Genomic DNA, 72,089 nt, shown 5'->3' with positions numbered 1-72,089 from the left:
ATTTGAGATTCCTAAATCTGGATTTTAGCACTGAAAAGTTTCTGTCAACTAAACTTGGTCATAGATGTTTCATTCAGGCCAAGCAATCGTGTCACCTTCTTTGGAAGTTTTGCTGACTAATTCTCATTGTTGTGTTGCATTTCAGTATCTCGATTTCTTTACTTCATTGTTTCTTTGTTCATCTTATTGCTAAAGATGAAAGATACGATATGAGCGATAATAAGTCATAAAATTACTTTGTCTACAATGTTGCCACAGCATGTTTGCGCAATTATAAGCTTTGCGTATTTGCCATTCGATTGTCCTCATCACTTAACTTCAGATTGGTGTGCTGCATTCCTGGCCCCCTTTTTAGTAAATGATAGCCCGAGTACATAAAAACATGTATGTATGTTTGTATTCGTACTTAAAACAAGGAAGAGCACCAAAAGAAATATGGCCTTCCATTGTGCGGCGATTGTATGGACAAAAGATATTATGACCAACTTCGTCATATTTCTTCCATATACTATCTTATATGCGTATATATGCTAGAGTTGGCAAATTATCGATAATCGCAACATTCGATATTTCTAAAATAAGCTTATAAGCTAAAATAAGCTTGAATGTGTAACAAGCTTAGCTGACTTCATTGGTAAAAGTAAGGATGTGTCAAAAGACAGTTGGATGGAGCCCTCCAAGGGCTTACGTGGTCAAAATTGGTACACTGATTTATGCGGAAACTATATATTAGGTTGACGAACGATTAGAGCTTATACAAGCTTTGAATGTTGTAAGTCTTAGCTCGTATAAGAAGTGCCGCCTTCAGGTGATCAAAACTTTAAGTCGAAAGATGCACTTATGCCACCGCCATAGGATAGTGGGTATATTCATTTAGTCATTCCATTTGCAACACATCGAACTACTTATTTCCGACCCTACAAAGTATATATATTTCGGATCGTCGTAAAATTCTAAATCGATTTAGGTTAAGTTTAAGTGGCAGTCTGCCATCAAACTCACAAAGACGTTTTCGTCCATTGTGATACCACAGGTACAGAAGAAGGAAGATGCCTTCTAGTTCCTACCGTTGAACCATCCAGATCGTTTTAAAAAGCCCAATAACTTGCGATGGTTCACATCCGCTAAATCAGACAGGTTCTCAAAGAAATGAGAACCTAAAGTGGAACTCCTTCTAACTGCTAATGCGGGACACATACACAGAAGGTGTTCTACAGTCTCTTCTTCCTCGATGTCCCTGCAGCTTCTGCAAAAGTCGTTGCTGGCAATCTTCAGTCTGTCAGCATGCTTTCCGATTAGACAGTAACCTGTCATGACGGACACAATGACTGAGACATCTGTTCTAACCAACGACAGCAAAGCAAGAACAACATTAGAGGTCAAAAAAGAAAACGGTTTGCAAAATTTTAGTCAAATCGGATGAAAATTGCTCCCTCTAGAGGCTCAAAAAGTCAATGCCTGAGATCGGTTTATATACAGATATGGCCCGATATAGACGGCGTTCAAGAATATATATGTAATCCGAGTTCAATATTGGTTGATGTTTCAAACATTAGAACAAAATTAACATGTATATCACTTGCCTTATGAAGGTGTGAAAAATAAATAATCAATTTAAATGTAAAGGAGCGGGAGCGGAGCGGAAAATGAGTACCCGCTCTGGATCCCTGCTTATAAGGCGTGTGTTCAGCTCGTCTAAGAAATCTAGGTGGAATAATACATACACGATGATTGAAACCTCAGAATACTATATCCTGTGCAGTGGAAATGAGACCAGGTAATATGTTCTAACTGTAACCATCGCTTACCAGATACTCTCGAGCTACAGTTTAAGAGATTAAAATATGAAGATAATGAGATAATTGCCCCTTTATCAATTCGTCTTTAGACCAGATAAATCCACTAAAGGCCAGATATTCCAACTACTTAACGGTTGATCATAGGCCACATGCCAAAGTGTGTAACCTTTGCAAAATTCAAAGGTTTTGCAGGATGACGTTTATTGATACACATTCCTCAGTAAGACCAAAAAAAGAACCTCTCCGAACCATACCACAATACTAATCGAGGTTTTTAAACATCGGCTGCTTACGTATCGTGTGATCTCTTTAATATCCTGCTGGAGAAGATTGCTGGAGATGCAGATGTGAACAGATATAGAAAACTACTCACAAGGGACCACATGCTGCTCGCTTATGCCCAAGACATCGCTACTATGGGTCGGAGACCAGAAGCATTAAATGCCTATTTCGAAATGTCGAAAAAAGCCTATTAAAGAGTAAGTGAAGATAAAAAATATGAAATCAACGCTCCCTGTTCAGATTTCAGGATTTGGAAGTATCCAGTTATTTCCCCTTGTGTTAAGGAGTTGCAAGCGTTTTAAGTTATTCAAGAAAAATTTAGATTTTTGAATAGATTTTCATATTAATGCCACCCAACTTTATCTTCTTCTTATATATAAAAATCAATATGTGTTTGTTTGTGTGTTCTTTATAGAACTCAGAACTTTTCAGAAATGGTGCATAATGATCCCATGGTGAAAATAGGGTACTACATTTTTTGATATCTGAATGGGGGCGAACCCTCCCCCTTACCATAATTTTCAGAAACGCCAGATCTCGAAGATGGGTGGTGTGATTTAAGCGAAATTTTGAGGGTGCCCCCAGATTAGAAAACGAATCTGATTTCCAACTGTCGGACCAAGTGTTTGGGAGACTACCCCAACCCCCAAAACACCACAAAATCGAACGTATTTACCGACCATGACAATATGGGACTCAAATGAAAGATATTTGCGAGTAAAATACGAATCTGACATCCAAAATGGGACCAAGAGTTTGGGGGACCACCCCAAACCCCAAAACACCCCAAACAATTGTCGGACGAATTAACGACCATAGCAATATGGGGCTCAAATGAAATGTCTTTGGAAGTAAAGAACGAAATCTGATATCAATATTCGGGAAAAGTGTCTATGGGGCCATAGACCACCCAAATAGAATTTGCTGACCATTCCAATATAAGTCTTAAAAAAGAGATTTTTTTTTTTTAGAATAGAACACGAATCTGATATATATTTTTACAGCCAAGTCACTGAGTGCCCGCCCCATTCCCCAAAATACACCCCAAACCGGTCATGTTTGCCGACTATGGAAAAGTGGGGCTCAAATGAAAGGTATTTGGGAGTAGGCCATGAATCTGATATCAATATTGGCGACCAACTGCCTGGGGGACGTCCCACTACCATAACAACCCTCAAATAGGACGTATTTGTTCACCAAGACAATTTGGGTCTTCAAGACAGTGGAGCTTGATATTCATAGTTTTTGGTGCTCATACCCCAAACCGGACTTATTTGTTGCCTTTTGCAATAAGTGGTTAAAATGAATGGTAGTTGAGATTAGAAAACTAGTTTGATATCCAATTTTGAGGCCAATGGCCATATGGAGTTCAAACAAATGATTTATAGATATATGAGAATAGAGCACGTTGCTGATTTATTTTCAGGGCTTAGTGTTTGGGGGACCACCCCTCTCCCCAAAATACCCCTAAATCGGGCATAATTACTGACCACATCAATGTGGGGCTTAAATGAAAGGTATGGGGGGTAGAGCAGGAATTGATACCCAATTTCGAGTCCAATTTTCTGGGGTCTACCCCTTTCCCAAAATAACTCACAAACAGCCATTTTTTACTGACCATCGCAATGTGGGGATTAAATAAAGGTATTTGTGATTAGAATACGAATTTGATATCCAAATGTAGGGCCATGAATTTGGGGTATCACCCCTTCCTCAAAACACCCCCCAAAGGTTTAACATTTTTCGACCATGCCAATATGTGGAGTTTGAGATTAGAAAACGAATATGATAACCAATATCAGGGCCAAGTATCGGGGGAACCACCTCACCCCCGAAAATGCCCCTAAATCAGACATCATGAGAATATCGGTCTGAAATCAAGTATTTTAAGAATGGAGTACACCTTACATCCATCCTTAAATTCGTAGACAAATAAAGATCATATGGGATTCAGATAAAGGCATTTATATTGTTAAACTGTTAGTGAAGCGATATACTATTTTCGTAGCATGGTATTTCACTAAAAGCTCTTTAATTGTCGAAAATAAATATTCAAAGGAAAATTATGCTCCATATAAAATAAATGAAGGCGCAGCGAAGCGGGCCTGTTTCAGGTAGTATTATATAAACAAGAATATTTTTTTTTACTCTCCACCACATTAAGATAGTATTTAAGATTTTATTTGAAACAACTTATATTTTAATCTTAGAGAGTCGTATCATGGATCTGGCGTTGTCCATCCATCCCTCAGACAAAAGCTCGATATCTTCGAAACGAACACAGCTATTCACAATTTTGATAATTTGTTGGCATTACAGATTGGTCGAATTGGGCATTATTTGGATTAAGTAATCACATAAACAGATTTCCGGATTTGATTTCTTAAGCTCATGGAGGACACAAAAATTACCCACTTTGCATTAATGCATTGCCTGATATAGCTCCCATATAAACCGGTCTTACGAATTCAATTCTTCATCTCACCTCATCAATTTGCATGGGATTTTCCCATATAACTTTCAACATTCGTGTCAAGAATGGTCCGATAAGTCCTTATAAACTATCCTTACTTCTTGAAAACCTACAGAGCACAATTCTTATCCGAATGGGATAAAACTGTCTATATGGACTTCTGTTTTTACAAAATTCATATCAAATAAGGTCTAAATGAGTTTAAAAAAGAGGTATATAAAACCCCAGGTGATTCATAATGGAGAGTACAAAGGATTCGCTTCAGCCAAACTTGATACTTTTATTGCCTAGTTTTCATCTAAACTAGCATATTTTTCGGAATGATGAAGGTACCTTAATTGGAATGTGTTGTAAAAAAATTCTTTACAATTGAATGACAACAACATCCTGTAAATAGAAAATTACATCTTCTGTTTTGCTTCATGAACTCAATATTTGGTTACCACATCCTTCTCAATGTGTTATATTTTCTCACCCTTGTAATGTAGAGTTACATCAGGTTTTATTGCGTCTTTTCGTAGTTGAGAAGCGCATAAAACTATAACTGGCTTTCTCTGCTTCTACTTTTTTATTTTGAACCCTTAAAATATCCTACTAGATAGTAACTGACCAAGGGTTGCATCAAAAACTCTTAAGAACTTAGCACATGCCCTATGGAATGGTGGTGGAAGGATCAAGTATCACTTTTGTGGTAATGTATACAGAACAAGGTGATCCTTGCGAAACAAAATTTTACTATCTAAATGAAATTGTAATCCTGTAAAGGAAATCATTTAATACGAAGAAAGAGAGGAATAAGTAGGTTGGTGGTGGAAGAAAGTCCAGTATTAGGGTCATGACATTGGAGGAAGAAAATTCCAAGTTAGGGTTTTGTAAATATGTCACCCCAAAAGATTTTGACCGTCTCAGGACAAACATCATTTATTGGGTACCTACATTTTGCTATAAATTCAAGATATATCAGCGATGGGAGTTGCAGTGCAAATATGTCCACAAACATTCCATTAAGAAACAGGGGCAAACTCCCCACACATCAATGAGTGCTGTCCGTTTCAAGTTTAAGCTCAATGATAGGGGGCCTCTTTTAATAGCCAAGTCCGAACGGCGTGCCGCAGTGCGACACCTCTTTGTGGAGAAGTTTTTACATGGCTGCCATACCAAATGGTACAGTACTTCCTATATTTCGCCAGCATAAGGAGAGGATAACAACCGCTGACAAGTTTTCTGATATTCTCGCCAGAATTCGAACCCAGGCGTTTAGCGTCATAGGCGGACATGCTAAACTCTGCGCTACGGTGGCCTCCGATGGCCGATGGGAGTTTGGTAACCCAAAAACTAAACATATATATAAATTTAGGGTCAAGAACCTATACTGGTAGAAGTAGGACAGTAGTTTGCAATATCGGATGATATTCAAGCGATAAGGAGATTAGTATTTAAACAATAATAGTTGGGAATAAAACCATGCCAAGGCTTTGTCCAACGATAGATATATATGTTGGGCAAAGCCTTGGCTTGATTCCACTATATATGGGTTGAGTCTCTCTTTCTGTACAGTGGACCCATGCGTTCTTCGGGCGTCCCCTATCTCACTGTCATTGCGGGTTCCAGTCTAGGACATTTTTCGCAATATCATCGCGTAATCGGCGTAGGAAATGACCCAACCAAGTCCATTTTCTATTCCGGATTTCTACATCGACAGGGTAAGTGTTTGGTCTTATTTGCATTTCTTCATTTCAAATACGATTTGACCAGAAAATTCGTAAGTATTTGTCGTAGGCTGCGATTTATGAAAATTTGGACTTTACGGGTAATCGTTTGTGTCAAGCTCCAAGTTGTTCAACCATATAATAAAATAGATTTTACAGTACTGATGAAGATCCTGACTTTTGTATTATGTGAGATGTCTCCTCTCCTCTGCATCTCCAAACTTTGTTTAATTTTAGAAAGGAGTTTATTGCCTTGTTGATACGTATGTCTGCCTTCGACCTTACGTTCTTTGTTCGTTTACTGCGAAGATAGAAGAAATTGTCAACGTCTTCAATGATATGGTCGTTTATAGTGAGCGATGTTAGATTTGATGTTCCTATCATCATCAATTTGGCCTTTGCTATGTTTTTTTTCAGGTCTACTTTGGCAGCATATTCATTCAGTCGTTCCAGTTTCGCCTTTATGTGCAATTCTCAATAGGCATATATCATCCGCGTAGTCGATGTCTGCGTCGTTAATATCCCAGCGTATGCCATAGGTTGCCTTAGTATTAGTTACTTCTAATACGGAGTCTAATAAAAGTAAAAATAGCGTCGGTGAAAGGATGCAACCCTGCTTCACTCCTTTGTTGATCCCGAAAGGTCGAATCTCTTCTCCATTGGAACGGACTGAAACTTCAGCATTCCTTTACAGCTCCCTAATTAGTGTCACGACTTTTTTGCCCTTATTCAACAGCGTGCTCCACATTGAACTTCGCGAAACTGTATCAAAAGCATGTTGAAGTCGATGAATAAAAGGTATTGGTTTGTATTAAGTTCTGCAGACTGTTCAATGATTATGCGCAGGGAGTCAATGTGGTCGGAATAAGAACGACCTGGCCAAAAACCTGTCTGTTCCTTCCTCAAAATGCTGTCAAGTGCAGGCGAAAAACGCTGCGGAAGAAGACTTGCCACCACTTTATTTATTGCTTTTAGCAAAGTTATCCCCCTGTAGTTCTTACACTGGGTGATGTCACCCTTCTTGGGGACCATGGTCAAGGTCACCTTTTTCCATTCCGTGGGGACTGCGTTTGTATCCCAGGCCTCCCTGATTATTAGGGTGATCGCTTGAGCTATGGGGTATGCCCAGGGCCGGCTGATTGGCCATTGTTGAGTGAGATCAGAACGCTATCAATTTCTTCGCAGTGGGTGGGGCCGTAGATATATCCCTGCGTAGTTTTCAGCGCACAGGGGGATTAAGAAGGTAGAAACCGCGAAACCGGCTGAAGAAACCGCGCCATCCCATTCGCGCGCTGTTTCGGGATCTTTAAGGTTTAATAGGTTAAACTTTGTGCTTTTTGTTTGAGTCTTTTTGACGAAGGCTGAGCGTAAACGTAGAGTGTCCACTAAGAGTATGTGGTCACTATCGATGTCGGCTCCTCGCCTAGTTTTCACATCCATTAGCGAACCGAGAAAGAGTTTGCTGATAAGTACATGGTCGATTTGATTGCGGGTGTTTCCATTTGGTGATTCTTAAGAATATTTGTGTATATTTTTATGGGGGAATTTTGTGCTTCGGGTTTCTTGCGCAGAATTTAACCAATCTATCGCCATTTTCATTCGTGGTATCGCCAATTCCTTGCATTCCCATGACTGATTGTAGATTATTGTTGTTATTGCCCACCTGACATATTGCCCATGTAGACATTAAACTTGTTATGAGAGATTTCCCATAACAAGTTTAATGTCTCCAATTGGTAGAGAGCGTTTCACTGAGTCGAGTTGGGAATAGAATTGGTCCTTTGTTTCGTCGTCATCGGGTTCGGTTGGCGCTTAGCATTATAAAATGAATTTTTTGCGGAATTTTGAATTTAATATCGCCGTCATGATGCGTTCATATATAACACTAGCCGAACCGGGCCCGCTTCGCTGCGCCTTCTTTAACTCTCTAATATCTTTTTAGAGCGGGGACACTTGGCTCTGAATGTGGATATCGAATACATGCTATTGTAGCCACCGTAGCGCAGAGCTTAGCATGTCCGCCTATGACGCTGAACGCCTGGGTTCGAATCCTGGCTAGACCAGCAGAAAATTTTTCAGCGGTGGTTTTCCACTCTTATTGCTGGCAACATTTTTGAGGTATTATGCCATGCAAAACTTCTCTCCAAAGAAGTGTCGCACTGCGGCACGCCGTTCGGACTCGGCTATAAAAAGGAGGCCCCTTATCATTGAGGTTACACTTGAATCGAACTGCACTCATTGATATGTGAGAAGTTTGCCCCTGTTCCTTAGTAGGATGTTCATGGGCAAAATTTGCATTTGTATTTGCTATTGTAGCCTATGACGCTGAACGCGTTTGAATTCTGGCGAGAATATCGGACAAAGCGGTGGTTATCCCCTCTTAATGCTGGCGACAGTTGCGAGGTACAATGCCATGCATGGTTATTTAAAACATTTTCCCCAAAGAGATGTCGCAATGCGGGACGCCGTTTGGACTCGACTATAAAAAAAACCTTATCATTGAGTTTAAACTTGAATCGGAAAGCACTCATTGATGTGTGAGAAGTTTGCCCCTGCTCGGTTCCTGGTGTTTTTAAAAATTAGGGTAATGAGAAGTGCTTTTTTGGGGAGGGATGACACCTCAGACATTTCGACCCAAATATAGATATCAAATTCGTGCTGCACTACCAAATCCCTTTAATTTGAGCCTCATATTGCAAAGGTCGGTAAATGTGTACCGTTTGGACGGTGTTTTAGGGCTGGCATTTTGCACTGAAAATAGCTAACAAATTTTTATTCCCAAATACCGTTGCTTAGAGCTTCATATTGCCATAGTCGGAAATGATATTCAGTTTAGGGGGTGCTTTAGGGCGTACCTTTCATTTGAGTCCCATATTGCCATAATGGGTCAATTAACCCATTTGACGTATCTTTAGAAGGAAAAGCGCCCCCTAGCCTTGAACGCAAATGTCATGTTCGTAATCTACTCCCAAATACCTTTCAATTGAGTCCCATAAAGCCATGGTCGGCTAATATGCCCATTTGTGGTTGGGCGACCTCCCATTACTTGGACCTAATTTTATGCCATATTTGTAATCTACAAACTAATACTTTTCATTTGAGTCCCATATTGACATAAACGAATATATCTGTTTAGAGGAGTTTTGGGGTTGGAGGGGCCCGCTGGGTAGTTGGACCCACATTTTAATACCATATTCGTTTTCTGGTCTCCAATCCGATATTTATAAATTATATAGCATATGTTACCTTCCAGACAAACGTACACAATATCTGAACATTTTAAGAAAATCGGTTCAGCCAAGTCTCATATAGTCATAATGGATCTAATAGCGTTTTTGAGAGGTGGCGTGACCTCCTTTAGTTCGATCTGATTTTGTATGCCAGATTCGCAATTTACTCCCGAATACTTTTCATTTCAGTCCCATATTGACATGAACGCCCAATATGTCTGTTTGGGGTTAAGGAGGCCCGTTGGGTATTTAAACTCAAAATTTTAATTCCATATTCGTGTTCTACTCTCCAATACCTTTCATTTAATACCTATATTGTCCCGATCGGTTTTCTTTTGATTTTGGATGGTGTTTTTGGCATAAGGGGGAGAATCCGTTCCCCTTCCGATATCGGAAAATTATATAGCCTATTCCTACTTCCTGACCATATTCGTAATCTACTCCCGAATATCTTTCATTTCAGTTCCGTATTGTCATGATTGTCAAATAAACCTATTTTTAAGGAGTTTTGGGGCTAGGGCGGCCCCCAAGGTACTTGGACCAAACTTTTATTATGAAATTAGTACTCTACTCTATATATATTCCCGTTGGGTACTAAGACTCACAATTTTAATTCCATATTCGTGTTCTACTCTCCAATACCTTTTATTTGATACCTATATTGTCCCGATTGGTTCTCTTTTGATTTTGGGTGGTGTTTTTGGCAGGGGGAGAGTCCGTCTACCTTCCAATTATATAGCCTAATCCTACATCCTGACCATATTCGTAATCTACTCCCGAATACCTTTCATTTGAATCCCATATTGTCCCGATCGGTCCACTTTTATTTTTGGGTAGTACTTTTGGGGAAAGGGGGAGGGTCCGCCCCCCTTCCGATATCAACAAACTATATAGCCTATGTTTCATTCCATACCAACCTAGAATCTGTGAAAACTTCAGGGGTAATCGGTTCAGTTGTTTTTGGGTCTATACGGAACAAACAAACTAACACAAATTCAATTTTATATATAAGTTTGTATGATAGAAGAGCTTGCTTTGCTTTCGGCTACAGTAAAAGACCGACCCCATTTATTCGGAGGATTTCATTGCCTGAAAAAATAAAGTAGTAGCCACCTTAAAGATCCATAGTTCCGGATTTGCGCAATCGTACTTCACTTAAGCCGAGGTTGTCTAGTTTCTAGTTTGACATCTCGTTCTTGACTTGGTAAAGTTTCGATGCCTCTGAGAGAGTTCTGACGTTTTATGGTCCATTCATAAACCGTGTTCTAAATCCGTAGGTGGGCATCGTAGGTGGTTGTCAGTTCCATTATTTCTTGTTGTTGTTTCTGTAATCGTAATTTTTCTAGATAGGTGGCGGATTGGGCTATCGCCATTAACATCAATACCAGTTCGGTAATAAGGCTAGTACCAAACGGTACTAATAATTTTATATTTCATCCATGTCATGCGGTATTTTAGTGCAATATAAAATCGCAAGCGCACACGATCTCGGTAACACCTCAGTTTTAATTAATCAAAATTTCAAAGAGATATCTCTAACCGTTCTCACATGGCATATGTTTTACTAGTTTTTGTCGATTTTCTCCCAACGTGAGACGCCCCAACCCGTCTTTTTATCGTTCTACAGGTGAATGGCACATTTAAGCTCTCTACCCTAGACGGATGTTTAAGATTGCTACCCAGGTGAATCAAGACCAAGTCTGTGTAAAATGAACATAGTACCAGCCATATGGTAAAAAATCCCTAATATCGCATACAAAAGTATTTAACTAAAGGAAATTTTTGTAACAAAATTGAAAATGAGGCGTATTTAAATTTAGTTAAACTAATCGTTAAAGTTGGGACAAATATTTTTTGAGTGAATCACGTTCCACTCCAACATCAAATTTTCATTCAAAATTTAGAAGATTTGAAATGAATTCTTAATATTTTGTTCTTAATGGGATAAAACATTAAAACACATTAGAAATTCAGGGAGTCAATTCCAGACATATGTGATGGGAAAATGGAAGAGTATGAACCGCTACTCACCTGTGCCTGTTGGTGTGAGAGAAATTAGCATTCAATCAACTATCGTTATTGGCATAAAAGATTTGTTTTGTTTTTGTTGTCATTATGTTTTGTGTTTAATAAATTAGAACTTTTATAAAGATCAGCATGGGATTTTCGCTTGTTGTTGTTGCAGTTGCAGCTGTTGTATCTGTCTATAAGATATGGTCTTGCGGTAATCCATATAACATTCTGATTCTGATAAATTAAATTTGGTATAAGTTTTTTACACGAGAAACTCTTCTGTTCGTTGTAGTTGGCAATGCTTGTAGAAATGTGGAATCACAACATCAGGCAGTTCATATTAATTCAGAAGGTAAGTTTATACAAAATAGAATAAAACAAGTAAACAGGCGTTAAGTTCGGCCGGGTCGAACTTTGGACACCCACCACCTCGGGTATACATGTAAACCAACTTTCGTCAAAATCCGGACTATAAATGCGCCTTTTATGTGGCCAAGACTTTAAATCGAGATATCGGTCTATATGACAGCTATGTCCAAATCTGCACCGCTTTGGGCCAAGTTGCAGAAAAATGTCAAGAGCCTAAAACCACTCACTGTCCCCAATTTCGATGAGATCGGATTATAAATGCGCCTTTTATGGCCCCAAAACCTTATATCGAGAGATCGGCGTATATGACAGCTATATCCCAATCTGGACTGATCTGTCCCAAATTTTGGCGACATCGGAAAATCAATGCGCCTTTTATTGGACCAAAACCTTAAATCTAAAGATCGGTCTAAATGGCAGCTATATCCAAATCTGGACCAATCTGCGCCAAATTGAAGAAGGATGTCGAAGGTCCTAATACAATTCACTGTTCCAAATTTCGGCGACATCGGACAATAAATGCGCCTTTTATGGGCTCAAAACTTAGAATCGAGAGATCGGTCTATATGGCAGCTATATCCAAATCTGGACCGATCTGTGCCATATTGCAGAAGTATGTCGAGGACCTTAACTTAACTCACTGTCCCAAATTTCGACGACATCGGACGATAAATGCACTTTTTATGGGCCCAAAGCCTTACATTAAAAGATCGGTTTATATGGCAGCTACATCCAAATCTGAACCGATCTGGGCAAAATTAAAGAAGGATGTCGAGGTGCTTAACTTAACTGACTTTCCCAAATTTTGGCAAAATTGGACAATAAATGCGCCTTTTATGGGCGCAAGACATTAAATCGAGAGATCGGTCTATATGGCAGCTATATCCAAATCTGGACCGATCTGGGCCAAATAAAAGAAGGATGTCGATGGGCCTGACACAACTCTCTGTCCCAAATTTCAGCAAAATCTGATAATAAATGTGGCATTTATGGGCCTAAGACTCTAAATCGGAGGATCGGTCTATATGGCAGCTATATCCAAATCTGAACCGATCTGGGCCAAATCGAAGAAGGATGTCCCAAATTTCAGCAAAATCGGATAATAAATGTGGCTTTTATGGGCCTAAGACCCTAAATCGTCCAATCGGTCTATATGGGGGCTACATGAAAATATAGTCAGATATAGCCCACCTGCTTATGTGGCATTTATGGGCCTAAGACCCTAAATCGGAGAATCGGTCTATATGGCACCCATATCCAAATCTGTACCGATCTGGGCCAAATCGAAGAAGGATGTCGATGGGCCTGGCACAACTCACTGTCCCAAATTTCAGCAAAATCGTATAATAAATGTGGCTTTTATGGGCCTAAGAACCTAAATCGGCCAATCGGTCTATATGGGGGCTATATGAAGATATAGTCAGATATAGCCCATCTTCGAACTTAACCTGCTTATGGACAAAAAAAGAATCTATGCAAAATTTCAGCTCAATATCCCTATTTTTAAAGACTGTAGCGTGATTTCCACAGACAGAAGGACGGACATGGTTAGATCGTTTTAGTTTTTTACGCTGATAAAGAATATATATACCTTATAGGGTCGGAAATGGATATTTCAATGTGTTGCAAACGGAATTACAAAAATAATATACCCCCATCCTTCGGTGGTGGGTGTAAAAAGAAAAGCTTAAATAGGGCGCAGCCGACTGTTTGATCGAGTGAATCTATCTGTATCTTTATAAGGAAACTGGAAACAAATAGATGTAGCTCCATACCAGGTTATGGACCTATTCGATTCATATTTGGTTTGGATATTGGTGAACCATAGTAAAAGCCAATGTGCCAAATTTCAGGGCAGCCCTTTAGGGGCTCAAGAAATAAAATCGGGAAATTGGTTTATATGGCAGCTATATCAGGTTATCGACCGATTCTGGCCATTTTTGGCAGGTTAAAGGTCTCAGGAAAAGTAATTTTTCAAAATTTCAGCAGCTAAATTAGACAAGAACTGCACCCTCTAGGTGCCCAAGAAGTGTAATCACCTACATTAGATTAAGGACCGATTTGGGTCATAACTAAAATATTCATTGGAAAAGAAGTCATCACGCATGTTTCCATCCAAATCGGGTAAGAATTACGTCCTCTAGAGTCTAGATGAGTAAAATTGCGAGGTCGGTTTATATGGGAGCTATATACGGAATTTACTTAGAAAAACCGTTGAAGGCCATAATGAGAAGCAATCAAGAAGTTTATTCGGAAGATCGGTTTCAATGGGAGCTATATAAGGTTATGGACCGATTCGGACCACACTCGGTACATCATATGGAGGTCATAGAAAAAGTCATCGTGCAAAGCTTCACTAACATTGGATAAGAATTGTGCTCTCTAGAGGCTGAAGAAGCTGAGCGTGAGTGAAAATTCACTCACGTGCACATCTCTACTTTGCATAAATACTTCCCTTTAATGTAGGTCAATTGGGCTTGTAAATAGGCTAAATCGGACCATGATCAGATATACTCGTATGTAGTTCTCCATATAACCCGTTCCAAGTTGGTCTTGACATGACATAGCTTCCGTTATAGCCTGATCTCCCGATTTGATTTCTTGGCTCTCCAGAAGGCGAAATGCAAATGAAATTTTACATGGTGACTTTCGCTATGGTCACCATCATCTGTGCTGAATATGATTTAAGTCGATCCAAAACCTGATATAGCTCTCCTTATAGCCCGATCTCTCGATTTGACTTCTTAACCCTCAAAAAATCCTAGAAATCGAAATTCCTATGCGATTTGAATGACATTATATAACCTCATATAGCTCCCATTAAAAACTGATCTCCCGATTTGACTTATGGAGATGGGTCTTATATGAGTTCAAGACCGTAAATCGGAACATATGACAGCTATACCCAAATATCCTCCTATGTGGGAGATATTCCGGGAGGATGTGTAGGGTAATATTGGGTTGCCCAAAAAGTAATTGCGGATTTTTCATATAGTCGGCGTTGATAAATTTTTTCACAGCTTGTGACTCTGTAATTGCATTCTTTCTTCTGTCAGTTATCAGCTGTTACTTTTAGCTTGCTTTAGAAAAAAAGTGTAATAAAAGTATATTTGATTAAAGTTCATTCTAAGTTTTATTAAAAATGCATTTACTTTCTTTTAAAAAATCCGCAATTACTTTTTGGGCTACCCAATAATATGGCCAGTTATGGGAGAAAGACCTTTAACTGGGAGATCGGTCTATTTGGGGGATATACTCAAAATTGTTCTATTTTAACCATATTCGCCAAGAACTTCAAAAAGCAAAATACAGCTCACTGTGTCAAATATCAGGGAAATCGGGCAATAAATGGGACTTGTATTGGCTTAAGGCCTTAAAACTGGGATCTTTATATATAAGCGCTATTTAAAGATATACTCCGATCTAGGCCACAGCCAGCACGAATATTGGGTTAAATTGCGCAACGACACCAACTCACTGTGCCAAATTTCAGCGAAATCGGTTTACAAATGCTGCTTTTATGGGTCTAAGACCTTAATTCGGGAGATCGGTGTATATGGGGCTATATTTAGATATAGACCTATTTGGACCCTTTTTGGCACTGATGTCGGGGATATTAGCTCACTTCATTGTGCCAAATTTCAGCGAAGTCGGGTAATAAATGCAGCTTTGATGAGCCTAAAATTTTAACTCAGAACATTGGTATATGTGGCTGCTATATCCAAATATAGTCCGATCTGGAATATGACGCTGCACGTCTGGGTTCCAAACCTGGCGAGAATATAGGAAAAAATTTTAGAGATGGTTATCTTCTGCGAATGCTGGCGAAGTTTTCGAGGTATATGACATGTAAAAATTTGTCCCAAAACAGATATCGCATTGCGGAATTCCGCTTGGATTTAGTCATTGTATTGAACGGGTCTCATTGATATGGGAGAAGTTTGCCCCTGTTTCTTAATGGAATGTACATGGGCAAATTTAAATTTGCAATACAATTCGCTATGCCTAACATCCTAAATTGGGAGATCGGTATATATAGGAGCTATATAAAGATATAGTCCGATATCACCAGTTGTCAGTGACCATACTTGACACGGCTGTTGGAAGTTATAGACTAACTTTAAATGTCACCCAAATCTGGTGGTAATAGCGACTTATGGTGGCTCATATCATATCTGAAGATAGGTGTATATGCCAATTTAGACCATACTTTGCACAGTTGTTAGAAGGCAAAACAGAAGACCTCACGCTAATTTGCCTATGAGCATTCCATTAAGGAACAGGACAAACTACTCACATGTCAATGAGTGCTGTCCGATTCAAGTTTTTAAGTTCAATGATAAGGGGCCTCCTTTTAAAGCGGAGTCAGAACGACGTGCCGCGGTGCGACACCTCTTTGGGGAGAAGTTTTTACATGGCATAGTATCTCATAAATGTCGCCTGCATTAGGAGGGAATTAGGTTAGGTTAGATTTAAGTGGCAGTCTGCCACCGGACTCACTTAGACGTTTTCGTCCATTGTGATACCACAAGAACAGAAGAAGGAAGATGCCTTCTAGTTCCTCCCGTTGAACCATCCAGATCGCTTTAAAAAGCCGAATAACTTGCGAATGTTCACATCAGCTAAATCAGACAGGTTCTTAAAGAAATGAGAACCTAAAGTGGAACTCCTTCTAATTGCTAGTGTGGTACACACACACAGAAGGTGTTCTATAGTCTCTTCTTCCTCAATGTCCCTACAGCTTCTGCAAAAGTCGTTACTGGAAACCTTCAGTCTGTCAGCATGTTTTCCGATTAGACAGTGACCTGTCATGACCTCTTCAATTCTAGATGAGGCCACATAATTTTGGAATGATCACAGCCCCCTTTTGGTGAACATCTATCATTCGTTGCCCTTCGGGCCTGGTCCTGAAAACTTAGCTTACATGTCGCTAAGGGGCATATCCACAGATTCCAGTGTCCCTGAAGTGTGTAAGGTAGTTCCTAGTTTTGCAAGCTCGTCTGCTTTAGAATTCCCTGGTATATCTCTGTGGCCCGGCACCCAGAACAGGTGAATTTTGAACTGTTCAGCCATCTCGTTGAGAGATCTGCGGCAGTCGAGGGCGGTTTTTGTGTTCAGATATACGTTCTACAGGGATTTAATGGGTGTCTGGCTGCTGAGAAGATATTTTTAGCCATTCCACCACTTCCTTAATTGCAAGGATCTCTGCTTTCTAGATCTTTGGTGTACACCCCAAAGCCCACCTGGTCGTTTAGCTTGGAACCATCCTTATAGAAGTCTATGTAACTTCTGCTACTAGGGATATTGTAGGTCCAATCGGTTCTATCAGGAATAGTGATACAGTATTTTTTATCAAAAAGCGGCTCAGGTAGGGTAAGGATAACACAGTGTCCGTAGCCGCCACATGACCAATGAGAAAGCTCCCTTAACCTCACGGCAGTGGTCGCTGCAATTTGTCTAGCCACAATGTCCAGAGCCATAAGATGTAGCATTAAATTCAGTGCATCAGACAGTGTCGTCCTCAGTGCGGCTGTGATGCACAAACAAGCCATCCTTTGGATCCGGTTAAGTATTGAGCAGTAGGTGGATTTTTGAAGCGCTGTCCACTAAACCACAACACCATATAGCATGATAGGTCTGACAACTGCAGTATATATCCAATGTATGACACGCAGTCTAAATCCCCAACTTTTGCCAATGGCTCTCTTGCAGGTGTATAAGGCAAGAGTGGCCTTTCCTGCCCTTTCAAAAATGTTGGGTTTGAAGTTGAAATTCTTGTCCAGCAAAAGATCCAGGTATTTAGCACTTTCTGTAAATGGAACATTCTCTCCTGCCAATGAGACAGGTTCCACTGTATGCAACTTGTATCTCCTGCTGAAGAGAACTACTTCCGTCTTGCAAGGATTTATACCCAGACCACTATCGGTAGCCCACTTTGCTGTTGCACGTAGAGTTTCCTGAAGTATATCTCTTAGAGTGCTGGGAAACTTTCCCCTAACCGCAATTGCCACGTCATTAGCATACGCGACCACTTTTACGCCTTTTTCTTCCAGACATAATAATATATTGTTAATGGCTATATTCCAAAGTAAAGGAAACATGACACCTCCTTGAGGAGTTCATCTGCGGACCCATCTTTTTAGATCCACATATCCCAAGCCTGCCGTAATGCATCTCTTAGTAAGTAAGTTATCAATAAACTTCCTTACGGTAGAGTTGATGCCTAGAAACTCCAACTCCTTCATGATTGACATCGGTTTTACATTATTGAAAGCACCTTCAATGTAAAGAAATGCTACCATTGTATATTCCTTGACAGCGAGAGAATCCTCTATGTAGCCGACTGGGTCGTGAAGAGCTGTTTTAGTGGATTTGCCTTTACTATATGCATGCTGCTGCCGCGACAGGCAATTTCCAGGGATCTTTGCCCTAAGATTTGTTTCTATCAACCTCTCAAGAGTCTTTAGCATAAAGGATGACAGACTAATAGGACCAAAATCGTTCGCCTTCGTGTGGTAGGGTTTTCCTGCTTTCGGAATGAAAATGACTTTCGTGTCCCTCCATCCCACATGTATATATAACATTCTGATACAAGCAGAGTATATCTCCCTAAATCAGGGAGATATATACAGCTTGTAATTCAACCGATGATACATCATCAGGGCCTGGCGACTTAAAGGAGTCGAAACTTCTTATCGCCCAAAGGATTTTCGGCTCAGACACAATTTCCATAATGGCCTCCGACGAATGCATATCAGTGACCACCTCTTCTGGCGCCACGTTGTCCGTTGGAGAAGTTCCCGGGAAATGTGTATCAACGAGTAGTTCTAGTGTCTCATCACTAGACATTGTCCATACATTCTCTGACTTCTGGATATACCCCACCGTAATAGGTCTCAAGGACAGAATCTTCCTTAGCCTAGAGGCCTCAGATGTATCCTCCACGGAGCTGCAGAATTCTACCCAGGATTTGTTCTAACCCTAAGAGGGAATTACAACCGCTGAAAATGTGTTCGGATGTTTTCGCCAGGATTCAAACACATCCCTTAAGTGCCATAGGCGGACCTCAGTGTTACAGTGACCTTTTTTCTTCACTTACATTTGTATGAAAGCGTTTATAAAAAATTTTTCAAACTTTTTTTCAGCTTCAAGCAGCATGCCCATAGCTTCTACTAGTGTTGCTGCCAGACGAGAAGAACTATATACTCGTACCTACTACCGTGTGTTGCCACCATATGCTAACTGCCCACCGGCAAATGTTAATAGAAGCCAAACTCTAAGTAATCGTTCAAACGAAATTCGCCATTCTTCTCTTCCCCCTCATTCCATTACAATTGTATCTAATCGAGTAGTTGGTGCTGTTATCGGCCAATCTAACAATCGAATACAAACTCAAAAGAAAAGCACAAACAAAATTGGTCGTTCTACACATCCTCCATCTTTTGCAGCCTCAACTACAGGCCAACATAATACAAATGTTCGAGTATCTATAGCTAATAGCAGTCAATCTAATAATCGTTCAAAGAATGTTAGAACTTCGGCGAAGACCAATGTTAATGGCAGCCAATCTCTGAATAATTCAAACGAATTTCATCAATCTTCTCTTCATCGTCTTCCTCCTCGATCTAATACAAATGCAATTGTCCAATTAAGAGATGGTACTAATATCAGCCAATGTAACAATCGAATCCAAACTCAAAGGACAAGCTCAAACGAAGTTCGTCGTCCTACAAATCCACTATCTATTGCACCCTCAACTATAGGTCGTCATAATACAAATGTTCGAGTATCTGTAGCTAATACCAGTCAATCTAGTAATCGTTCGAAGAATGTAAGAACCTCGACAAGGGCAAATACCACTGTAAAAGATTCAAACCAACGTATCAAAGAAATTGTTATATTGGGCGATGATGACAACGATAATGGGGACTACATAGCCATAACTTATCCACCACCACTTGTTGATTTATGCACTCCAGAATAGAGTCGGAGCTTACGTCGAATGCATTAAGATGCCGAAAGAAGGAATAATGTCACACTAAAACATTAAAATTTTCAAAAAATACACTTTTTTTTTTTTTAATTTGAGTCTTTTTACATATACAATTTTTAACTAGGAATATTGGCTGAAACTTTTTTGAACTTTAAAGACAATCTTTCTTATATATAATATATAACAAGTAAAAGCGTGCTAAGTTCGGCCGGGCCGAATCTTATATACCCTCCACCATGGATCGCATTTGTCGAGTTGTTTTCCCGGCATCTCTTCTTAGGCTAAAAAGGATATAAGAAAAGAGTTGCTCTGCTATTAAAACGATATCAAGATATGGTCCGGTTCGGGCCACAATTAAATTATAAGTTGGAGACCTGTGTAAAATGTCAGCCAATTCGAATAAGAATTGCGCCCTTTGTGGGCTCAAGAAGTAAAATAGAGAGATCGATTTATATGGGAGCTGTATCGGCCTATAGACCCATTCAGACCATAATAAACACGTATGTTAATGGTCATGAGAGAATCCGTCGTACAAAATTTCAGCCAAATCGGATAATAATTGCGACCTCTAGAGGCTCAAGAAGTCAAGATCCCAGATCGGTCTATATGGCAGCTATATCAGGTTATGAACCGACTTGTACTTTTTTTTACATAGTTGTTGAAAGTAACAATAAAAAACGTCTTGCGAAATTTCAGCCAAATCGGATAGAAATTGCGCCCTCTAGAAGCTCAAGAAGTCAAGTCCCCAGATCTGTTTATATGACAGCTATATCAGGTTATGAACCGATTTGAACCATATTTGGCACAGTTGTTGGATATCATAACAAAATACCACGTGCCAAAATTCATTCAAATCGGATAGGAATTGCGCCCTCTAGAGGCTCAAGAAGTCAAGACCCAAGATCGGTTTATATGACAGCTATATAAGGTTATGGACCGATTTGAACCATACTTGGCACAGTTGTTGGATATCGTAACAAAACACATCGTGCAAAATTTCATTTCAATCGGATAAGAATTGCGCACTCTAGAGGATCAAGAAGTCAAGACCCCAGATCGGTTTATATGGCAGCTATATCAGGTTATGGACCGATTTGAACCATACTTGGCACAGTTATTGGATATCATAACGAAACACGTCGTGCAAAATTTCATTCGAATCGGATAAGAATTGCGCACTCTAGAGGCTCAAGAAATCAAGACCCCAGATCGGTTTATATGGCAGCTATATCAGGTTATGGACCGATTTGAACCATACTTGGCACAGTTGTTGGATATCATAACGAAACACGTCGTGCAAAATTTCATTCCAATCGGATAAGAATTGCGCACTCTAGAGGCTCAAGAAGTCAAGACCCAAGATCGGTTTATATGGCAGCTACATCAAAACATGGACCGATATGGCCCATTTACAATACCAACCGACCTACACTAACAAGAAGTATTTATGCAAAATTTCAAGCGGCTAGCTTTACTCCTTCGGAAGTTAGCGTGCTTTCGACAGACAGACGGACGGACGGACGGGCGGACATGGCCAGATCGACATAAAATTTCACGACGATCAAGAATATATATACTTTATGGGGTCTCAGACGAATATTTCGAGTAGTTACAATCAGAATGACGAAATTAGTATACCCCCCATCTTATGGTGGAGGGTATAAAAATCAATTTGTTTGTTTGTTTGTTCCCTATAAACACAAAAACGGCTGAACCGATTTTCTTGATCATTTTCTTGCATAATGATCCCATGGTTAAAAAAGGGTACCACATTTTTTGATTTCTGAAGGGGGAGCGGACCCTCCCCCTTACCCTAATTTTCAGAAACGCCAGATCTCGGATATGGTGGTGCGATTTAAACGAAATTTTGTGTGATCTCCTATAGTAACCTAAAAACCAAATTTTGGTATTCAAATTCCAGATGGGGTACCTATGGGGGACGCCCCCCATATTTTATATCCAATTTTCGAACCAATCCCCAAAACACCAATAAATCGGACATATTTACCGACCATGGAAATATGGGACTCAAATGAACCATATTTGCGAGTAGAATACGAATTTGAGATCCAAATCTGGGGCCAAGTTTCTGGAGTCCACCCTTTCCCCAAAGCACCCCCCAAACAGGACTTATTTACTGACCATGAGAATATGGGGCTCAAATAAAAGGTATTTGAGTGTAGAATACGAATTCGATATCCAAATGTGGGACCAAGTGTTTGGGGGGCCGCCCGTCTCTAAAATCACCCTCTAAAGGGGACAAATTTACGATCATAGCAATATGGGGCTCATATGAAAGGTCTTTGGGAGTAAAGCACGAATCTCATATCAATATTCGAGAAAAGTGTCCATGGCGTCACCTCTCACCCCCATAACACCATCCAAAAAGTACGTATTTGAGGACCATTGCAATATGCGGAGGAAGAGGTGTTTTAGAGTGGAACACGAATCTGATATATATTTTCAGGGCCAAGTCACTGAGTGGCCGCCACATCCCCCATAACAACTTCCAAATAAGACATATTTGCCCATTATGACAATTTGGGCCTTAAGAGAGTGGAGTCCGGTATTGATAGTTTTTTGGGCCCATACCCCAAACCGCACATATTTGCTGACTTTTGCAATAAGAAAACAAATTTGATACCCAATTTTAAGGCCAATGGCAATATGCGGACCAAATAAAGGATATTTTAGAGTAGAGCTCGATATTGATAAATTTTCATGCCTAAGTGTTTGGGGTATCATCCGCTCCCCAAAACACCCCTTAATCGTAAATATTTACCAACCATGTCAAATGAAAGGTTTTAGGGAGTAGAGCACGATATTGATACACACTTTCGGGACCAATTTGCGGTGGGTCTACCCCTTCCCCAAAATACCCCACAAACAGCAATTCCTAACTGGCCATTGAAATATGGAGCTCAAGTAAAGGTATTTGGGAGTAGAATACGAATATGATATCCAAATGTGGGACCATGTATTTGGGGCGCCGCCCCTTCCCCAAAACGTCCCCAAAGAGTGAGTACAAATTTACCGACCACGAAAAAATGTGTCAGAAACGAAAAGTATTTGAGATTAGAAAATGAATTTGATAACAAATTTTGAGGCCAAGTGTTTGGGGGCCGCTTCCTTAAAAAAATGGCAATATTGGGTTTAAACAAATAGAATTTGAAAGAAGAGCACTATGTTTATATTTTTTTCAAGGCCATGGCAATATGGGGCTCAAATGAGAGGTATTTTGGGAATAGAGCACGAAATTCATACCCTCTTTCGGGAGTCCACACTGGGGGTCCACACCACCCACTAAACCCACCAATCACCACCCTAGGGGCCTTCCCACTCCCAAAACCCCCATGTAAATATCGGACTCAAACAATGTATTTTAAGAGTGGAGTCCATCTAACATCCAAACTTAAATGACCCTAAGCCCTACGAGCGAATTCGTAGTACAATAAAGATAATATGGGATTCAGATGAAGGCATTTATATTGTTAAGCTATTAGTCAGGCGATATACATATACTATTTTTCGTAGCATGGTATTTCACTAAAAGCTCTTTAATTGTCGAAAATATATTTGCAAAGTAGTTTTGTTTCATATAAAGTAAAAGAAGGCGCAGCGGAGCGGGCCCTGTCCAGCTATTTCTTTATAAATCATAGAGGCATTACTTTATTCTCCATCTAGTAGATTAACCAATCTGATATGCTTATAACATGTACAAGTATTACAAAATTAAGTTACCATTACAAAGCGTGCTACGAGTATATGTATATAGCACTAAGTTGTTTTCCTAATGCAGACATTACGTGGACAAACACCTGCAGTCAATTTTTCATTGGGCCACAAATAGCCATCCATTCAACTGTTACTGCAACCCACAAAATTTCCTTTAAAAGCCAAATGTCAATGCCAATGTCAAAGTGGAAAACGGCAACCGGATGCAAATGGATAGAACGTGTTTGGCCCCTTTTTTCCTATCGATTCGAATTCACAAAAGCAAAAATCTTTCGAGGTAAATGACTGACACTTGAACTTTAAACAGCCATGCCCCAACTCAATGCCAAATAGAGCATTATATAATTGATTTATTTGTAGTGCTCGAGAAGGTTTAATCAAGGAAAGTTGGGTTTCAGAGAAATTTTTAGTAAAATTTGTCCTTTAGCAAAAAAAAAAAATTCACAAAATTTCAAATTTTTTCTTTAGCAATATCACTAAAATTTTTTCTTAAAAGAAAATTTCTCTAAATCAATTTAAAATTCTTTGGAAATTTGAATGTAGAGCAAAATTTACTAAATTTTGTCTTACAAGATTTTTTTTAATTCTGTTGAGAATGTTTTCTCTAGAGAAAAGTTTTAAATAAAATTCTGAAGTAGAGAAAATTTGAAAGAAATTTCACTTGAATTTTGTCTTTTCAGGTGATTTCAATAAATGTTTGTCTTAAGAGAAAATGTTACTGAAATTTGGTCTTTAGAGAAAATTTCAATGAAATTTTGTCTTTTGAAAAAATTTTACTGAAACTTTGTCTTTTGAAAAGACTTAACCGAAATTTTGTCTATAGAGAAAATTTCACTTAAATTTTGTCTGTTCACTGAAAATTTGTCCTTAGAGGAATTTTATTTTTTCATTGAAATTTTATATTTAGAGAAAATTTCACAGAAATTTCGTGATTAGAGAAAATTTTAGTGAAAGTTTTGTGTTTATAGAAAATTTCACGAAAATTTTTTCTTTGGAGAAAATTTCACAAAAATTTCGTTTTAAGAAAAAATTTCACTGAAATTTCGTTTTAAGAAAAAATTTCACTGAAATTTCGTTTTAAGAAAAAATTTCACTGAAATTTTGTTTTTTGAGAAAATTTCTCTGAAATTTTGTCTTTAGAGAAAATTTCACTGAAATTTTGAATTTATGGAAAATTTCCCTAAAATTTTGTCTTTCAAAAAATTTTACTAAAATTTTGTCTTAGAGAAAATTTCATTAAAATTTTGTCTTTCGAAAAGATTTTACTGAAATTTTGTCTATGGAGAAAATTTCACTGAAATTTTGTCTTTAGAGAAAATTTTAATGAAATTATGTCTTTAGAGCAAATTTCACTGAAATTTTGTCTTTAGAGAAAATTTCAGTAAAATTTTGTCTTAGAGAAAATTTCACTAAAATTTTGTCTTTTGAAAAGATTTTACTGAAATTTTGTCTATGGAGAAAATTTCACTTAAATTTTGTCTTTAAAGAAAATTTCACTGAAAATTTGTCTTTAGAGAAAATTTTATTTTTAGAAAAAATTTCACGGAAATTTCGTGTTTAAAAAAATTTCTCTGAAATTTTGTCTTTTGAAAAATTTTTACAGAAAATTCGCCTTTAGAGAAAATTTCATTGAAATTTTTTCTTAATTTCACAGAAATTCCGTGTTTAGAAAAAATTTCACTGAAATTTCGTGTTTAGAGAAAATTTCACTGAAATGTTTTCTTAAGAGAAAATTTCACTAAAGATTTGTGTTTATCGAAAATTTCACGAAAATTTTTTCTTTTGAGAAAAATTCACAGAAATTTCGCCTTTAGAGAAAATTTCACTGAAATTTTGTCTTTAGAAAAAAATCACTAAAATTTTGTGTTTAGAAAAAATTTCACTGAAATTTTGTCTTTAGAAAAAATTTCATTGAAATCTTGTCTTTAGAAAAAATTTTATTGAAACTTTGTCTTTAGAAAAAATTTCATTGAAATTTTGTCTTTAGAGAAAATTTTATTGAAATTTTGTTTTCGGAGAAAATTTCAGTGATATTTTGTCTTTAGAGAAAATTTCATTCAATTTTCCCTAACAACTTTTGTGTTAGGGAAAATTTTCACTGAAATTTCGTGTTTAAAGAAAATATTACTGAAATTTTTTCTTTAAGAAAATTTCACTGAAGTTTTGTTTTTATAGAAATTTTTGTTTTTATAGAATTTTTTCTTTAGAGAAAATTTCACTGTAATTTTTTCTTTAGAGAAATTTCACTGAAATTTTGTCTTTAGAGAAAATATCACTGAAATTTTGTCTTTAGAGAAAATTTCACTAAGATTTTGTGTTTAGAGAAAATTTCAATGAAATTATTTGTTTAGAGAAAATTTCAATAAAATTTTGCCTTTAGTGAAAATTTCATTGAAATTTTTGTCTTTAGAAAAAATTTAAATTTTTAAATTTTGTGTTTAGAGAAAATTTCACTGAAATTTTGCTTTGGAAAATCCCTCAAATTTTGTCTTTAGAGAAAATTTTAGTAAAATTTTTCCCTTAGAGAAAATTTCATTGAAATTTTGTCTTTAGAGAAAATTTCATTGAAATTTTGTCTTTAGAGAAAATTGTCTAAGAGAAATTTTTATGAAAACTTTGTTTTTAATTTTATGACAAATAAAATTCCTTAAATGAAATTTATTTGGTAAGTATTGGGTTGCCCAAAAAGTAATTGCGGATTTTTCATATAGTCGGCGTTGACAAATTTTTTCACAGCTTGTGACTCTGTAATTGCATTCTTTCTTCTGTCAGTTATCAGCTGTTACTTTTAGCTTGCCTTAGAAAAAAGCAAGCTACTATTGCAAACACTTATGCTATATTTGATTAAAGTTCATTCTAAGTTTTATTAAAAATGCATTTACTTTCTTTTAAAAAATCCGCAATTACTTTTTGGGCAACCCAATACAATAACAAATTGCAGTCTATAACCAATTGCCATGATGACGAAAATTATCTACAAAACGTCATTTAGAACGTGACATAAAATGACACGTGTATTCGGTGATCACATAGAAATGGCATTAAAATGCATTTGCATGTTGCGCGTGTCAAACGAATGTAGGAATATGAGAGAAATGTATAAGGCAAAAATACTGAGGACCGGTTTCTCAATAGCTGGGCTTAAATAAATAATTATGCCAACAAAAATTCTATATGTTAATAAAATATTTTTTCGCCCATAAAAAGTATTTCCATTGACTTTATGATTTAAAGCATGGTCACATGACACTTTTTAGTTGTATGCGGAAGAATTGGCCCTAAAGGTCAATCTCTACTATTGCAAACACTTATGCTAATAACTACCCAATGAATTGTCTATTGTTCACGTCCAAGAATTGGCAGAACGCATTAAAAGCTGAAACTACTCTTTTATGTAACTTTTTTGTTTTGTTTTGTTTGTCATAATCAGTTTTGTTTCGCTCACATTGGTTGGCTTTGAAAAGAAATTATGAAAATAACCTTAGACAATGGATAAGTGAATGAATGGAAAAAGAAGAACAAGAAAAGTTAGTAAAATGTGTCATCAAAGGTATTTGTTGAACCTTGAAATGACACTGCTCCAATTGTTACGAGTAACAGGTATGTAGACGTAAAGATCGGTTCGGCCGAAGTTACCACAATGCGCTACCATAGATAATGAAGATCGAGTTCTCCAAACGTTGACTTCAAATATGCATACATATTATGTATGCTCAGGGCCTATACGGGATAACTATGAGCACCACACAGGCTGGAACTTTGAGCTCCGACTTGTGTGGTAACCATCGTTACCACGGGAAGCTTAGCTGAATGCTATTGGGCGCGTCCACAGGTTGCGGATGGTGGAAAGCTCTGTTTTTGTGAGGAGTAGCTGCAAATGCGGCCGCGGGCAGTCAGTGATTTTCGAGCGGAGAGTCTCAGTGAGGAGTCAGTTGGGACTGGCTCTTAATTAAATATTGGCTATATTAATATTATAATATTGGCTCCTTCAAATAACCAATGACCAACATCAACGTCTGTTCTCAGGTAGGGAGCGGCTGGAGGCGAGCGTCGGATCTTGGAGCAAGCGGCTCACCACAACGAGGTATACATGTGGAATCCCACAAAACCCATGGGGTTGGGGCGCTGGGCCAGTAACTCGCCCCCGGAATACTATGAGAACTACTATAAGAAACAAAGGAATGGTAAAAATGGACCCGTTGACAACCTAAGCAAACGAGAAAAGGACCATGATTTGCGGATCTGCACCTGGAATGTCCGAACTCCCTATAGAGAAGGTGCAGTATACGCGCTAGCGAATGCATTAGAGAAGTACAAGGCAGATATTACCGCCTTACAGGAAGTGCGATGGACTGAGAAGGGCGTCACTACAACACCAAACGGTGACGAACTATACTATAGCTGCCATAACACGAGCCATGAATTTGGCTGTGGGTTTGTGGTTAGTCTGAGACTGAAACAGCTTGTCTCAAGCTTTACTCCGTTAAATGAGAGGCTAGCCACAATCCGCATAAAAGCCAATTTCTTCAACATCAGCTTTATTTGTGTCCAAGCCCAGACGAAAGACAAGGGCGAGCAGACCAAGGATATTTTCTTCGTGCCGCTGCCACGCCCATGATATTAAAATCGTTTTGGGATATTTTAATGCGATTATAGGGAAAGAAGACATCTTTCGTCCAACAGTTGGAAAGTGTCGCCTGCACGAGATAACGTCCAGTAATGGGTTGAAGCTGATAGATTTTGCTGCGGCAAAAAACATGGTAGTTGGTAGCTCCAGATTTCAACATAAAAATATTCACAAAGCCACATGGTTGTCACCCGATCAAAACACGAGGAACCTAATTGATCACGTTGTGATAGATGGAAGGCATTTATCCAGCGAACGATCGATCCGTGGAGCGAACATAGATTCGGATCATTACCTTGTTGCAGCAAAGGTTCGCACCCGTTTGAACATGGTGAGGAAAATACGATCTGACACTGCACGGAAGCTCGACATTGAAAAGCTGCAAACACAACAGATGGTAGGGGCGTACTTCACTCGACTGACCCAACTGCTTGATGAAGGCACTCCCTGTTACGATGATATAATGGCGCAGTTGCAAACCATAGCCCACTTCATGGTAAATACTGCGAAATCCTTACTTAGGTACCGGAAGCCTCCCCCAAGAAACCCATGGTAAGACCAAAAGTGTCAAGATGATACTGAAGCCAAGAATGCGGCATGTGAAGCAAGCCTGCAATCAGTAGTAACGCGCAAGATGAAGGATAGGCAACCACAGAAAGAAAAAGGAAATGGAAAGACGTGAGTGTGAGCGAATTGAGATGTACAGTGGCCAGAATGAAGTCTGGAAATTCTACCAAAGAATTAAACATTAAACCGATGGCTTTGGTGCAGGTACATCCTCCTGCAGAGACAAAGAAGGAAATCTGGTAACTGACAAAGATAACATGCTGAGGATATGGAAAGAACATTTTATCCAACTGCTAGTGTCCCACATGGCGGCGAAGAGGATACCGCAGAACCAATCATTGATGATGGCATAGAATGTTTACCTCCTAGTCAGAATGAGGTTCAAGTAGCAGTGACCCGACTAAAGAACAACAAGGCAGCAGGAGCCGACGGGTTACCCGCTGAACTATTTAAGACCGGAGGCGACACGCTGATAAGGCATAGTGCATCGGCTTATCTGCGCAATCGCAATCTCAGCAGACAAGACAAGACAGAAAGTAGACAAGACAGAATGCGCCAACTACAGAGGAATAAGTCTCCTCCCCATCGCATACAAGATACTCTAGAGCGTACTTTGTGAAAGATTAAAACCTAAAGTCAATGAGATAATTGGGCCCTGTCAATGCGGCTTTAGACCTGGTAAATCCACCCTAGACCAGATATTCACACTGCGCCAAATCCTGGAAAAGACCGGAGAAGGACAAATTAACACCTACCATCTCTTTGTTGTCTACAAATGTGCTTTCGATAGCCCTTTACGTTCAAAGGTATTTCAAGCTATGTCTGAGTTTGGTATCCTTGTAAAATTAATAAGACTCTGCAGGATGACACTTGCTGATACGCGTTCCTCAGTAAGAATAGGAAAGAATCCCTCCGAGCCATTTAATACCAAACGAGGTTTCAGACAAGGAGACAACCTATCGTGTGATCTCTTTAATATCCTGCTGGAGAATATTATACGAGATGCATATGTGAATAGATATGGCACACTAATCACAAGAGAACACATGCTACACGCTTATGCCGACGACATCGACATCATAGTTCGGTCACCGGAAGTAGTAACTGCTGCCTTTGAAAGAATCGAAAGAGAGTCAGTGAAAATGTGTGTGGCAATAAATGAAGATAAGACGAAATGGATGGTTTCAACTCCCAAACGCCTTGTACAACCGAGCAGATAAAGGAAATGGAGAAAGTTGGGAACCACAACTTTGACATAGTCAGTAACTTTATCTACCTCGGCACCGTCATAACCGAAACGAATGACACCAGTTTTAAGATAATGCGAACAATAATACTGGCAAACAGATGCTACTTTGGACTAAGTCAGCAGTTTTGAAACAAGACCACCTCTCGACAGACCAAGACTACACTATACAAGACTCTGATACTACCCGTGTTGTTATATGGTTCTGAGGCATGGGTACTTGTGAAAGCAGATGAGGCAGTGCTTGAAGTATTTGAGAGAAAGATTCTTCGTAAAATATATGGACCAGTTTGCGTTAATGGGGATATAAGCGACGTATGAACCACGAGCTGTATGAGCTACATGACGGCGATAGCATAGTTACATGCATCAAAATACAACGGCTGCGTTGTCTAGGTCATGTAGTCAGAATGGATGAAGAAGCTCCAGGAAAGAAGTCTTTTGAAGGCAAACACGGTGGTACATGTAAACCGGGAAGACCAAAAGCCCGATGGAAAGATCAAGTGGTGGGAGACACCTCGAAACTTGGAGTCAGAGCGCAGAAGATCGAGGCGCTTGGAACGCTATTCGGCTAGTGGAACAAATATTCTGTCATAGTCAATTAAGGTAAGCGATTTCACTAGACTGGCAAATAAAACAACCAAATTATTTGCCCTTAAAATATGGACCAAATATTTAAAAATTTTTAAATATTGACAAAAAAAAAAAAACAACTTCACAGAATCTCACAACTACTCTTTGTATCATTCAATTGAATTTCAAATGATTCTGAATTTCAAGTGACACAAACAAAATCACAGAGTCAGTCTACACAAATACATACGAACGAATTCATTTATACAGTCACTCTTTTTTTTTTGTGGCAATTGCAGTGAGAAAACAATCCTTTTGCATTTTAAAACACATCATCATCATCGTTGGACTCGACTATGATACAATCGGTCGACATACTTTCATAAACTGAAAACTAGGTCAAATAGAATGGATGGACCAAACGACAAGGCATTCAAAGTAATATCTCATATATACATGTGTATATGTAGGTACATGTAGGTAAATATGTACTATACATAGGTAGATTGCTTTCGTATTATTTACATAGAGTTGTGGGTGGGTGGGCCATCATTGTAGGAGAAAAATTACAAAATATAGGTGACCTTACATTGGGTGACACATGGCAACGGTCTTTTTTTTACACGTAGATCCTTTTCTTTTTTGTCCGCAGTGTCCTGTGCAACAATGGCAACAACATTCTCAATCAAACACCAGACTATTTGATAGACACTCGGGTAGGCATTCATTTAAATAAAGCTCTTCATTAAATCTATCAGCTGTCATGTCATTGGCTGAAGGTGGACAAATGAAAATTGTCAGAAGATTTAGAGATTTTATGGAAAAGGCAAAAAAAACCAAAGGGGATGGGAAAATTCATCAGACCTTATAGATGGCATCGCAATATCCCTTTCTATTGGGTTGCCCAAAAAGTAATTGCGGATTTTTGTCGGTAGACTGATAATAACTCACTGTTTCAAATTTTAGCGAAATCGGTTAAAAAATAAAGATTTTATGTGCTTCAGACCCTTTATCGGCAGATCGGTCTATATGGTAGCTATATCTAAATATAGTCCGATCTGAACCATATTTAGGTCAGATGTCGGGAGGCTTAAAATAACCCACTGTTTCAAATTTCAGCGAAATCGGATAAAAAATAAAGCTATTATGGTCTTCAGACCCTTTATCGGGAGATCGGTCTATATGGTAGCTATATCTAATATAGTCCGATCTGAACCATATTTAGGTCAGATGTCATGCGGCTTAAAATAACCCACTGTTTTAAATTTCAGCGAAATCGGATACAAAATAAAGCTATTATGGCCTTCAGACCCTTTATCAGGAGATCGGTTTATATGGTAGCTATATCTAATATAGTCCGATCTGAACCATATTTAGGTCAGATTTCGAGAGGCTTAAAATAACCCAATGTTCTAAATTTCAGTGAAATCGGATACAAAATAAAGCTATTATGGCCTTCAGACCCTTTATCGGGAGATCGGTCTATATGACAGCTATATCCAATTATAGTCCAATCTGACCCATATTTAGATCTTAAAATAACCCACAGTTTTAAATTTCGGCGAAATCGGGTAATAAATAAAGCTTTTATGGCTTTAGACCCTTTCCGATCTGAACCATATTTGTCGGGAAGCCTTAAACTGCTCACTGTTTCAAATTTCAACAAAATCGGATGAAAAATAAAGTTTTTATTGGCAGTAGACCCTTTATCCGAAAATCGGTCTATATAGCAGCTAAATCCAAATATGGTCCGATTGGCCCGTTCAAGAACTTAACCAGCGTGCATCAAAAACACGTACATATCTGTGCCAAATTTCAGCTCAAGATCTCAATTGTTGAAGGCTCTGGAGTGATTACAACTGACGGACGGACAGACGAATAGACGAACAGACACACGAACATCGTTTAATCGTCTTAGAATTTTACGACGATCCGAAATATATATTCTTTGTAGGGTCGGAAATTGATATTTCGATGAGTTGCAAACGGAATGACTGAATGAATAAACCCACTATCCTACGGTGGTGGGTATAATTAAGAATGTACGAATTCGAGATATTTTGGGCAAATATTATAAAACAAGTTCACCCAAATATTTGACTAGTCTGAATGTAACTTAAGAAAGGGTGTTTTTTTATGAGTTAAGTTTTTTGGGATAGCAACACTGGTTGTAATTATGCATAGAAAAATTAAATATAGATAAAGAATTTGAAATTCGCACACAGACTGATTGGTGGCGCTTGTGAATATATTGGGTTGCCCAAAAAGTAATTGCGGATTTTTCATATAGTCGGCGTTGACAAATTTTTTCACATCTTGTGACTCTGTAATTGCATTCTTTCTTCTGTCAGTTATCAGCTGTTACTTTTAGCTTACTTTAGAAAAAAGTGTAAAAAAGTATATTTGATTAAAGTTCATTTTAAGTTTTATTAAAAATGCATTTACTTTCTTTTAAAAAATCCGCAATTACTTTTTGGGCAACCCAATAGATAAATGAGAATTAACCAAAAACATGCTGCTAGCAGAATCTAGCTCTCAATGGCATGCAGTTTGAGTCGTTTCCATGTTCTAAATGTGCATTATTTTCTTTCTCATGAAGAAAACTATGGCGTAGTGCTGGTCTATGGTCTAAATCGGTTGATAAACTGACATAACTGCCATATAAGCCGATCTTGGGTCTTGATTTCTTGATCTTCTAGAGGGCGCAATTCCTATCCGATTTGGCCAAAATTTTGCTCGTGTTTTAGTGTGTTTTATTTTGACTTCCAACAACTATGTCGAGTATGGTCTAAATCAATCCATATCATGATATAGCCACCATATAAACCGATCTCCCGATGAGACTTCTTGGGCTTCTATAGGCCGCAATTGTTATCCAATGTGGTTGAAATTTTGCATATGTCGTTCTGGTATGACCAATAACTGTTCCAAGAATGGTCTAAATCGGTATATAACCTGATATAGCTGCCATATATACCGACCTTCCAGTTTGACTTTTTGAGCCACTGGAGGGCTCAATTATTACTCTATTTGCCTGAAATTTTGGAGTTGGTGTTTTTCTACGACTGGTTTTGTTATACATGTATCTACAAGTATGTTCGATGAAGTAAAAGCATGATTTAATCAAAAAAGTTGCATATTTATTCCAAAATCCATTTGTCATATTACATTTTTCGTACGTATCACACGATGTGTACAACTTCAGAGTTCCTGTTTTTGAAATTACATATGACATGTCTTATCGTCTAATGACAGCTTAGAATCTGAACCCAATCAAAAAGTCAAGAGTCCGCTTCAAGTTATTTTACATGCATTGCATTAATTGCATTAATTTTGTTTCTTTGATTTTATTTCATTTTTCATACTTTACTTCTCAATTCCTAACTTTATTTGTCACAGAACGTGTTTTTCAATATCTGTCAATTAATGATTACACATTTCTTTGTTAACGGTAATCGATAGACGTTATTCATCGAAAAAAAAAAAACAATTGATTTTGATTTTTCAGCCATGACTGATGGTTATGTGTCATGTGGCGTATACGCCTTTGTTTTCACTAATACTATTGGAATGACCATACATCAGATGTGCCATGTAAACTCAGCATAAAGAAGATTAATTCACTCGGCCAGCTGATGAAATAGTGCAATTTCAGGGTTGTATCCACATACACTCTTATGTCAAATGGTTTGTTTAGATTTTTTATTTATTCTAGAAGTATATTTATTTATGTTTTTATATTTATATACAAATAGATTCTTATTTATGTATCCACAAATGATATTTTTTCTACCTCGAGTAAGTACATGTGAGCAAGATCACTAACGCTAAAAAACACTTTGCGTTTATTTTACGTAAGAAAACGACTTGTTGCGAAGCGACAATGGTTGTGTTCGTTTTGGGCGTCGTGAAATGTAAATTTCCCCTAGATGATAAAACAAGTTATAGCGAAACGAACACTTTTCATCAATATTTTCAGCTCATTTTTTTATATGAAGTTTCACCGCGAAAACCGAATATAGTACCAACCTTTATGTGTGGAATATCGGATCAAATAGAACATATATTAAAGATTTCAGAAATATATCACAGCTGTGATGTCATGACTTTGACATTTAGATTTACTGCAAAATCAAAACAAAAACAAAAAAATTGTACTCAGCTGCTCGTATGACCTCACCTTATAAGTGCATCCTGCGTTGTTCGTTTGTAAGACGATTCATCGTTAAATTATAGACCAAACTGAAGATGTTTGGCAGTGAAACAAAACACGAAAGGTTCGTGAGCTATTAAAACCAATAAGATAATAGCTAGAAAAGGCTAAAGGCAAATATTGAAGGGCCTTTAGAGTTTGTTTTGCTTTGTTTGAGGTTGCATTATAGACCTTATGGAAAGTTTCTAAATGTGGATCCTTCTCTAGTTTGCCACTGGGCATGCTACTTGCATATTTTTCAACTTTGCCATAATCTGGTTAAAACCTCATCTACGCGTATAACAATTTTTGGTGGCATGGATGTCTCTATTCATCCCACTGTGCGTTCTCATGTTTCATCCGATTGCCAACATTCCCCCTTTTGAATTTCCTTTACTTGTGAAATTGAAATATTAACTTTGTTGATTTATTCAAATAAATCACAAATATGATCGTTGCTGAATCAAAGGAACAAAATAAACACACACACACACGCAAAACCTGTTGGTCATTCACCTGCTTTGTAGCCCCGAAAATTGAGGCAACAACAAGAAGCGAAAAATGTTCTGCTGAACACTTATCCATTATCATTATTTTTATTGTATACTTAATTTGTTTGCTTGTTTGTGCGCGAATGTGTGTGTGTGTTGTGTATTTTGGATTTAATTTTATTTTGGATATTGCGGCTGTTGTTGCTGTCAAGGTCCCCCCTCCTTAGTCCACACAATTTGTTTGTTGTTGCGGTTGAGGTGCCATAAATCATTGACCTTTCCTTCAGGCAAATGATCTTTTGTTCAAGTCATTTCGTTTATATACTCATTTGTTCTTTTTTATTTGTTGTTATTATTATTTTTTTCTATGGGTTGTTTGTTGCTATTTTAAAATGTCAATTATTATTATTATTGGTTAAGATTATTAACGTGTCTAAGACGAATTCAGAAGAGAGATAATATACGCGGTGGCTCCAAATGACGTTTTAATTGAGAGTTTTTTTTTATACCTGTTGCGGATGGGTATTCAGACGAAATTCGCCGAAATTTGATTCAAACGCGATGATGACATTGTCTACAGTCTAAACTTCTAGCTTATCCTTAAAGGGTTGCGATCCCCAGCCAGCGTGTGGGCTGGCTGATTACTGTACATAGAACTCGAACTGACAAACTAGCGATAATCGCAAAATTCGATTTTTTCGATTTTTCTAATAGCAAGTATCGATTTAGGGGACAGTTGCAATGAGAGGACAGGTAGCACCGGCTTTTGCTTAAATACCAATGGACATCGGTCATTGGTTATTTAAGGGCGCCAATGGCCATCATGTTCCCGCTCCCCGGCACGGGATAGCTGTGAGAACCACCCAAGCTGGAACATTAAGGTCCATGCTGTCACAAGAAGCTTAGCTGCGAACTACCGGGCGCGTCCACAGGTTACAGATAGTGGAATGCTTCAAACGGAGTAGCTGCAATTGAAGTCGGACAATCAGTGGTATCGAGTGGTGAGTCTCAATGAGAGGTCGGGTGGCACTGGCTCTTACACAAATACTGAGTGCCTATGATACTCGATATGACAAGGCGAGTTATTGGTGCCTTTAAATAACCAATGGTCACCATGTGCTTGCGGAGATCGGTCCTTTGAATCGTCTTTAGGAGCTTGACGAGGATCGCCACCTCCACATGAAAATGTGATTACGGCAACAACATTTCCCGTTGCGATCGGTCGTTTGGACCGGAATGAGCTTGCTTACCAATGAGAGCTTGACGAGGATTGCCACCTCCACATGCAAATATGGCTACATCTACAGTAACTACCATATCTTATGTGGACGAATGTACCATCTTAGCTTCTGCTTCTTTCGTTGACAAAATCTGCGTTAGGTTAAACGTCTTCTTCACCGATCTCCAAGATATCCTCGATCAAATTTTCAAACACCTTGTTCACTGCATAATCAGCGGAAATGCAACGGCAGTTGAATGTGAGAGTCGAGGACGCAAATATTCCAACGACTAATTATTCTATAAGGGTTAGGTTAGGTAAGAGTGGCAGTCCTTTACAGACTCATCTGGCGGGAATCCTTTACTTCTGGCGAGAATTGAACCCACGACCCCTGCACTGCTAATCCAAGCACGCTACTAACTCGTCTACGGGGGCGCCCAACTATTCTATAATACTTTGACAGCCTTTATAGATATTCCGCACGTCACTATAATTCTTATGTGACAAGGTCCTTCACTCGCTTATCGGCAGCACATGGGGTGCTGAAAAAGAAACCTTGTTGACTACATAAAATGAATTGGCGGGTCAGTGGTGCAACGCCGGTGTATACACGACACGCAGTGTAATAACATGCAGACCCATAAAAACTCTGTTTTACGAACTGCGACGGGCTGTTTCCCCAATTCTGCTCTCGGCCACCTTCATCGCACAACTTCATTGTGGACCAGCAGTATTTACTCGGCTGCTATCGCATAGAGCATTCCAATCACCATCTTGTTGATAAACATCCACTGCTCAGATATTTCAGAAAGAATTTGCATGATCTAGAGCATGACGTTGAGCGGTACAAGTGGGTCTAAATTGGATTCTCGCAGACACGGTAGCAGTAGCCCTTAGAGATCGGCCGCCACCCATTGCAACTCTAGAAGTTGGCCCCACTCGGCAAACCAGAGTAGTTCTGGCTCAATTGCGTTGCGGCGGAGGCAGCCGACTCATCTCCTACAGAACTGGATGTGTGTCCCGATTGTAACCAGAGGCCACACCACATAAGTCACCTGTTTAACTGCCAAACCAATCCAATACTTCACTTAGGATCAAATCCTCTGGACGCACCCCAACTTTATGGGAGATTAACTGGATCTGGCTATTGAACAGAACCCAACAGACGAATGTATGAAACACAACACATTGTTCATCGTTGTTATTGTAATCACATTTGTATGTGAAGCTGGCGATCCTCATCAAGCTCCATATGTAGGCAAGCACTTTATGGTCCATGCGACCGATCGACGCGAAAACGTTTGCTCACTGGTTATTTAAAGGCACCAATAACTCGTCTTGTCAGAGGCACGCAGTATTTGAGCAAGAAGCGGTGCCGGCCGGCCTCTCACTGAGACTCTCTACTCGTTACTTCTGATTGTCCGCAACTGCAGTTGCAGCTACTCCGCATAGGGGGCATTCCACTATCTCCAGCCTGCGGACGCGTCAGGTAGCTCTCAGCTGAGTTTCTTTGAGCTGCAGTCGCGGACAATCAGCTTTATCGAGTAGATAGTCTTACTGAAAGGCCGGGCAGCACCGTCTCTTGCTTTAATACTGAATGCCTATGATACTCGATATGACAAAGCGTGTTATTGGAGCCTTTAAATACGCATGACCATTATGTTACCGCGGTCCTATGGGCCGGAACAAGCTTTCTCATCTATGGAGCTTGATGAGAATCTATGTCCACTACCAAACATATGGCTATAACAACAACCCACCACACAGAACTTTTTGCAAAATGAGTAGCATAAACCTGACAACAATGAGGCTTCAAAAATTGCCAATCCCTTGGCAGACGGTTGTACGTACCGAATTGACCCAATGTAGTCCTTCATCGGCAGAGGCTGCCAACTCAGTGTACAACACACTGCTACAACAACAACAACAAAAATTGGCTCAATAACTACCAAAGAGCCTTCCACATATTAAACGTATGGTTTGGGCAGGCTATATGCCAAAGCAAAACTTCATAGTCATTCAATTTTTGCTAAAAACAAATCAATTTCTCATAAGAAAACAGCGTTACTTACCAACACAAACAATACATCAAACACAAATTACAAACGCGAACTCAGCGCCTTGTAAATAACGAATAATCGGAACACTTATTGACTCAAATCAAGGTTCTTTATCAAACCACAACAAATATTAAACAGCTTTAAATAATTCAATAATTCTATTTTAAACGAATAGATACTACATATCGGTTTTAAACAATCAACAGGTTGATTTAATGACAATTTTATAATTCAATGATATGTCGTTCATATTGTATGAGATTTACTCAAATTTCCCATGTAGTGTAAAAACATCTTAAATGTAATCCCATCTCTGGTTTAAATCATATGGTATCTTGGGATATTATCGATTGTTAAACAGGCAAAATCGATTTCCTATTTATGCGCGCCAGCCAGTGCTTTGTTTATACGTTCTCCTAATAAACTGTATAATTCCAGTCCACCATTTATAACTCGGAAAAGATTAAAGGAAAAAACTGAAGAAATTGAATAATGTCAGAGGCATCTGGAGCTGGATCATCGTTAATGGAGGTAAATGAATGGATTTTTAACTTTTTGTTCCTAGAAGCTTAAAGAAAATATTTGTTTTGGAAGCACTTCTTTACAAATTATTAAAATTTTGTACATCCTGAATTCGTAAAATAATCAGCATCAAATGTTCCTTAATTTGCTGATCTTAAAGTTTTTCTAATCAATGGCCCGGAATGCCATAGGGAACCTATTCCTTGGAGGCTGTAATCAATGCCGAACTTATTGTGAAATTTGGTTCAATGCTTCATACGTCAAGTTTTTATTTTAGCAGTGAAAAAACAGGAAAACCATTGGTTTCTTGTTGTGTTTATTGTAGCAGTGTGCTGAACACAGGCGGCGATGAAGGACTCCATCGGGTCTCACTGAGATTGTGCACTTGGTATCCACTCCGTAAAGGAAATTCCCCTTTCCGCAACCTGTGGCCGCGCCCGGTAGCTCTAAGCTAAGCTTCTCATATTAATTATCAACACAAAATAGATCGAAGCTAGGTCGGTGCTCTTAGGTATCCCTTGCTGGGTGGCAGCCTAAGTTGATGGTTTCTAATCTTTTTTGTTGGTTTATTTTTTTTTTTTTTATAGAAATCTGCGGACGAGATGCTAGATGATGTGGCTGTTTTTATAGATAGTGTCTGTCGGGACTTGAATATTGTTTCGCCACCAACGACCAACAGGAGAACTGTATACCAAAATACATCACCAATATATCATGCAGTGTCTTCTCCTGAAACTACACCACCGCCCACTGCTACTGCTGTTGCTTCTGCAGGGGGAGCTTCAGGAAGCGACCTTTCAGACTCGTACAATGCTTTTGCAGATAATCTAACATCTCGACGTCCAAACGCAAATCATAACAGCCTTCTGGAAAGAAGTAAGTATGGATTTTGATTACAAAATTGCTAAGTAATGTTTGTGATTTCGAGATTATGGTTGCAAATAGTATGCTATAACGCCAACCATTATTCGTTTGCCTGTGTGTGTGTGTGGACTTGGACTTGGCTAAACAAATGAGCAGGTGACTTGTTGTTGTATCGGTGTGTTGTGTTTCATCCAGTCATCTGCTAGGTTTCTTTATATATCCACCAGATCTAGGAGCTCTGCTACTAAGATGGGTGCAGTCAGAGGGTTTTGGTTCTACGTCTAATATGATTGGCTGGACAGTTAAACAGGTGTCGTTTGTATTCTGGTCCCAAATCACAACCGGGACACACATCATGCACGTTGGCATTGATTTTTGCTTAGTAGCATTTGAGGCGGATCGTAATCGAACCAGAAATACTTTGCTTTGCCGAAGCAGATCGGGTGCAATGGGTGCTTGTCGATCTCTAAGGACTGCGTTCACTCGGTAGATGTTCACCGCTTCTGCTACCGTGACAGATTTCTAGATCCGCTTGAAACGCCGCCTGATTTAGAGGTTCTCTCTAGCGGCGAAGAATCTCATGTTTATGTAAATCCAGGCTCAAATCTTTGGGTAGTGGAGGTCTATCCACAAGATGGTTATTGGGATGGTTGCTGCTTTAACAGCCCAGTAAATAATGCTTAGACAGCCTGTAATTGCGTCAACACAAAGGTAGGAACTTTGTCTACTGGTCACCAGCTCGTGGCAGTACGTAGGCCATCAAACTAACAGGTCTGCATGATATTCCACTGCTTGTCGCTCAGCTGGCGACACTGCATAGTTTACCACTGACCGGCCAATTGCTTTTTTTATGTAGTCAACAAGGTTTCTTTGTCAGCGTCCTAAGTGGTCCTATTTCCGACTTAGTCATATGTTGAAGTAGCATGAGGTGAGGACCTATAAAGGCCCAATCCCATGGCAGCCGGTTGTATGTACCGGATTGACCCGATGAATTCCTTCATCGGCAAGGGCTGCCGCCTCAGTGTACCACACACTGCTACTACAACAACAACCTATAAAGGCCCTGGCACAGTATAGCTGTGGGCACCACGTAGGCTGGAACATTGCGGTCCGATCTGTGTGGTGTTCATTCCTGTCACAAGAAGCTTATCTGCGAGCTACAGGGCGCGTCCACAGGTTGCGGATAGTGGAATGCTCACTACGGAGTAGCTGTAACTGCAGTCGCGGACAATCAACGATATCGAGTAGAGAGACTCAGTGAGAGGTGGGGTGGCACCGGCTCTTGCACAAATACCGAGTGCCTATGATGCTCGATATGACAAGGCGAGTTTTAGCGCCTTTAAATAACCAATGGCCACTATGTTACTGTGGCGATCGGTCCTTGGGACCTGAACAAGCTTGCTCACCTACAGGAGCTTAACGAGGATCGCTACCTCCATATGAAATGTGGATAAAAAACAACAACAGCAACCTATAAAGGCAGTCAAATGTGGCAGCAAGTATTTTTAGATAGTTGGTGGCTGGAATTGTTACGCCTTCGGCTCTCTCATTCATCTACCTATGCATTTCTGCTAACCATAGTACCAATGAAAAAAGTGGCTAAAATTTGAATTTTTTTGCGAAGAAAAAAGACGTTTAACCTAGCGCAGATATTTTCAACGCAGACGATCTAACGAACGTCCAAATCAAATACGATCTCTATGCCGTCTGAATAGAGCGGAATAGAGGATAGGTAGAAAATATACAGTGCCGGAGATATTACCCCACACTGAGGAACTCCCTGCATCACTCTACGGGGCTTTGACTTTATCTAAATCCCACATACAACTGGTGACCGCACTATAAATTCGCTATCAAACGTTTCAGACCTGGCTGAAAGGCCTTATTGACCATGTCCTCAAAAATCGTAGAATGACTAACTGCATCAGAAGCCTGCGATGGATCCAAAGTCACGAGGACCGTCCTATGTCTTGGTTGCGGCCGTGGCTAATATGTGCTGTGGTGACGTACAAAGCGGTGAGGTTCAGCGCTAGAGCGTGAGGTTCAGCGAGAGAGAGAGAACCTAGAGAGAACCTCTAGATCAAGCGGCATATCAAGCGGGTCTGAACAACATTCATGCAGACACGGTAGCAGACGCCGTAATTGGCTACCGGGTGAATGTAGTCCTTGGAGAACGACCGCCACCCATTGCACCCGAAGAAATCGACCTCCCCCGGCAAACCAGAGTAGCTCTGGTTCAATTACGTTCCGGCAGATGCAGCCGCCTCAATTCCCACAGAGCTAAGATTGATGCCGACGTGCAAGATGTATGTCCCGATTGTAACCAGGGACCGCACGATACACGTCACCTGTTTAACTGCCCGGCCAGACCCACTCGACTCAAACCCAGATCCCTGTGGACGCACCCCATCTTAGTCGCGGAGTTCCTGGGTCTCGACACTCAACAAAATCAAGCAGACGAAAGATAGAATACAATAAACTGCTACAACAACAACAACAAAGCGGTTCTTGTGCTGGAAATATATCCATGTTGAAATGCTCAGCAAGTGGAAATACTACAACAATGCTCTGTAGGATTGGAGCGGCCAATATTGATGTAATTCCTAGTTAGGTAAATTGGTTTCTTCGGGCATGTAAATAGGTTATTGGTGTCATAGGGTCCTGTGTTTGCATGCAGGGCAGATGCCAGGATTCGTATCGTCTAAACTCATGAGATACGAGTTTGCTACACCATTCGGATCTTAATAGTGCCAGGATAGCTCTTGTTTTTAGCCACATCTTTTTGATCATCATCTTTTGGTGGGCGTCCAAGACCGATCGCTGCGGAAACGTTATGTTAATTGGTTTGAATTTTAAGGCGTCAATAACTCGCCTTGCCATGTCGAGCGACATAGGCATTCAGTATTTAAGCAAGAGCCGGTGCCACCCGAACTCCCACTGAGACTCTCCACTCGATTTCTCTGTTTGCCCGACAGTTGCCGCTACTCCGTATAGTGAATTCCACTATCCGTATGCCTATGTTGTGCTGTGCAGTCTTCGAAATTCATGCTAATGCTCGTTGAATGGAAATTCTTTAACGCGGCTCGGTAGTAGTAGTCCCTCAAGCGTTGTTCTTGTTGTTGTTGTTGTTGTAGCAGTGTGTTGTACACTGAGGCGGCAACCCTTGCCGATGAAGGAATCCATCGGGTCAATCCGGTACGTACAACCGGCAGCCATAGGATTGGGATTGTTGTGTTTTATCTTTCGTCTGCTTGATTCTGTTGAGCATCCAGATCCTGGAACTCTGTGTCTAAGGTGGGGTGCGCCCAGAGGGTTCTGGGTCTGAGCCGAGTGGGTCTGGCTAGGCATTTAAACAGTTGACAAGTGTTGTGTAGTCCCTGGTCATAATTAGGAATCAATCCTCGGCATCAGTCCTTGCTCTGCAGGAATTGAGGCGGCTGAATATGCCGGATCATAATTAGGTCGGAAATTTGGTTTGCCGGGGGAGGTCAATTTCTTCAGGTGCAATGGCAGGCGAGTCGTTCTGCCAGGACCACATTCACCCGGTAGCTATTCACCACATCTGCTACCGTGTCTGCATGAATGTTGTCTAGAGGTTCTCTTGAAGCGCTGGACCTCACGCTCTAGATCATGTACATTCTGGGCGGTGGATACTTATCCAAAAGATTATGACTTTGATGGTCTCTGCGATAATAGCCCAGAAGGTTTTGCTTAGATAGCATGTAGTTATGTCTTCGCACGGGTAGGATCTGAGCAGACATCCCGTCCCAGGATATGTGAAGGATAGGTAGAGATTAAACAATGCCAGAGAAACCCCCCCCCCCCCCCCCCCCCCCCGCGTTGGAGAACTCCTTGTTTAACTCTACGGTGTTTCGATTTATTATCCCTAAATTCCACAAATTCCTGGCGACCACACAGATAATTCGCGACCCATCGTTTCAGGCCTGGCTGGCGGGAAGTATTGGCGATGTCATCAAATAGTTTTGTATGAGGACCATCCTATCACATGGCCTGGGCTAATTGAAGCCACGGCAATTGCGTACGGTGATGGCATGCAAAGCAGTTGTTGTGCTATGCAGTCTTCGAAATTCATGCTGATAGAGGGCGAATGGAAATTCTCCAACGAGGCTCGGGAGAAGAAGTCTCTTAAGCATCTTGGCTACTGGTGAGAGAAGGGAAATCGGTCTGTACTACTCCCCCTTACTCGGGTCCTTTCCAGGCTTCAGGCTTCACTCTGCCCATCTCCCAGACATCGGCTACTATTAGAGTGTTCAAAGACAGGTTGAGGACAGTAGTGAGGTACTCAACTCCAGGTAAATCTAGGTTCTTCAGCATTAGTGTAAAGATTCCGACGGGCCCCAAACGCCTTGGGAGATTTGGCGCCACGGATCATATTTGTAACTTCGTCCACGGTAAATTGTGATGGTTATCCTTCGGCTCGGAGACCACAGATACGAGGAATGGCTCTCCACCTAGTCCTTTCACTTCCGAGGTGCACAACAAATTGAAGGTTGAACAACTTGACATATCTCTATGGTTTAGTCACAGTTACGTCGCTAAAAGGGACTGATGTTCTGTCATCCCTTCTTCCGGGGTTCGAGAATGATTAAAAGTAGACCACAGCTTGCCTAAACCCGTACCTAAGTTAAATTGTTCCAAATGTTTCAGCCACAAATTACGCTTATGTTCGTTGACTACCCTGTTAATTTCTGATTCTGGGGTAAGTGTGGTGCGTGCAACGAATCCCATTACGCTCGTCTACGAGTCTCTGCCTGCACCTGAAAATTGGGCCGTACTTGGGGTATTCGAACGGCTGGTAAAAAGCAAGCTGCTGCTTGCTCTCTCGTCAACTACCACATTTGAGGGGGTATCAGTCCACTGAAGCGGCGATTGGTGTACTCTCGGAAGCCTACCCAATCGACCTTCTTCTGATTGATAAACGTCCAGGGCTCATAGGTTATGAGGTCGAATGGCTGCTCGATGGTGAGAATTATGGGTAGGCGGTCTTCGCACAACACCTTGCAACATATTCAGTGCGACTATACTCCCGTAGTGACTCTTTCCTGGGGAAGGGTATTTTTAGTACCCTTCTCTTTGGAAAAAGGAAGTTTTAGTATCCTTTCGTTTGGTAGAGGGTAGTTTAGGTTCCCTTCCCTTGGTAAAGGGTAGTTTTAGCACCCTTTCCCTTGGGAAAGTGAAGTTTTAGTACCCTTTCCTTTGGGAAAAGGTAGTTTCATTGCCCTTTTTGTAAAAAGTTAGTTTTAGTAACCTTTCCTTTGGTAAAGGGTAGTTTTGATAACCTTTCCTTTGGTAAAGGGTAGTTTTAGTAACCTATCCTTTAGTAACTGGTTGTTATTGTGTTCTATGTGTTCGCCTGCTTGATTATGTTGAGTGTCAAGGTCCAAGAACTCTGCGACTAAGATGGGGTGCGTCCAGAGGCATCCGGATCTGAGTAGAGTGGGTCTGGCAGGGCAGTTAAACAGGTGACGTGTATCGTGAAGTCCCTGGTCACAATCGGGTCATACATCTTGCACGTCGGCATCAATCCTTGCTCTGTAGGAGTTGGGGCGGCTGCATCTGACAGAACGTAATTGAGCCAGAACTACTCTGGTTTGCCGGGGAGGTCAATTTCTTCGGGTGCAATGGAAGGCGGTCGTTCTCCAAGGACTACATACACCCGGTAGCTATTCAGCGTCTGCATGAGTGTTTTCCAGACCGGCCTGATATGCCGCTTGATCCAGAAGTAGCGCTAGCTCTTGTAGCGCTGAACCTTACACCCTGGATCATGTAGATCTACCTTAATGCTGGATATCTAGCCACAAGATGATGATATGGATGATCTCTGCGATAACAGCCCAAAAGGTATTGCTTAGACAGCATGTAGTTATGTCTTCGCACTCTTAGGATCTTTGTCTCCTGATGGAGGTGGTCCACATGAGGACGGAGGAAACAGTCCGGAGGGCGGCAATCTGACAGATGTGAATATTATTACACTGCGTGTCACATAGCTGACGAGACCACACTGGCGCTGCATATCTTACAACAGACCGGCCAATTGCAATTGAAACAAGGTGTCTTTGTCTGCACCCCAAGTACTGCCAACTAGTGAGTTGAGGACCTTGTTCCTACTTTTGACTTTATTGCAAATTACTGTGGTATGTGGGGAGAAGGTGTAAGAGCAGTCAAATGTGACGCCAAGTATTTTGGAACACTTGATGATCGGAATCATTTCTCCATCGACCATCACAGTCAGCTCGGCACCTCACCTCACGCGTAACAATGTGGCTGAAGATTTGGTGGCAGATATCTTCAGATTTCTTGCAGCGAAATATGAGGCAAGTTCATTGAGGTAGACGTTCGACCTATCGCAGATGTCAACAATGGGAGGGGGGCCTGATGCCATTATCGTACAATCGTCCACATATGATATGATCTCTATGCCGTCTGGAGGGGGTGGAATGGAGGATAGGTGGAGGTAAATGGTAGTTTTAGTTTCCTTTTCCTTGGAAAATTGTTATTAGGTCTAAAATTTTGCACTTGGTGTTTTATTATGATTTGAAATATTTATAAACTTTTTTTCATTGCAGTTGACAGAATATGCAATTCGGTGGACCAAAATTTAAGATCCATTGGTATCTATATCCACCCAGAAGAAACTTCTCCAAATAGAGGCGAAAATGGTATGAAAAATTTAAGCTAATTCCATTCAACATGACTTTACACATTTATTATTGTTGTTGTTTTGTATTGCTTTCAACTTTTTAGATGGCAGCAACATTTCTTCTGTTCCTCACAGGCAACCTAAACAAAATATCATTCGTCCACGAAGAGCAAATCTTAATCAAGCAATGATAGAGGAAACTCCAGCGGATGCCACACCCCCAACTACGTCTTCTAACGTGCGAAATGAAACCAATCGTTCACGAAGACCAAATTTAAATCAAGCAACGTTACAGGCAACTCCAACTAATGGAAACTTTTATACAACAAGAATTGTTCACGATCACACTCCCATAGTTGTTGCTAATGAAACGGTGTCTGATGCTGCCAGACCCTTGCCAAATGAAATTATCTTGGCTGAGGACGATGACGACGATGATGACGTCGTTGTAGTGCATTCCAATTTGCCACCTGTCATTGATCTATGTACACCCAGTGATTCACACAGGCGAACGGTTTTTAATCGCCCTGAGTTGCCACGTAGACAATTGGAAGCCAACGACACGGAAGTGGAAATCGTGCCAGTTCGTCGACGACGTATCAGTAGAAGCAATGCTGTCGAACCACAACCAACAATCACTACCTCTTCTGGTGGGGAAATAACAGAGAGTCATACAACAAGCGATTCCTCTGAGCCTGCACCATACGTGTGCCCCGTTTGCTTGGAGTGTTGTTTTAAACGGCGACCCACCGCCACCAAATGTGGTCACATTTATTGCGAGGAATGCATACGCCAGGCCATAAGATTGACACACAAATGTCCCATGTGCAAAGCCAAAATCAACTGTAGCCAATTGACACGTTTATATATCTGAACATCATAAGTCATAAAAGCATTTTTTTGATGCGCTAGCGCAGCTTTTGTTGAAAATCATTGAAATCTCATTTTGTTTCTAAGAAATTATTGATATTATTTATTTAAAAAATTTTTGTTTTGTTAGGTTTATTTTTTAAAAATTATTTTATGCGATCTTGTTTCACTAACTCTGTTTTGCTTCTTATATATGACTAATTTTTTATGGTAATTTCCGTTTTTTTTTATGTCCAATAGCTTTAAATCAAAAACATGCAAATCTTGTAGAAGATGACTTCAGTCATAATAAGTCAAGTGCCTAATAAGACTTTAGTGTTGAAGATTAAAATGAACCATTTTGCATATGTGCCCCATATCAAGGCGTATTTAATAAGGTGGCCGCATCAACGAATTGCTACAACAACGCATCTTTTTTGGGAACTTGATATGTCAAAATTTGTAAACAGGGCGAGGAAAATTCGATTCGCCCTGACATTTAAAATTTTCGGCAAATTTGCTTCGACCGATCAGTGCAAGAAGAAAGAAGTTTGTTAATTTTTGAGTCTCAAGCAAGAAAACAAATATTTAACCACAAAACTGCTTGGAGCATTCAGGCCCGATCTGTGTGGTGTTCATTGCTGTCTCGAGAAACTGAGCTGCGAGCTACCGCGCGCGTCCACAGGTTGCGGATAGTGGAATGCTTCATATAGAGTAGCTGCAACGGCAGTTGCCGACAATCGAGCTCGCAGCTCAACTTCTCGAGACTCAGTGAGAAGACGGGAGGCACCGGCTCTTGCCTTAAAACTGAGTGCCTATAATGTACGATATGACAAGGCGAGTTATTGGCGCCTTTAAATAAACAATGGCAACCCTGTTCCCGCGGCGATCGGAACGAACTTGCTCACTTACAGGAGTCTGACGAGGATCGGGGTGAAGCCATATGAAAATGTGGCTACGACAACAACAATAGTTTTCATAAGGTTATTGTAGCCGTAGATAGCTACCAAGTGAATGCTTCCAAATGGCTCAAGTACGAAGATTGTGATTAGAGCTTTATCACCACAAGGATGAGTTATGTACCCCATTTTGGCTCTTTAATATCTATCGGATTTTCAGGTCATTTGAAAAGGACAGTGAAAGTTTTTTGCCTAAGAAGATGACGTTGTCAACATGGTGTGTGGCCGATCAGAGTCCATATAGAATGCTGCCAAAATACTAGGTAACTTGTTATGTTCAGGGGACCTCTTCTAGATGTGATGGAGCTGCCGCTCTCACTACTGAATGTCCTGTAAAGACATTGCAATATCGGGACTTTGACCTTGCGCTGGTCGCATGGCGGACTTAAGCTTGATTTATGGGGATGAGAAGCAGTCATAGATGGTTGAGCCCCTATTGTGCGACTGCCCTGAAATTGCTAGAGCAGGTGCAGGATTATGGCTACACAAAAACTTATTTTCCTGTTTAAATTATCTTCATGCAGTAGTCCTTTTGCCATTTTGGACAACTATAGCTTTAAATTGCATATTGGAGGGATCTTCTTCAGACTGCCTGGCCGTTTTGTCATGCATGTTGGATCCTAATCTTCTTCAACTTAATATCTGGTATTGTACTGACGTAAATTTTATCAGTGTTTTTCTGCGGTTTTGAATCTTTGTATTTTTGTACAGCGAATTCAAAAATGAGTTGACATCAAATTCTCTCAGCTGGGTGGATGCCGTCACCTGATAAATACGCCTTGCTATATATGATAAAAAAATTTTAATTTATATATTTTTTTAAATTTTTTAATTTATATATTTTTTTTTAAATTTTTTAATTTATATATTTTTTTATTACTTTAATCTTTTTTTCTAACAACAATTAAAACTTTTTCACAAAAACGGAAAAAATCAATCACCCGTATTCAGTTGTCGAAGGCGTAGTCGAATTTCGATACTTTTACTTTTTTTTATACCCTCCACCATAGGATGGGGGTATACTAATTTCGTCACCCTGTTTGTTGTTGTTGTTGTTGTTGTTGTTGTAGCAGTGTGTTGTACACCGAGACGGCAGCCCTTGCCGATGGAGGATTCCATCGGGTCAATCCGGTACGTACAACCGGCTGCCATGGGTTTGTAATTCGATCTAGCCATGTCCGTCCGTCCTTCTGTCTGTCGGATGCACGCTAACTTTCGAAGGAGTAAAGCTAGCCGTTTGAAATTTTGCACAAATACTTTTTATTAGTGTAGGCCAGTTGGAATTGTAAATGGGCCAAATCGGTCCATGTTTTGATATAGCTGTCATATAAACCGATCTTTGGTCTTGACTTCTTGAGCCTCTAGAGGGCGCAATTCTCGTCCGATTTGACTGAAAGTTTGCACATGGTGTTTTGGTGTCACTAGGAGGCCACCGTGGCGCAGAGGTTAACATGTCCGCTTATGACGCTGAACGTCTGGGTTCAAATCCTGACGAGATCATCAGAAAAAATTTTCAGCGGTGGTTTTCCCCTTCTAATGCTGGCAACATTTGTGAGGTACTATGCCTATCCGGCTCGCCGCTCGGACTCGGCTATAAAAAGGAGGTTCCTTTTCATTGAGCTTGAACATGAATCGGACTGCACTCATTGATATGTGAGAAGTTTGCCCCTGTTCGTTAGTGGAATATTCATGGGCAAAATTTGCAAATTTTTGTTTGGGTGTCACTTCCAACAACTGCGCTAAGTATGATTCAAATCGGAAATGAAATTTTGCACGTATTGTTTTGGTATCACTTCCAACAACTGTATTGAGAATGATTCAAATCGGTTCATAATTTGGTATAGCTGTCATATAAACCGATCTTGGATCTTGACTACTTGAGCCAATAGACCGACCAATTCTCATCCGATTTGATTAAAATTTCGCATGAGATGTTTTGTTATGACTTCCAATAACTGACTTGAGTAAAAATAGAAATTTTATGAAAGTTCATTCGGAAAATCGGTCTTTATATCCAACTATGAGTCAAATTCTGTGCACTTGCGTAAAAAATAGAAATTTTATGAAAGATCATTCGGAAAATCGGTCTTTACATCCAACTATGATGCGATTTGGACCGTATTTAGCTGGACGTCGGAGGTTCCAAACTAAATTTCACCAATATTGATAAAAAATGTTTATTTTATGACTGTACATAGGGAGCTCGCTCTATATGAGGCTATATTAATGTATATTTCTAACATAGAACCCAACTTTTAACTTAAACTGTCAATGGGAAAATATAATCTACATCAACTTTCTGCTCGTTAGCTTCATATTTAAGGGTCATAGAGGGCTTGCAACTGACAGAGAAACAGACATGGCTAAATCGTCTTTGATTTTCAAGAGGATAAAGAATATTTTTGCTGTGTAGGACCGACGGTGTAGGTATATTGTGGCTGTTTAATAATTTAAGTACAGCGTCTTCTTGGTAGCTGTCTTCATGAAGAATGAGTAAGTCACAGTCAACATTTGTGACTTACTCATTTTGTACAGTTGGCGAATTCTTTCCGATTTTGCATTATTTACTATCACTACAAGAAAATCAATATCTAAACAAAACTAAAACCCTTTTTGCACTGCTCTTCAAATCGATTTCATGGCTTGATCATCTGTTTTCCCTTTATAAAATCAGCTGACGAAAGCCCTAAATCCGGATTTAATGAGCAGTGTAAATGGGGTTTAAACATTTAAAGCTTTTCTTTTAACTATTGTTTTCTTAATTTTCCCGATGACACTAAGTGTTTTCGCGTACACTATTTGCCAGAAGGAGGGAGGAGAGGTTTTCCTATCACCAATTGGCATCCTTGAACTCATTTTTATTAAAAATAGCGTTTTTATTTTGTTTAAACATAATAAACAACAAACGAGAGTAAAAGTTCTTACCCACCTGCATATTTTTACTGGAAAACATGACGAACACACCTACTGCTCTTTACAAACATCCAAGATATATTCATTCATTTACAGGTAGTGGCAGTTGCCCAACAACAAAATATAGAGTGCACTATCTGTCATGACATAATTACCAGGTAGTGTACCGTAAACAGCTGAGTAAAATTTTTTCTCGCAGAGTACACTGTCTGTTAACGAATTTTTGGTTGTGTGTGTGTATTGTAGTTAAGAATAATAATACAACAAACAACGAAAAATGGCACGAAATAGTAACATACGCAAAATCAGAGTTGCACTAATCACTGATTTTGACAGATAGTGCACTCAATATTTTGTTGTTGGGCAATTGTCACTACCTGTAAATGAACATATCTTGCTATCTGTCAAAATCCGTGATAAGTGCAACTCCGATTTTGTGTATGTTACTAGTTCGCGTCATTTTTCGTTGTTTGTGTGTGTTATGGTTCATAACTATAATACACACACACACAACCAAAACATGTTGACTGATGGTGCACTTCGCAAAAAAAATTGTACTCAGCTGTTTACGGTACACTGCCGGGTAATTATGTCATGCAAACATCTGCTTTTTGTTTTGATTGATTGAACATTGTTTTATATTTTTGGTTATTATGCTTCTACTACTAAAGCGTCAAAGACAAAAACGTTACAGAATACCATGAGATGTGAAATTCGCCTTCGACTATGACTGCGGTCGATTTTTACACCGGAGGATGGGTGAATATTAAACATGTTTCTTTAATTATTATATTATGTTATAGGGTAAACTGATTATTTTTATTTCTTTTTGTATAAACGAATTATTTGTATTTTTTTTCTGTGTAAATTAAGCACTAATCATTTGCATTCCATTTTATATTCAACCTTTTTGTTGACGCCAATCTCAAAAATGCCTTAATTTAAATTTATAGCAACTCAATTTTGTATCTGTCAGTTCGTAATTATTGATAGGGTTAAGTAACGTAATTATTGTTAGTGTTTAGTAACTAGTAATTTTTAATTAAATGTTTTTAAAATGTCAAGTAGCGTCCTCATTCGCCATATTCTTAAAGTCCATAAAAATTTGCAAGTTGGCATATACGCGGTGTTGCGGATTCAGGAGGAATATTGCAGATAATTATTAAAATCTAGTGGTTTTCATACCAAAAAGTAGGTTACGTTTTTTTTTTTTGTTATAATTTTTGTATTTTTACTTGTATGTTTTTATGTAGGAATTTTAATATAAATGCACTTGTGAAATAAATCAAGTCTTTTGTGGAACTGGTGTATTTTATTCAAAATCCCGTGGAAACTGCTAGCTCTGGCAAATTGCCTTCTCAACATTTTAAAATTCTTTTTGCCGTATACTTCGTCGCCATCTGACTCACCCATAGCATCAATATTTTTGCCAATCTCGCAGTAAGTACAATGAATAACGACATTACAACGGGTCAACCACAAAATGATAATGGTTGCATCCTATGTCCAAATCCCCCTGACTCAAACATGTTATCTTGCATGGAATGCAAAAGAGTATTTCATAAAATTTGCCTTAAAAATGCCAATAGAACGAATCAACTCTGTCCAGACTGTGCAGACCGCAGGCCACCTTCGCCTACCCATAGTATCCGAAGCCATTCCTCTGCTGTCTCGCGCCAATCTCATGCACGTAGCATTCAACTACAACTACAGCGTCTTGAAGAAGAGAGAAATCTCAATTTAGAATTTCTAAACAAAAAATATGACCTTCTGCAGGAAGCTGCAACCGTAAATGAAAATTCATCAACTAGTTCTCAATCGGTCCAAAACTGGGTCAATCAACTTCCCAATCATGACCAGCAAGCCGAATCAGCCTTAATGTCTACCAACAACAATGGTGTACATGCGCAGTCCACACATTTGTTTGAAGAAACGTCTTACTTGGATATGCCTAATAGTTCAGCAGAACGAAACTCCAATAGTGAAACCACTCGTGGTACGGGACAAAATAAAGTAACAACTGGCAGTGCTACCCAATTACCGCCCAATTCTACTAACCTGTGCTCAGCAGCTTGTAACATTGCAACTTCAACGATAGGCAATACTGCACCGATTGCTGCAGTGTCAGCCACCACCAATAGTGGAGATCAAAGATATTTGCATACGCAGACTGCTTCGCTTAATCCCAATGCGGTAACTTTCATAAATTTACCCAAAAATTCTTATTTTAACACTGCAACACAACTTCCACCATCTGTTGCAAGTGCACCCCGCCAGAATTATCCCGAAAATACACAATCTTTTATTTATCAAGCACCCATTTCATCTACAATGCGCCCCCAAACGAACAGTTTCAATAGCACATCCCAATTTCATAATAGCAATCTACTGCAACAAAGCAGCATCAATGCTAGACAATCTGTTCCCAAGGAACTGCCAATATTTTCCGGGCACGCCGAAGACTGGCCATTATTTATTTCCACTTTCGAATGGTCCACCTCAACTTGCTGCTTTTCGGAGGCCGAGAACTTAATTCGTCTCCAAAAGTCTTTAAAAGGTGAAGCACTTTATAGTGTACAGCATTTGCTTATCCATCCATCAAATGTCTCTGCCGTCATCGATATTCTTCGAATGCTCTACGGCCAACCCGAAAAGATATTGAACTCTATAAAAGAAAGAATAAATTCATCGCCAAAGGTAGATGAAAACAATTTGCAAACACTGACTCACTTTGCGATAAACGTCCGTAGTCTAATCGCCACTATTAAAGCCGGCAACTTGCCAGATGAGATAAATAATTCTTTTTTACTTCAACAATTACTGCAAAAACTCCCATCTTCGTATCAAATGCAGTGGGCAACCATAAAACAGCAGCTTATGATTCAAAACAAGAAACCAAACTTATCTGCGTTTGACAGTTGGTTATTCAGTGTTGGATTAACAGCCAGTACAATAACAACTGATCCCATTTCTAACAATCGAGATAAAAATCGTCATACTAAAAGCAGCAGCTTCAATAACAACAAAACAACTACAAGTAAGAGAGCATTTATCTACTCTCATAGTGATGATAAAAAGTGCATTGTATGCAACAATAAAAACTGCAGAGCTGTGAGTGACTGTCCAACATATCAGTCGTTGGAACGCAGTGAAAAATGGAACGTGGTGAGAACCAAGAAGCTTTGCAAATACTGTTTGGGTGTGCATATGGGAGAATGCAGGAAAAAGAAAAAGTGCGGCGAGGAAGGCTGTGAGTACTATCACCATTCTTCCCTACATCGATATACGTCACCTTCACCACCTGTTGGAAGCAAACAAACGTCAAATCAAAATATGACAAACAGTTCAAATGAAAGAGACGTGATACATAATTCCCACAATAATATGTTGACAAATATTTTGTTTAAAATTGTGCCAATTACTATATATGGAAATAATAAAAGCATCGAAACCTATGCGTTTATTGATGAGGGTTCGTCGGTCAGCCTTATGGATAATTCAATTGCCAGTGATCTAAAAATTGATGGTGTGGCTAGCCCCCTGTGTTTGAAATGGACGGGAGGTATGCAGCGAAGGGAAAAAAATTCAATGAAATTAACAATTCAAATTTCAGGGAACAGCAAAACCCGTGTGTCTTTAAACGTATGTACAGTGGAATCATTAAGTTTACCAGTGCAATCTTTGAACTACAAATTGTTAGCGCAGCGTTATCGCCATCTCCGAAATTTGCCTGTTAAAAGTTATGTGAACGCTGAGCCAAAACTACTTATTGGATTAAATCATCGTAATTTGGGTATTTCCAACAAGATTCGTGAAGGTGCCTCCAATGAGCCTGTTGCTGTCCGAACGAAACTGGGATGGCTCATATACGGCACAACATCCGAACCAGATCATACAAGTAAGCCATTTAATTTTCAAGTATGTAATTGTACAGCTAGCGATGAAAAATTAGATGAGTTAGTAAGAAGTTTTTACACACTCGAGAGCATTGGGATATGTACAAAAGACCCTCTTAAATCTGAAGATGAGAGTCGAGCATTAAACTTATTAAGCAAATACATGAAGCAAAAGGCAAGTGGTAATTATGAGGTTCCATTATTATGGAAGTTTGATTGTGTCGAACTGCCAAACAGTTTTGATATGGCTATAAAGCGGTTAACTTGCCTCGAAGGGAAGTTAAAACGAAACTTTGATCTCTTAAACATTTTTCGAGATACAATTTCTAAATACCTATCTAAAGGCTACATACGTAGACTTGATGAAAAAGACATCAGGCGCAACGACGGAAAAGTTTGGTATTTACCAATTTTTGCCGTCTTTAATAAGAATAAGCCTGGTAAATCGCGTGTGGTGTGGGACGCGGCTGCCAGGGTTGGTGAATTTTCGTTGAACTCGTTTCTGCTTAAGGGGCCTGATATGTTGACATCATTGCCATCAATTCTTTTTAAATTTCGGCAAAAGAAAGTGGCAGTATGTGGAGACATCGAAGAGATGTTTCATCAAATTCACATCAGAGCAGAAGATCGTGATGTGCAACGGTTTCTTTGGAGGGATTGTAACCAGGAGAGAGCGCCAGATGTGTACATAATGGACGTCATGATATTTGGTGCCACATGCGCTCCCAGCATATCGCAGTATGTGAAGAATTACAATGCTGACAAATTTCTGGAAGAGTTTCCCCTTGCTGCAAAGGCAATCAAACAAAATCATTATGTGGATGATTTGCTATGTTCTATTGATACGGCTGAGGAGGCAATAAAATTGGTTAAAGATGTGTGCTTTGTACATCGCCAAGCTGGTTTCAATATAAGAAACTGGGTGTCCAATAGCAGGGAGGTTAGGAATGCATTTGCATCTACTCTTTCGGAGAAAGTTAAATGCATAAATTTTAAAGCCGAAAACAGTGTTGAGAAAGTACTGGGCGTTTTTTGGGAGCATGATGAGGATGTTATAACATTTAAAATAGCATCATGGCTTCTGGAGGGTGAATTATTGTCAACCAAAAAAGCTCCAACTAAGCGAGAAATGCTTAGACTAGTAATGTCCATTTACGACCCCCTGGGACTAATTGGACACATAGTTATGTTCGTGAAGGTTCTCATGCAAGAAGTTTGGAGGTCCAAATCGGGGTGGGATGAACCAATCCATCACGAATTGGCGGCAAAATGGAGTCACTGGTTACGAATTTTGCCAGACATCGAAAACCTCAAAATAGAAAGATGCTATCTAAAAACTTTTCATAATTATGAAGGCGTTAATGTCCAGCTGCATACCTTTGTGGATGCCAGCAAGGACGGTTATGCTGCTGTATGTTATTTAAGACTGAAGAAAAATGCCGATGTGGTTTGTTCGTTAGTGACTGCCAAAACCAGAGTTGCCCCAATTAAAATAACGTCAGTGCCTAGGCTTGAACTTATGGCAGCTTTAATAGGAGCGCGTCTAGCGAAGTTTGTGCTGGATAATCACGAAATTGGAATTTCTAAAAAATATTTTTGGAGCGATTCGAAGACAGTTTTGAGTTGGATCAACTCTGACCATCGCAAATATAACCAGTTTGTTGCATTTCGGGTTACGGAAATCCTGGAACTCTCATCAATCAGCGATTGGAATTGGGTTCCAAGTAGAGAGAATGTGGCCGATGATGCCACAAAATGGTCGAAAATTCCAAATTTTTCCGATTCTAGTAGGTGGTTCCATGGACCAGCTTTTTTGTTCCAACCTGAAGAAATGTGGCCCCAAAAGACGGGTTTTAGTGGTAATACAGAGGAGGAACGAATACATACCTCGTACCCAATAAATAAATACGAGCCCATTTTAAATGAGCTGCGATTTTCGAAATGGAATCGGCTGGTGAGAGCTATTGCTTATGTGGTCAAATTTATTACTATTTGTCGAAAAAATGAGCCCAGATGCCAAGGATTAACACTGGATTATTTAAAGAGAGCGGAGCATATAATATATAAACAGGTGCAATCTGTGACTTACTCAGCTGAAATTGCTGCCCTGAATACAAAGTCTCCTGTGCCAAAATCCAGCGAAATTTTTTCAAAAACACCCTATTTGGAGGAAGGGCTTTTACGAGTTGATGGCAGAATAGATTTGGCAAATGTTACATTTGACCAAAAGCGTCCAATAATATTGCCCAGAAAACATTATGTTACCAAATTAATAATTCTTCATTATCACGAAAAATTTCATCATATGCATCATGAAACAGTTGTGAATGAGCTGAGGCAAAAGTATGCCATCTCGAAACTTCGCACCACTGTAAAGACTATTTTTCGTTCCTGTCAATTCTGTAAAATCACCAAGGTGGTGCCTAACCCCCCTCAGATGGCAAAGTTACCTCGAGCTCGTGTAGCTGCTTATGCATCTCCATTCTCTTATACTGGAGTAGACTTCTTTGGGCCCATATTGGTCAGTGTGAATCGCCACAAAGAGAAACGATATGGCTGTTTGTTTACGTGCCTCACTATAAGGGCCGTTCATATTGAGATTGCACATTCTCTTACGACAAGCTCTTGTATTTTGGCTATTCGCAATTTTATGGCGCGTAGAGGTACACCGCATGAGTTCTATAGCGACAATGGAACTAATTTTATTGGAGCAGAGAGGGAACTAAGAGAGGCGCTAGCAGAGGTTAACAAAAACGAATTACTCGAAACTTTTACAACTGCCAACACCAAATGGAATTTTAATCCTCCTGCTTCACCCCACATGGGAGGCGCCTGGGAGCGTTTAGTTCGCTCAATCAAAATGGTTTTGTATAAGATCATGCCCTCAAGGCACCCTACTGATGAGCAACTTTTGAGCATGTTAATCGAGGTGGAAAATGTGATAAATTCGAGGCCGCTCGCATATGTTCCAATTGAAGAACATATGGCAGAAGCTTTAACCCCGAATCATTTTCTTGTGGGAAGCTCCAATGGGCTAAAACCCTTAACTACAGTTTACGACAGTGGAACCTTATTGAGACAGAGCTGGCTTATTTCTCAACAATATGGCAACATATTTTGGAAGAAGTGGCTGGCCGAATATTTACCATCGCTTACTTGTAGGACAAAATGGCACGAGAAATCAAAGGCATTATGTCAGGGGGATTTAGTTATCATTGTAGACCCTTCTTTACCTAGAAATGTCTGGCTGCGAGGCAAAGTACTTGAAACGAGGTTGGCACCAGATGGTCAGGTCCGCAGCGCAAAAATATTGACATGTCGAGGCGTAATGGAGAGACCTGCAACGAAGCTGGCAATTTTGGATGTTGCTGCTCAAACTAAGTCTGACGTAGAAGAAGCTTCTTGTCATACTCCGGGGGGAATGTTGACGCCAATCTCAAAAATGCCTTAATTTAAATTTATAGCAACTCAATTTTGTATCTGTCAGTTCGTAATTATTGATAGGGTTAAGTAACGTAATTATTGTTAGTGTTTAGTAACTAGTAATTTTTAATTAAATGTTTTTAAAATGTCAAGTAGCGTCCTCATTCGCCATATTCTTAAAGTCCATAAAAATTTGCAAGTTGGCATATACGCGGTGTTGCGGATTCAGGAGGAATATTGCAGATAATTATTAAAATCTAGTGGTTTTCATACCAAAAAGTAGGTTACGTTTTTTTTTTTTGTTATAATTTTTGTATTTTTACTTGTATGTTTTTATGTAGGAATTTTAATATAAATGCACTTGTGAAATAAATCAAGTCTTTTGTGGAACTGGTGTATTTTATTCAAAATCCCGTGGAAACTGCTAGCTCTGGCAAATTGCCTTCTCAACACTTTTATTAGTTTTATTATAGTTTCTAGATACAAATCAAAAAATAATTTTTACATGCTGAAACAATAAATGGATCGTAAATTGAATTTGTCGGAGGTTAAACCAGTAAGGAAAGGCAAAAGTCTGCCGGTGCCGACTGTACTATACCCTATATCTACACTATAAGTACAAAGTGGGAGCTTTATCTAATTTTGAACCAAGGATGTTGGCGGATGTTTTCAGATGGGTTGTTGTTCAGATTGGGTATGTTCAAATAACTACGGTTGACAAATGACAACATTATTGCAAATTGCCCAAAATATGACGAACATATACATATGTATATGGGAGCTATATCCAAATCTGAACTGATTTCGACCAAACTTGCAAAATTTTAGCTAGATTGCGCTTGCAGTGGCTCTATAAGTGAAAATTGGTCGAAATGCACACATGGCAGCTATATCTAAATCTGAACCGATTTCAATGAAATTCAACAGCAATATTAAATGAAATAGAAAATTCTTCTTACCAAATTTCGAGAGAATCGGTTAACAAACGAGCACTTTATTGGAATATTTTTCAAAATCGGATGAACATATATAGGAGCTATATCTAAATCTTGACCGATTTCTATGAAATTCACCAGTTATATTAAGTCATACGAAAATCCTTCCTGCCAAGCGTTGTACAAGATTTAGGCAAGATAGGCAAATAAATACGCTTGCAGTGGCTCCAGAAGTGAAAATCGGAAGATACATATATATATATGAGAGCTATATCTAAATATTGACCGATTTCTCTTAAATTCACCAGTTATATTTAGAGTCTTAAGAAAGTCCTTCCTGCCAAATTTCGAGAGACTCGTTTAACAAATGAGCACTTTATTGCAATATTTCTCGAAATCGGACGAACAAATATATTAGAGCTATATCTACATCTGACCCGATTTCGATCAAACTTCTTCGATCTTGTGGTAGTCTTCGAGGAAAGCGTTGTACAATATCTTGGCAAGATTGGCCAATAAATGCACTTGCAGTGGCTCTAGAAGTGGAAATCGGGTGATATAAAGGGTGATTTTTTTGAGGTTAGGATTTTCATGCATTAGTATTTGACAGATCACGTGCGATTTCAGACATGGTGTCAAAGAGAAAGATGCTCAGTATGCTTTGACATTTCATCATGAATAGACTTACTAACGAGCAACGCTTGCAAATCATTGAATTTTATTACCAAAATCAGTGTTCGGTTCGAAATGTGTTCATTCACCGTAACGTTGCGTCCAACAGCATCTTTGAAAAAATACGGTCCAATGATTCCACCAGCGTACAAACCACACCAAACAGTGCATTTTTCGGGATGCATGGGCAGTTCTTGAACGGCTTCTGGTTGCTCTTCACTCCAAATGCGGCAATTTTGCTTATTTACGTAGCCATTCAACCAGAAATGAGCCTCATCGCTGAACAAAATTTGTCAAAATTTCGAACCGAACACTGATTTTGGTAATAAAATTCAATGATTTGCAAGCGTTGCTCGTTAGTAAGTCTATTCATGATGAAATGTCAAAGCATACTGAGCATCTTTCTCTTTGACACCATGTCTGAAATCCCACGTGATCTGTCAAATACTAATGCATGAAAATCCTAACCTCAAAAAAATCACCCTATACATATATGGCAGCTATATCTAAATGTGAACCGATTTCAATGAAATTCAGCAGTAATGTCAAGAGTCAAGAGAAAATCATTCCTGTCAAATTTCAAGAGAATCGGTTAACAAATGACCACATTATTGCAATATTAGTCCAAATCGGACGAACATATATATGGGAGCTGTATCCAAATCTGAACCGATTTCTATGAAATTCACCAGTTATATTAAGAGTCATAAGAAAATCCTTCCTGCCAAATTTCGAGAGAATCGTTTAACAAATGAACACTCTATTCCAACATTTCTCAAACCGGACGAACATACTGGGTTGCCCAAAAAGTAATTGCGGATTTTTCATATAGTCGGCGTTGACAAATTTTTTCAACGGCTTGTGACTCTGTAATTGCATTCTTTCTTCTGTCAGTTATCAGCTGTTACTTTTAGCTTGTTTTAGAAAAAAAGTGTAAAAAAAGTATATTTGATTAAAGTTCATCCTAAGTCTTATTAAAAATGCATTTACTTTCTTTTAAAAAATCCGCAATTACTTTTTGGGGCAACCCAATATATATGGGAGCTTTATCTAAATCTGAACCAATTTTTTTCCAATTTCAATAGGGTTCGTCTCTAGGTCCAAGAAAATGCTTCTGCCAAATTTAAAGACGATCGGATGAAAATTGCGACCTGTAAATAAATCGAATCAGAAAGTGATTCTGAGTCGATCGGTATACTTATCAATGGGTCTATCTCTCTTCCTTCTGGGTGTTACAAACAAATTCACTAAGTTATAATACCCTATATCACAGCAGTGATGTAAATCAATTAGTGTGTTGTTTGTCGGTTTGTTTTTTTTGTTCCGTATAGACTCAAAAACGGCTGAACCGATTACCTTGAAATTTTTACAGTTTGCATGGGTTGGTCTGGAAGGTAACATAGGCTATATAATTTTATACCCTCCACCATAGGATGGGGTATACTAATTTCGTCATTCTGTCTGTAACGCCTCGAAATATGCATCTAAGACCCCATAAAATATATATATTATTGATCGTCATGACATTTTAAGTCGATCTAGCCATGTCCGTCTGTCTGTCGAAAGCACGTTAACTTTCGAAGAAGTAAAGCTAGCCGCTTGAAATTTTGTACAAATACTTTTTATTGGTGTAGATCGGTAGGGATTGTAAATGGGTCAAATCGGTCCATGTTTTGCTATATCTGCCATATAAACCGATCTTGGGTCTTAATTAGGGGGCGCAATTCTTATCCGATTTTCGCAAATGGTGTTTTGGTATCACTTTCAACAACTGTGCTAAGTATGGTTCAAATCGGTTCAAACCTGGTATGGTTGCCACACTTTTACTTGTTTTTTAATGTTAGAATGTAATCAAAATAAATAAAGACAAAATTTAGAGAGAAACCAAAATATAAATTATAGAAATTTTATTTTTTTCAGAAATTCTTCGTTTGTTAATCATGTCCTCGCATCAGATTGTTTTTCCTAAGCCTATACCTCAACTGGAGTTGCAATCGTTGCGAAATGAAAATGGTTTCACCTTAACGGAAATTGCTGGTTTGCATAATGGTTGGCGTCTTATCAAACGACGTTTTAGCTACCATTCAAAACGGATATTTAAGGGGTAAGTAGCAACTCTTTGTAGTTAGGTTGGCGTCCTGGTAGCGAAAGCTTTGATCTGTCGCTACCGTGCTATTACAATGAACAAAAATTGTCTAAGTGTGTCGAATTTCAGAAAGCCACTAAAACCTAACCTAACCTAGGACGGCAATTTAAAAATGTCTAATGAGATTTCTCCTTTTATACATACTTCCTATCAGAGTAGGTTGATTGGGATTGTAAATGGCCCATATCGGCCTATGGTTTGATATAGCTCCCATAAAAACCAATCTCCCGATTATATTTACTTCTTGATAATTTATAAAAATTATGTACTCGATATGAAAAGCCATACTGGAGCATCAAATCCATTCACATCAACTACAAACGGTAATGCTGCAATGCGTCCGCACACAGAGAGCGCAATTTTAATCCTATTTGGCTAAAATTTTGCACAATGACTTCTGCTATGACTCCCAACATACGTGCCAAGTGTGGCCTGAATCACTCTTAAACCTGATATAAATCCTATATAATCCCGATTGCCGTATTTAATACCCTAGAGGGCGCCTCCGGGAGAAGACCATGACAAATGCGATCCATGGTGGGGGGTATATACGTTTCGGTCCGGCCCGACCGAACTTAGCGTAATTTTACTTGTTTTATTTGTTTTATTTGTATTACGAGTAATAAAAAATTGTTTTTAGATTTTTTCTGGAAAATGAATCTCTCCTTGAACGTTTTCGGGACCAAAAGGGCAAATTGAATTTATCGCGTCTTCATGAACATCCCCAACTGCTGTTGGCTACCTACGGCAATATAATCGAGAATGGCCTCGATAATCCCTGCTATGTAAATGAGGTAATGACGGCCATAAGTCAAAGTCATCAATTATATGGTGTTGAAAATGAGGAGATTAAGGTATGTTTATGTTCATTTTATATCCAGCACCATGGGGAGATATTATACTTAGCTAAACATTCCGTTTGTAACACCTCGATGTATGTAATTGGGAACCTACAAAGTATATTCTTGAACGTAGTGAAAATCTAAGACGTTTTAGTCATGCCCGTCGGCCAGTCTGTTATAATCACCCTATAGTATTTAACAAGTAAAATTGTGTCAAGTTCGGACCTGTATCCACCACCGTGAATACATTAATCATCTTATTGTATTATTGGGTTGCCTAAAAAGTAATTGCGGATTTTTTAAAAGAAAGTAAATGCATTTTTAATAAAACTTACAATGAACTTTAATCAAATATATAATTGCCATTTTGTTCGATAACCTTTTGCCATCTTCCTGGCAAATTTAGTATTCCACGCTCATAGATTTTCTGGCCTTTATCTGCAAAAAACTGAACCAAGTGCGATTTTATAGCCTCATCATTGCCGAAAGTTTTACCATTTAAGGAGTTCTGCAAAGATCGAAATAAATGGTAGTCTGATGGTGCAAGGTCAGGGCTATATGGTGGATGCATCAAAAGTTCCCAGCCAAGCTCACTCAGTTTTTGGCGAGTGACCAAAGATGTGTGCGGTCTAGCGTTGTCCTGGTGGAATATGACACCTTTACGATTGACCAATTCTGGTCGCTTCTCCTTGATGGCTGTATTCAATTTGTCCAATTGTTGACAGTAAACATCCGACTTAATCGTTTGGTTCCTTGGAAGCAGCTCAAAATATACCACACCCTTCCAATCCCACCAAACAGACAGCATAACCTTCTTTTGGTGGATATCAGCCTTTGAAGTGGTTTGAGCTGGTTCACCATGCTTGGACCATTATCGTTTTCGACTAACGTTGTTGTAAACAATACATTTTTCATCTCCAGTTATGATTCGTTTTAAAAACGGATCGAATTCAGTGCGTTTAAGGTGCATAAGGTGCACAAGCGTTGATTCGGTTTGTTAAATGAATTTCTTTCAATACATGTGGTACCCAAATATCAAGCTTTTTCACCAGTCCAAGACTTTTTATGTGATAATGAACGGTTGATTTTGGTATATTTAACTTCTCTCCTATTTCACGCTCAGTTACATGACGATCCAATTCGATTAATGCTTTGATTTGGTCATCATCAACTGAACGTGGCTTATCTTTAAGTGAAAAATATCCAGAACGCAATTTGCGAAACCAATTTTGACGCTGTCTTCCTTTTAAGGCTTTATCACCATACACATCTCGTAACTTTTTAGCAACCTGCTCCGCGTTTTTTCCTTTACGGAAATAATAAAGTAAAATATGACGAAAATGCTCCTTTGTGGGCTCCAAAAATTTGTCAACGCCGACTATATGAAAAATCCGCAATTACTCTTTGGGCAACCCAATATATCTTCGTATTGCCCCCATATAGAATATTTTCCCCATTTTGACCGATTTTCCTATTTTAGGTCTTAGGCCCACAAAAGTAACATTTATTACCCGATTTCGCTAAAATTTGCCTGGTGTTAAGACTCCCAATATGAGTATGGTCTAGATCGGATTATATCTTAATATAGGCCCCATATAGACCCATCTGGGATTTTGACTTTTTAAGCCTCTAGAGGGCGCAATTATTAACCGGTTTTGCTGAAATTTTGTACAACGGCTTCTCCCATGTCCTTCAACATACGTGCCCAATATGATCTTAATCCATCTATAGCCTGATACAGCACCCATATAAACCGAACTCGCGATTATGCTTCTTGAGCTCCTACAAGGCGCAATTCTTCTCCGAATGGGCTGAAATAGTACCCAATGACTTCTACTAAGGTCTTCAACATTCAATTCACTTATGGTCCGAATCGAAATATAACTTGACAATTCTTATTCATTATTCTTTGTTTACCTAAAAAGAGATAAAGAGCAAAGAACTCGATAAATGCGATCCATAGTAGAGGGTGTATAAGATTCGGCCCGGTCAAACTTAGCACTTGTTTTTACTTCCAAACTGTATAGGTTTTAACTGAATTACCAGAGGTGGCCACTTTTTGTAGCAAGTTCTTTGTAAACTTTGTCACGAATCCAAAGCATGCATACAAATTTAAATCGAACCACAAATGCTTTCGTAAATTGCAAAATACTAATCAAGTCTCGTTCAAAATTGTAAAAAAGTCCTTTAGCGGACTTTTTGTGCACTATCCAGCAAAACAAAAATGTTTTCCCACTTTAGGGGTCTGCCAAAAGGCGCCCCGATAACCTAGGGCATTCAAATTTTGCACACGATTTCTATAACATCTTATCTCTAACCATTCCAAATTTGAAAGAGATATCTCTACCCGTCCTGTTACGGTATATTTTTTACTATTTCCTCGATTTTCTTCCTCTGTGCGTCGATGCCGAAAATGGTTCAGAACGGACCATTTTGGGTATATTCCCCATATAGACTGATCTCCCGGTTGCAGGTCTTTCTCCCATAATTGGCCAATTTATTACTCTACTTCGCTCAAATTTGGCATTGAGATTGACCCCTACGTATCCTCACCGAATATCGTGCAAATAGGATCATATTGTCATATATATAAATCTTCCGATTAATGGTCTTAAACTCATATAAGACCCATCCATTACTCGATTTGACTGGAATTTGGAACAGTGAATTGTGGCGAGTTTGGTTCAGAACAGATCATATTTCGATATACCTATGTTCATAAATAAAGAATATTTCACCAGATTTTGACGAAATGTTGTTTATATAAATACTCGAGTTGGTGGGTATCCAAAGTTTGTCCAGGCCGAACCAGACTTTGTTATTTAATTTCCAAAAAAAACATTTTTTATTATACATTTTTTTGATTTATTAAGCTTTAGCTTTTTCTTTATTTTTCAGTTATATGTTGATTATATATCCTCTTATATTTTGCAATATTTAGAGAAAGTAATTTCTCCAACATTTGTTTCTGCTCTGCAGAAGTTGAATGATATTATCCTGTCATATCACCACACTAGGCATGATGTCAGTAATGAAGAAGTGCTTATTTAAATATATCAAATTTAAGTAGTAAAATATTAAAGAATTTTAAAAATTCAATAATTTATATGAATGTTCAAATATATGCCAAAATTCTTATTACAAACGAACTGATTGACTTTAATATACGTTTAAATTAATTAATACAATTACTAAAAATATTGTTAATATTTTATGATGAAAACTAAAACGTCCTTTATATCTACCACCTTAGAATGGACGTATGGTCATTTTGTCATTCCGTGTGTAACACATCGAAATATAAACCAAGTATTGGGTTGCCCAAAAAGTAATTGCGGATTTTTCATATAGTCGGTGTTGACAAATTTTTTCACATCTTGTGACTCTGTAATTGCATTCTTCCTTCTGTCAGTTATCAGCTGTTACTTTTAGCTTGCTTTAGAAAAAAAGTGTAAAAAAAGTATATTTGATTAAAGTTAATTCTAAGCTTTATTAAAAATGCATTTACTTTCTTTTAAAAAATCCGCAATTACTTTTTGGGCAACCCTATATATATAATATGTATATTAGGCCTGTTCGATTTTTTTTCAAGAAATCGTATAGCAAAAACGTAATTTACATACAATTCTAAGAAGTTTCTCCGAAGAAACCATGTATCAAAAATAAAATCCTAATCCGCGTCTTTCGACTTCAAAATTTATTTCCTGTTCTTTCGATATTCGATATTTGATATTCTTGTGATTAGGGTAGAGGTCGCATTTGTTGTTCGATTATCGTAAAATTTTGTACAAGTCTCTTTATTGGTCCAAGGGCGAACGCTATTGAGTTTGAACAAAATCGGTTCAGATTTAGATATAGCTCCCATATATATATTTCATCCGATACGGACTCTTAAGGCTCTAGTAGCCATAATTTTGATCCGATTTTTACAAAATTTTGCAAGACGTTCATTTCGGTTCAGTTTTAGATATAGCTCCCATATATATGTTTCATCCGATATGGCATTTTTTTTACGCAAAATATAAATAAAATAAAGCACGCCCTGCCAAATTTGGTAAAGATCGGACCAAAATTGTGGATGCTACAGCCTTAAAACTCCATATCCGATAAAAGATATATATGGGTGCTATAACTAAATTTGAACCGATTTTTATGAAATTTTGCAGTCGTATTGAAATTTCAAAGAAAACACTTCGTGCAAAATTTTGTAAAGCTTCGACCAAAATTGTGGCTACTATAGCCATAAAATTCCATATCGGATGAAAGTTTTATATGGGAGCTATATCTAAATCTCAACCGAAAAGAACGTAAAGAACCGATTTGTATGAAATTTTGCACACAAATGAAAACATCAAATGAAGCACCTCATGCCAAATTTTGTAAAGATCGGACCAAAATTGTGGCTTCTACAGCCTTAAAAGGCCATATCGGATGAAAGATCTATATGGGAGCTATATCTAAATCTGAACCGATTTCTTTCAAAAATCAATAGCGTTCATCCTTGTGCAAAATTTCATGACAATCGGACAATAAATGCAACCTTTAACTTCATCACAAGAATATATGGACAGGCAGACGAAACGACGGAGAGAAGGTCATAGCTAAATTGAATCAGGAAGTGATTCTAAGCCGATCGTTATACTTATCAATGGGTCTAGCTCTTCTCCTTCTAAGCGTTGCAAACAAATGCACAAAGTTATAATACACTGTACCACCAGTGTATTATTGGGTTGCCCAAAAAGTAATTGCGGATTTTTCATATAGTCGGCGTTGACAAATTTTTTCACAGTTTGTGACTGTAATTGCATTCTTTCTTCTGTCAGTTATCAGCTGTTACTTTTAGCTTGTTTTGGAAAAAAAGTGTAAAAAAAGTATATTTGATTAAAGTTCATTTTAAGTTTTATTAAAAATGCATTTACTTTCTTTTAAAAAATCAGCAATTACTTTTTGGGCAACCCAATATAACGCTGTAGTACCAGTGGTGGTGTAGGGTATAAATAAAAACTTGAAGGTGAGAGAGATCTGACGTCGAAGATCTTCAGGCATAACTCAAGGGCAGGTTGGCGAAGGCGGCCCTCCAAGCAGTGATGCTTGAAGTTGAGGAGTACGCAATGGCGGCCTTCTCGAACATTGGGAGGGCATTTAACAACGAGGAGATGGGTCGACAGTTACCGCCCTAAGCCGCACGGGGAGACAAGTTTCCCTTCTGAACACTATGCATGGGGTGGGCAGACTGAGGTGGATTACAGGAAACATGGGACTGGCTTGGTACTATACTGCGACACACACAACATTTCAGGGAGAGCAATGTGCCATAACGATAGACGCAAAAGAAATTGTGAGAAGGGATTTACAGTTTTCGAAATCAATTGTTGTTGATGAGGTAGCTAGTCTCTTCAAGTTCGTTCCAGTCACCGATTGCCGCGAGACCGTTATGGCCATTGGTTATTAAAAGACGCCAAAAGATCGCCTTGTCACATCGAGTATTGCAGGCACTCAGTATTTAAGCAAGAGCCGTTGAAGCCCGGCCTCTCACGGAGACTTCCCTTCGATACCGCTCATCGTCCGCGACTACAATTGCAGCTACTCCGTATACAAGGCCTTTCACTAACTGCAACCCGGTAGTTCTCAGCTGAGCTTCTCGTAATGACGATGAACACCAAACAAATTGGAACTCAGATTTTCAACTGATGTGGTGCTTATAATCATCGCGTGCCGGGTCGGAATCAGTATGTGTATATGACGACCCTCAAGGCCGTGGGCTCTAGTACAATGAGGTCGAAGTGCGTGGAGGAAAGTGTGGAATCCCTGAATAGACCTCAGTTTCACGATATTGTGGAAAAATGGATTAGCGGATACCTATCACGGATATGTCTCACCTATTTTCACAACAGGTCGGACTAACCCTCCATCCGTCTGTACGTCCGTCTGTCCCTCCGTCCGTCTGTCGAAAGCACGCTTACTTTCGAGGGAATAAATCTAGTGTAGGTCGGTTGGGTTTGTTAATGGGCCACATCGGGCCATGTCCGTCCGTCTGTCTGTCTGTCCGTCTGTCCGTCCGTCTGTCCGTCCGTCTGTCCGTCCGTCTGTCCGTCTGTCCGTCTGTCCGTCCGTCTGTCCGTCCGTCTGTCCGTCCGTCTGTCGAAAGCATGTCGACAAATGCTATCCATGGTGGAGGGTATATAAAATTCGGCCCGGCCGAACTTAGCACGCTCTTATTTGTTCTATATGACTTCAATTCATCAAACTTACTATTGATAACATAAATCAATAATTACTTCAATATTGTTTTTTTTATGCCTTAAAATGTAAGACAAAATATAATAAAACATAATTATTTTATTTTTGGTTCCAATTCACTGACCACCTGCTGTGTAGAAAACTATGTGCAGGTTTTTATTAATAATAATTTCATATATATGCATTTTACTGCTACCAAAGTAGTTCTTACTGCCATTTATGAATGAAAATCGACGTACTTCTGTATAAACAAAGTGGGTGTAGGGACTCTCTGCTCGTGTGGGGAGTGACTGCTTTTGCCCATTTTGCTCTGAAGTTGCTCGGCAATCTTCTATTATCTCATTGAAATGTTACGCGTAGCTGTGATATTGAAACATTTTTCTTAAGAACTCTTTAGTCCACCATTGACTTTCGTCTTGAACGCAGTGCAAGTTGGAATTGTTTTAAATTTCAAAAGTACTTATATGCAATTGGGATATAAATAAAATAAAGTTGTGCTAAAATTTAAAAAATATCTAAATCTTGAATGAATTAATTTAATATTGGGGGTTGATTTTTAAATAATCAATTGTTTTATGTGAAAAATCTGAAGAATCATCTGACAGCTAAAAATATTTTGTTTGAAAATGGTTGCCATTGGAGATCCCGAAAAGAAGGTAAGAACAAAATGAACACATATATAGAAATATAGTAGATATAATGGCTTGTAATCCTTTTATGGTTTAATTTTTTCAAAAATTTAAATTAATAAATTAAAACTATATTTAATAAAACAAGTTAATACAATACCCTTAAAACAAGCAAATTTACATGTTTTGCGCTAAATTTATTCGGTCTTGAATTAATTCATACAATCGGATATTGTGCGGCTGCAGACCATAGGGTAATCTGTTTCTATTACAAATAGAACACAAAACAAGTAAAAAGGTGTTACGTTCGGTCGGGACGAACCTACATATATACCACCTCGGGTATATATTGGGTTACCCAAAAAGTAATGGCAGATTTTTCATATAGTCGACGTTGACAAATTTTTTTCACAGCTTGTGACTCTGTAATTGCATTCTTTCTTCTGTCAGTTATCAGCTGTTACTTTTAGCTTGCTTTAGAAAAAAAGTGTAAAAAAAGTATATTTGATTAAACTTCATTCTAAGTTTTATTAAAAATGCATTTACTTTCTTTTAAAAAATCCGCAATTACTTTTTGGGCAACCCAATATCTAAACTACCTTTCGTCATAATCTGGTGAAAAATGTATTATTTATGCCCCCATAGCAGCATTATCGAAATATGGTCCGATTTGGACCAAATTCGACATGGATATTTTGTAGAACCAAATATTGATCTTTTTTTGATCCAAATATAGACCGATCTGAACCATATACGATACGGATGTCGAAAAGCCTAACATAAGTCACTGTGTCAAATTTCAGCGAAATCGGTTTAGAAATGTGCCTTTTAAATCGAGAGAACGGTTTATATGGCAGCTATATCCAAATCTGAACCGATCTGGGCCAAATTGAAGAGAGCTGACGAAGGGCCTAACACAACTCACAGTCCCAAATTTTAGCAAAATCGGATAATAAATGTGGCTTTTATGGGCCTAAGAACCTAAATCGGCTGATCGGTCTATATGAGGGCTATATAGTCCGATATAGCCCATCTTCAAACTTAACCTGCTTCTGGACTAAAAAAGAATCTGTGCAAAGTTTTAGCTCAATATTTCTTTTTTTAAAGACTGTAGCGTGATTTCAACAGACAGACGGACGGACATGACTAAATCGTCTTAGATTTTTACGCTGATCAAGAATATATATACTTTATACGGTCGGAAATGGATATTTCGATGTGTTGCAAATGGAATGACAAAATGAATATACACCCATCCTTCTGTGGTGGGAATAAAAACCCTTGTTTTTTTTAAGTTTTTGCTTCGTAATAGCATTTGACTGGTTTCCTAGATCGTGATTTCGTTTGGAACCATCCAAACTCGTCGGTAGCACGGTCAAGACGATAGTTAACCGTTGTTAAAGACGCAAAATGTCCTTGCAATTAAATTTAAAGATTGCATCTTAATTTTCAAGTTTTTGTTATTTGGCTCATTTTTATACCCTCCACCATAGGATGGGGTATACTAATTTCGTCATTCTGTTTTTAACTCCTTGAAATATGCGTCTGAGACCCCATAAGATATATATATTCTTGATCGTTATTACATTTTAAGTCGATCTAGCCATGTCCGTCCGTTTGTCTGTCGAAAGCATGCTATTTTTCGAAGGAGTAAAGCTAGCCACATTAAAATATGGTAGCTATATCTGGTTATAGACTGATTTGGTACAGTTGATGAAAGTCATAAAAGAACACGATATACAAAATTTCTGCCAAATCGGATAAAAATCGGGGCTTGTAAAGATTCAAGAAATCAAATCGGGGGATTGGTTTTTATGCGAACTATATACAAGAAGTAAAATCGGGAGATCGGTTTATATGGAAGCTACATCAGGTTATGAACCGATTTAAACCGTACTTGGCACAGTTGTTGAAAGTAATAACAGAACACTATGTGCAAGAGTTTAGCCTAATCGGACAA

The 72,089-nt window shown here is 39.0% G+C and overlaps 4 protein-coding genes and 1 long non-coding RNA gene across 7 annotated transcripts in view; 4 read left to right on the top strand and 1 right to left on the bottom strand.

Moving 5' to 3' along the window:
* The window catches only part of LOC106080667 (uncharacterized), a 29,810-nt gene extending 9,852 nt beyond the window's left edge, over nucleotides 1-19,958 (top strand). The window contains exons 1-3 of one of the 2 annotated variants that reach the window (XM_013242118.2): nucleotides 11,589-11,717; nucleotides 11,799-11,858; nucleotides 19,021-19,958. In XM_013242118.2, the coding sequence (XP_013097572.2) occupies nucleotides 11,651-11,717; nucleotides 11,799-11,858; nucleotides 19,021-19,859 (966 nt within the window). In that variant the 5' untranslated portion in view covers nucleotides 11,589-11,650 and the 3' untranslated portion in view covers nucleotides 19,860-19,958. Of the gene's footprint in view, nucleotides 1-11,588; nucleotides 11,718-11,798; nucleotides 11,859-19,020 lie in introns of those variants that run through there. The other variant, XM_013242119.2, reaches the window with a different exon arrangement.
* Nucleotides 19,959-38,987: 19,029 nt separating this feature from the next.
* On the top strand, nucleotides 38,988-49,244 carry LOC106080652 (uncharacterized). 2 transcript variants are annotated; one of them, XM_013242093.2, is made up of 4 exons: nucleotides 38,988-39,109; nucleotides 39,688-39,976; nucleotides 46,552-46,644; nucleotides 46,730-49,244. In XM_013242093.2, exons 1-4 carry the CDS (start codon nucleotides 39,071-39,073, stop codon nucleotides 47,497-47,499), a joined length of 1,191 nt encoding a protein of 396 aa, XP_013097547.2. In that variant the 5' UTR covers nucleotides 38,988-39,070; the 3' UTR covers nucleotides 47,500-49,244. The 2 variants fall into 2 exon arrangements, with proteins under 2 accessions (XP_013097547.2, XP_013097548.2); XM_013242094.2 differs by lacking the exon at nucleotides 38,988-39,109 and adding an exon at nucleotides 39,431-39,611.
* Nucleotides 49,245-50,374: 1,130 nt separating this feature from the next.
* On the top strand, nucleotides 50,375-66,409 carry LOC106080654 (uncharacterized). Its single transcript, XM_059362468.1, has 4 exons — nucleotides 50,375-50,926; nucleotides 62,193-62,376; nucleotides 63,059-63,272; nucleotides 66,159-66,409. Exons 1-4 carry the CDS (start codon nucleotides 50,923-50,925, stop codon nucleotides 66,309-66,311), a joined length of 555 nt encoding a protein of 184 aa, XP_059218451.1. The 5' UTR covers nucleotides 50,375-50,922; the 3' UTR covers nucleotides 66,312-66,409.
* Nucleotides 53,626-54,570, bottom strand: LOC131995004 (uncharacterized). Its single transcript, XR_009397050.1, has 2 exons — nucleotides 54,077-54,570; nucleotides 53,626-54,011 (listed from the first exon to the last, which is right to left on the bottom strand). It is a non-coding gene; the product is annotated as an uncharacterized LOC131995004 (long non-coding RNA).
* Nucleotides 66,410-70,062: 3,653 nt separating the features above from the next.
* LOC106080672 (facilitated trehalose transporter Tret1-2 homolog) overlaps nucleotides 70,063-72,089 on the top strand; it is a 50,229-nt gene continuing 48,202 nt past the window's right edge. Inside the window, exon 1 of the mRNA XM_013242128.2 lies at nucleotides 70,063-70,156. Coding sequence (XP_013097582.2) covers nucleotides 70,127-70,156 — 30 coding nt within the window. The 5' untranslated portion in view covers nucleotides 70,063-70,126. The remainder of the gene's footprint in view (nucleotides 70,157-72,089) is intronic.

The sequence above is a fragment of the Stomoxys calcitrans genome, chromosome 2 (assembly GCF_963082655.1).
Source record: "Stomoxys calcitrans chromosome 2, idStoCalc2.1, whole genome shotgun sequence".
Classification (NCBI taxonomy): Eukaryota; Metazoa; Arthropoda; class Insecta; order Diptera; family Muscidae; genus Stomoxys; species Stomoxys calcitrans.
This window is presented reverse-complemented; position numbering and strand designations above follow the sequence as displayed.

What these genes read in the sequence shown, in the direction of transcription:
- LOC106080652 (XM_013242093.2), top strand. Translation starts at nt 39,071, where the DNA reads ATGTCAGAGGCATCTGGAGCTGGATCATCGTTAATGGAG. An exon ending in CTGGATCATCGTTAATGGAG is followed by an intron (nt 39,110 to 39,687) that starts GTAAATGAATGG and finishes TTTTTTTTATAG; the next exon opens with AAATCTGCGGACGAGATGCT. An exon ending in TAACAGCCTTCTGGAAAGAA is followed by an intron (nt 39,977 to 46,551) that starts GTAAGTATGGAT and finishes TTTTCATTGCAG; the next exon opens with TTGACAGAATATGCAATTCG.
- LOC106080654 (XM_059362468.1), top strand. An exon ending in TCAAAACGGATATTTAAGGG is followed by an intron (nt 62,377 to 63,058) that starts GTAAGTAGCAAC and finishes AATTGTTTTTAG; the next exon opens with ATTTTTTCTGGAAAATGAAT. An exon ending in TTGAAAATGAGGAGATTAAG is followed by an intron (nt 63,273 to 66,158) that starts GTATGTTTATGT and finishes TTTATTTTTCAG; the next exon opens with TTATATGTTGATTATATATC.